At 41.7% G+C, this 72,089-nt stretch overlaps 2 protein-coding genes across 2 annotated transcripts; both read right to left on the bottom strand.

Annotated features, from left to right (window-relative positions):
* Positions 1–24,579: 24,579 nt before the first annotated feature.
* Positions 24,580–35,312, bottom strand: LOC306945182 (beta-Ala-His dipeptidase-like; the record flags this gene model as incomplete). The annotated part of the gene is made up of 11 exons (XM_079533887.1): positions 24,580–24,688; positions 25,062–25,209; positions 25,595–25,736; positions 25,906–26,070; positions 27,513–27,673; positions 28,232–28,316; positions 29,660–29,860; positions 31,052–31,140; positions 33,030–33,192; positions 34,518–34,661; positions 35,235–35,312. 11 exons carry the CDS (start codon positions 35,310–35,312, stop codon positions 24,580–24,582), a joined length of 1,485 nt encoding a protein of 494 aa, XP_079390013.1.
* Positions 35,313–54,419: 19,107 nt separating this feature from the next.
* CNDP2 (carnosine dipeptidase 2) lies at positions 54,420–65,219 on the bottom strand (the record flags this gene model as incomplete). Its single annotated transcript, XM_079533211.1, has 11 exons — positions 65,154–65,219; positions 64,451–64,594; positions 61,993–62,155; positions 60,530–60,618; positions 59,438–59,638; positions 58,831–58,915; positions 58,180–58,340; positions 56,212–56,376; positions 55,560–55,701; positions 54,915–55,062; positions 54,420–54,489 (listed from the first exon to the last, which is right to left on the bottom strand). Exons 1-11 carry the CDS (start codon positions 65,211–65,213, stop codon positions 54,420–54,422), a joined length of 1,428 nt encoding a protein of 475 aa, XP_079389337.1. The 5' UTR covers positions 65,214–65,219.
* Positions 65,220–72,089: the final 6,870 nt, after the last annotated feature.

Genomic DNA, 72,089 nt, shown 5'->3' with positions numbered 1-72,089 from the left:
CAGGAAGGTTTCAAATGCCACTGCTGATCAATAGTGTCCAGTTCTCCCACATATGTCTGTGTCAATGCAACAAATATTGTGCCTACCTAAGGCCCTGAAACTTCATTACCTTCCAGAATTAGCAAGATACTTGAGCACAGGCTCAAGTTTCAGAATGATTCCGACTAGCTCTGAAGCCAGGCACAAATGTTCAGGTGCGTTCCCAAACAAGGATTCAACTAGCAGTGAGAATTTTCATTCCTCCTTGAGGAACAGTGGATGCAGTGCAGTTGCACTGGGTACCACGTTTACTATCTACACCTTAGTATCTACAAAAATTAGGCAGCTTCATTCTGTTCTATCTAAAAGCTACATCTTGCTTATTAGTTTTCTATTACCTGGATATCTGGTACAAAATCTTTTTGTTATTTTGAGGTATATCATGCAACCACAGTGCATTTTCTTCAGTTTATCAGAAAACCATACCTTCAGTCAGGACCCCAAACCATCAAAGACCTCACTGAAAAATATCAGAAACAGGGGCCAGGATAAGTCTTCCCTCCCAGCAGCAGCGCCTAAAGCTGAAGTGCTCAGGGTTTACATCAGTAGCAGGGTGGAAAAACAGGTGCCAGAAAATCCAGTGATCCCCATCACTGCTTCCTCCTCCCCAGATCCCTTTTGGACAAGCAGCTCAAGCGAGTGCAGCAGTCCCATGGATCCTTTCCAGACAAGCTCCCTGCACCTCACACCAGCAGGGCTGCCTGATTTGTCCCCATAGATGGGTACCTTGGGGAGTGGAGCTTGTGTATGTTGCCTCTGCTCCCCTATATATCACAGTGCATTGGGAACACATTAGGAGAGTGTTATTACTAAAAATACTACTAATTCCCTGAAAAGCACTGAGTTAAAAATCAATCTTACAAACTTTCTCGAGATCAATAGGTTTTAATGAACAAAGAAAACATATTCTGCGGTGACAATGGGCAAGCTCACAGAGACCAAGCTAGAGTAAGAAATTACTGCTGTCCCAATATTTCCTTAGAGAAAAAAATTGACATACCACTAAGTAGGCTATCACTCAGTTCAGGCTCCACAAGGGTCTGGAGGACCACAAGCTTACCAGCTTACCTGCATGATGATTTATAAGAGAGGGCAGCCAGGATACAAAGCCACTTCTCACCACCACAGACAGGGCAGCACTTTGGCTCCTGAGCCTCAGCTCACTGAGCAATTGAGCCACACCAGCCCAAACTACAGGCTGAATTTCTCTGATGGAGGAATACAGACACAAAGTGCGCTGCACACCAGACAGGCTGCCTGCTTCCTCTACCAAAGGGTACAGGCACAGTCTGTTTTACTCTCAGGTGGTAAAAAGAATATTTAATCCCATGTTTCACTCACCAGTAGCCATTTTCCTGGTATTCATTCTATGAAATTAAAAAGTTCCACTGGATTTCTTGTTCTAGCTGTAATCATAAGTGGAAAAAAAGAATCTAAAACAAAGCTTACAAAAAACAAGGGCGAAAATGTCTTTATCTTTTCTGAAGTAGAAGATAACGTTAAGCGCGCTGTTTCATTGCATCTTCCAAAACACTCAACTACTACATCCTACTTTTCCAAAGCTGTTTTTTCTGTTTTCCAGTCAATTCCATAAATATTTGATAATCAAATCCAAGTTCTGTTTTGTCAGCTCTGCAGCCTTCCCCTGTAGATCCTTTCACTTTTTACATGAAACAGGAAAGGAATTCGTTTCTAACAGTTCCCTGTAATTCTATTTTGTGATTAAAAAACATCATTTCCGAGCACACACCATTTTTCAAGACTGTAATATATGATACATTTTCTATAAAGTAAACAATACAGGAGATTTTCTTTGTTAAACCTCTGTAACAGCACAAGTCACGGCAATATAAATACGCAAAGGTTCCTATTAAAACAACCATTATACCTTTCTCATCAAACTCATTCTGCATTATCATGCTTAGGTGATCTAAGTATTCTTAGAGGCACATACAGGAAAATAAATAAATATCCCTTTAGCAGCAAATTCCTCACCAAATCCCCTCCCAGAGAAGTCTACACTTGGGCTCTCAGCTACTTTAGAAGACAGCCTACTACCATTAGTGTTATAAATAAAAAGAATGCACACAAAACTTCTACATTCAACTCAAGTCACTGCAAAGAGGGCATTTGAAAGTCAAGATATTTCTTTAAATGCTTAAAAAGAACTCAGAAAGTAATGTCAGATAGCCAGCTTTTATTATTTTATTTCCTAGAACTGTTATTCACAATTGAAAACAGTGACACAAAAATAAGTTTTTGTTACCAAAATTAGTTCTTATTTAGAAAACTCAATTAAGAATGAAAAATTAAGTGACATTAGCCTATTTTTAATAACTTGCAGATTTTTAAAGTGCCCAATTATAGAAGAAAAAGGGACTACAGAATAAAGATAGCAAATACACAAATTCAAGGCTATTAAAAGGCAGACACATGAGCTCCCATGTATCTTGTGCCATTGGTAAAAAGGTTGTTTTATTATCAGTGTAACTAATCACAATGAAGCCATCTCTTACAACTAAAGTCATTATAATGAATTTTCTTTACAGCTACAGAGAAATGGGATTTGCTGTTCCATATCAAACTAGAACAGGCTGTATAAATTTTTCTTCATATTTACTGTTAAATGTAATTTTTATCTATAAAATCAGCCATGAAATATTAAAAACTGAAACAACAGAATTTATATCCTTTACTTAATTTAGTTTAAACGGTCTATTCACTAAAGAGAGGGAAAGAAGGTTACATATGTATTATAGCACGCCCTCCCCTCTCCTCTCTAAGCATTTCCATTATAAACCCCTTAGTTTTTGGGATTTACAACCGGGCTGTAAAAACTCACTGCACACTTAGAGTTGGTACACTTTTCCTCTTACAAATTCAAAAACTAAATAAATAAAGACATTCCAGGAGCAAGATGAGAAAGCAACGGAGAGAAGAAGAAAAGCAATCGGAGTCGGAACTTTCAGGCTCAGGCGCCGATATCGGGCGAGGAAAGGCCGTGCAGCCCCCAGTTGCTCTGCCTACCACCTTTACACAAAAGTGTCCTGGAGGGAAGGACAGAAGAGGGGCCTTAGCAGGTTGAGGAGCCAGCGCTCACCCCAGGGAGATGAAGCACAGCCCCTAGGTGCACCCTGCCCACTGTGCTCAGCCAGGGCTCCAGACTTCAGGCAGCCCCTAACTAACCGTATTCATCAGCAAAGGCTCACTCCTAGCCATTCCTTGACTAACCTGTTAGGGCAGTACAAGTGGCGTGCTGCCTGAACGGTGAACAGTATGTTTAGAAAGTCATTGGTCCTCTGCAGTTTGGGGGTGGTCATGGTCCAAAACATAGCCTTTGGTAAGGGAAGGTTCAGACAGCTGCCTTAAGGACAATGCTTTCTTGCTATTTTTTTTGTTTGAACTCATTCTAACTCTATAGCGAATTGCTGTTTCGAACTGTAGGATTTGATTCTTCTCGCCTCATGCAAAACTACTAATAACATTAAGGCCAAAAAGTTAGCAAAATACGGACAAGGTCTGTACATGTTTAGCAACATCTGCTTTATCCACAGGTAAGAGGAGAGTCAGTAAAAGATGAGGGAGAAGCAGAGACCTTTCCCTCTCTTTGCATTCACCAAGAAGGTGTCTTCTGCCTCCTGCGTCACCTGTTTCCCCAAAGGACTGGAAATAAAAATTGCTGACCCAGATTAACTTCTGCATCTTACAACCGTGTCCATCTGAACAAAGGAAGAGACGAGAACTCATGGCGTAAGAAAAACGGGGTCAGAGTATTCTTTCACACAAAAGGAAACAATATTCCTAAGAAAAAACAGTAGGGGTGATTTGGTACATTTCAAAAACGTTTGGAAAGAGCAGATGCTCTGCTAATTTCAGATTACGGGCACGCAGACAGTGGAAGATATTTCTGAAATATTTATACATAAAAACGTGGTAGGAAGGTTTTATCTCCACACTCTTCTGCCATACACTCAAAAGTTATACGCGAGCAAAAAGAACTGCAAGGTAAGAATGTTAAGGATCTAATACTGATATCACATGGCAGAGCTCCTTCAGGTGGAGGAGAAAGACGGTCAGCACAGTACTGAACTCAAGAAAGCAGAGCTCTTGTATGAGGTAACCTGGGCAAAAGGAAGAGCTAACGCTGACTGCTACCAGCACGCTCTTTACCACTCTCAAATGCGGACAGCCCTGGTCCTGCACCCTGACATGCCAGCTGATGAAAGCGTTCTGCTATCCAGAAGCAGGCACTTAGCAAAGCCAAAGGGAGCTGCTCGATAAAGTTATGTCCAAGCGTGCACATCTCATGTACAGATTAGTAAGTTTCCATGATGATGCACTAAAAATCCACATTTCCTCTAAGAGTATTATTATTTTTCATGTCAAAAAGCACAGGCACTAAGGGTATTTATGTTAGAATTTATTGTATATATTTATTCTCCAAATGAATAGGAAATAAGTATTCATTTCAAAAAGGTATTGACGAAATATGAGCAAACACAAAGTACTTGCTCTACCCTTCAGCATTTCTTAGTAGCAAGACGCTGAAAGTGCATTAGGAGCACTCTGTAGAGCTATTCAAACAAATACTTACATAAAAGAAAAACCTCAACAATATGTCATTTAATTCTAAAGCACACTCTACAAAGTACTGGAATTTGGGGGAGTATTAGTCTTGAAAATGTCTTTAAATTTTCCTTATTTGGAATTAGTGGCATAGCTGCATTCCATACACACTGTTGCATTGTTTTAGTCAGCCAACCTGCTAAATAATTAAAAACAAGCAGGGTCGAGCTTCAGGCTGACCTGCAGTGACTCCTGCATGTATTCTCAACACTACCACAAGCACTGAATGCCATTGATCTTCAGCTTCTAATAACTGATTAAAGAATACTGCCCTGTAACAGACTATGAGCTAAAATCATAGTGCTGAAGTGTGCATTTTCAAAAAAGTGGCTTATAGTTCGAGATTTAAAATGCAAAGTTTCCATTTTACTTAATAATTAAAATGCATGCTGTGTTATGGTTACATTTGGTGACTGGATTAGTAGTACCCCAACTGAGTTAAACAATGCTTTTTTCCTATTAGAGCTCATATTACCATATCATCTATTTGTTTAAGAAAAGGAAGAAAAAAAGCACAGCGAGAAAGAAGGAATAAAAAGGAAATATGAATATCAAACATACTGAAAGACAGCGAGGACCAAGGTAGCAAGAAGACCTGGCATCAGCAAAATATACACCAGCTGAAAGTGGAGAAGCTGAAATATCTAGGTACTTAAAGTATGAAAACTTCCTTATGAAAAACAATATTCTCCATTTGTCAATGAGGTTCAAAGCAAATGCTTTAAATCTTACTCTGTTTTCCTGGATTCAGTCATTACAAATTTAAGGAACACAGACATCACTGCCAAAGAGCGGACTCTCTCAGGCTGTCAACTTCTTAATCAGGGTCTCTGACTTCACTGGGAAGTGTGAAATTATGTAATTATTTATGCTTGGCAATTCTGATGGTTTAGACAATTCCAGCACTCTGAACATCTTCTTTTATCAAGCAAAATTCCTACTGCAATGTTATTTCAGGGAATATAGCACTTTTTCTTTCTGTGCTCCCTAGGTGTTTTCTTCAAACAAAATCTAAGTATCTATGTGAAGTATTTCACCTGTTCCAATACAGAGACCATTGAGTTTTGAAACATAATTTACAATGAAAAATAACTAATTAAAAAAAAAAATCCTAACGAAACCATGGCTACAGTGACATCAACTGCAGTTTTCTTAGCACTCTCAGTTAGATCAGATGCTATCCCAAGCTCTGCCATTACAAACCTATAGACTGCTGTGTACTTACAACAAACAAATCCTACTTGACCTTGTAAATAGTCATATTCCCTACATATCTGTACTTCCGTACAACATCTATATAAAATTTCAGAGATATCGATTTTAATTATCTTTGTATCAGTAGCGGACTAGAAGAAAGGTCTGAATGCTTGCCCACCTCCTTGTAGTACCTTGTAGTAGTGCCTAATGTATTTCTTCTACTCACATGCCTTCTCCTCCTCCTCCTCCTCAGAAATCTGCCCTGAGCAGGATACCCCTTGTGAAAGGTATTTACCCTTAGCATGCAAAATACAAACATAGCCATTTTCTTTGGCCAAAAAAAGTCAATGCAGTTTAGTCAACGCTCTACCTCAGAATATACTGCATTGATAACAGTAACACCAAAAACCATAATGATGATAACAAGGAAGAAAAGTAGGTATTCCTTCAAGTCAGCCTCCACCTGCAAAGCTGAGGATGTTTTTCACATGGAAATGAAACCAGGCAGCCTGAACACAGATGCCAGATAGCATTCTGAGGTGTTTTCTTTTCCTCTCCCAACAACTGTCTATCATGCCTAACAATCTTGTGCCCCATGGGGGCTCCTGGGCTCCAAGAGAAGTTGCTCCTTTTGTCCTACCAGACACAGGCTCTGGAGCAGCAGAAAGGAAACCTCCGAACTCCTTTTCCTCCCTTTCTCTTCAGCCCCTTCCTCTCCTTGCTTCCTCATTTCACCATCCCTACTGCACTTCCTCTGGGTGACACAAAATCAAACAGGAAGCAAATCAATTAGGCCTCCTGCACCTGTCAGCAGAGGCACACACAAAGAAGGCCATGAAAATACTTCTCAAGAGGTTTCAAGCTACCCAGATTTAGAATAGCTGCCAAATTCACAAATCTGTAGCTCTGAGAATGGAAGTCTAATCACAAGCAATAATAATAGATGCTTTTTCTCATAGCTACAAAGTTCCCAGTACCAGCACAAAAGAACGCATTACAACACCTCTGCTCTAAAACCGAGCTCAGAGGTTTCTTGGGTCAAAAAAGTCCAATTTTATTTCTTTGTTTTTCTATACGCAAACTGTGAGATGGAGAGCTTGTGTCAGGTCCTGATTTTCATCATTTTGACGCAAATTGAAAAAATTCTGTTAAACTGAATGGAGATACTCCGATTTATATTCAAGTAAATGACATAAAATTCTAGTCCCAGGTTTTCTTTCCTTCCTGATTAAATTACATTAATGTACACTCAAAACAACTACTGCTAGTCATACTATATTTTTGAGCAGAAAAGCTTAACTGCTAACAAAACATCACACGCACACATACATGAAGTCTCCGGGTGTCTTTCATACTTCTGAAGCCTTGCAACAGTAACCAACACTGCTGTATGTGAGCAAGAACATATCGTCCTAAATGTGGGGCACAAATGAATCTGCTACCCATCAGGAAAAGTCCTATATGCTGCTGTCTTTCCCTAAGATACCTTTTATTAACCTCACATGTAAATCATATCTCAAAAAAAAACATAACATTCTTTTCCTATACAGAAAGCACCAGGAAAAGGCCCAAATACTGACTACTGCATCTTCTCATTGTTAAAAGGTTTGACACAGTATTTATTGCTATATTACCCCTAATTAGCAGTTTAAGCTTGTTAACAAGAAGAGTTCTTTTCATTTAAGATAAATAGGAATTATCTTTCCATTGTATAGGTAAAACTTGTAAATAGGACAGCTCATAAATTCTACGATGAGAGTAACTAGGAAACTATTCATTAAGGCTTGTGTTATAAATTCAAAACATGAAGCATAACATGCTTAAAGAAGGTTTTATTTTTAAAAGCATTCATTAGGCTCTCATCTTCAAGTCTCAGACTTGTAAATAATTTAAAATGAAAATTTGAACAACAGGGAGGAAAAAAAAAACAAATGCAATTCAAATCATTCCATTGTTATACCAATAGAACTGCAAACAATAGAAAATAAGTTGGCAGATCTTGATGAAAACATCCGTAAAACATTTTTATGCAGCGTATCTTTGAACTTAGATATTATGCTACCACTGGATCCAGTCCAAAAATAAATTAGCTTTGACTTACAACAATCAGGCAGTGCCCAGTACAGGATACATGTGCTGAACTAGTAATTCTGACTATTCAATGCACTTTACTCTGCCGCTGCCAAAATAAATAAGCTGCAGCTTACAGAATCACAGAATTACCAAGGTTGGAAAAGACTTCCAGGATCATTTAGTCCAACTCTCTGCATTCCACCAATATTTCCCCACTGACCACGTCCCTCAGTGCCACATCCACACGGTTCTGAATACCCCCAGGGACAGTGACTCCTCCACTTCCCTGGGCAGCCTGCGTCACTGCCTCACCGCTCTTTATGAGAAGGAATTTCTCCTTATGTGCAACCTGAACCTCCCTTATAGATTAAAACAATCCTTCATGGATTCTTTTAAGAATTTTTATTGTTCCATTTTGGCTTTTTAGAAATGTATATCCTACTAACAATTTATATGAAGTAAGGTGAGAAAACCCCTTCCTTTGAGAGACTAAGATATATCCACATTTGTCTCACCTGGGCAGCATGTGAGGAACAGCTGCCCGGAACAGCATTTACTGCATCGGTATTGAAAACTGGAGCTGAAGACAAATGTAACAAATCTAACAAAACACTGGGATCACTGCTGTCCTTCCTGCACATCCAGTGTCTCAAATTCAATGTCACGACTCACCTGCAGAAGGCGTGTTACATAGTGAGGAACTAGAAGGAAGCAATTATTTTTCTTTGTTGTACGTATGGAATTTGGAATATATTTTTCCCAAGAACAATCCATCTGAAATATCATATGCTATATCTCACTTAAACACACAATGGAAGACAAGCCTGCAACAGGCACTCCTTTCTTCTCATTAGCAGACGAAGGAACTGCAGAAGACAAGAGCGTTGCATTTCTATGCCATGTTTCTCAAGGAGAAAGATGCGCACGCTGCTGCGCATCAAGTGGAAGTCAATACTGCTCCTCAGAAGCTCCAAGCTCAGTGCACACACCACGCAGCACACACCTGCACCACAACTCTGCTGTGCAACTGTGGAACACAAGCAGTAATTCAAAGAATCATAGATTTGTCTAAGTTGGAAGGGACCCTTAGAAGTCATCTAATTCAACTCCCCTGCAATGACCAGGGACACCTAGAGCACAATCAGGTGAACTCTGACACTTCAGGCAAGCTCTGAGCGTGCAGAGTGTGTGTCACTCTTGGAACACACACACATTACGGCCAAGGTGGTGACTGTTAGGAACACCCAAACTGCCCACAGACCCAAAATGCCCATAGGGAACAGATGCCAGGCAGCATGTTGGAGCAGTATGATGCTTTCTGCAGAAAGCTGGCATAGCAAGGTCATCCCTGTTCTGCTTTTCTTCAAGCACAAAAGCAGGAGGTGCCAACTTTTCTGCACTTCCCTCACCAGATGGCAAGCAGGCTTCATTCTGCCAAGGTGTGTCTTAAAACCAGCTCTGGGTGGCTTAGCTCATGCCTTTACAGCAAACATTCTGACGACTTACCAGAAGCAAATAAACCAGCCGCTAACCCACACAGGGTAGAAATGAGCAGGCTACAGAGCAAGTCCAAACATAAGAATCTGTCCTGTGTAACAAAAGATATAGAGCCGTGCTGGAGCTTTAAAGCAATCTAAATGGCACACACACTGTTTGTTTCTTTGTTTTAATCAGAATTCTTTTGAAGATCCCATGCTTTCAACATTCTTGCTTAAATGTTTCCTAATAATGTATTTTACAACACATTACTGTATAGATTCCAAACAAAAACAATGCACAAAACAGTGATTTATAAGTAAGTCAATAACTTTGTATTACTGTTTAAACAGTCACAGAATGGATAAGATTGGATAATTGCAATGAATTTTAACATTTAAATACCTTTGTATCCATACTTTGACACAGACTTCTGAAATGTCAAAAATGGGGCTGAGTACAGCACAAAAATTTATTTTTAACTACAGTGAAACAAAGAAATATCAGACAGGGAAGTATCTGTGCACATGTCTGTAGCAAAAAAGTCATCTATAGAGGTGCATATGCCTAGATCTAGACATTGGAACAGCGTATACCTAAACTGCTTCACATAACCCCTTAATGCCTCTTAGAAATGCCATACACCCCCCTAACAACTTAAATCTCTTCTCCTTTGAGGACAGGCTGAAAGAGCTGGGGCTGTTCAGCCTGGAGAAGAGAAGGTTTTGGGGAGATTTCATGGCAGCCTTCTGTTGCCTGCAGGGAAGCTGGGGAGGGACTCTGTCCTGGAGTGTAGTGATACAACAAGGAGGCTTTAAACTAAGAGGGGTGTGCTTCGGTTAGAACTAAAGGAGAAATTCTTTACTGAGAGTGCAGTGAGACTCTGGCACAGCTGCCCGGAGAAGCTGTGGTGCCCCATCACTCAAGGCCAGGTTGGATGGGGCCCTGGGCAGCTGAGCTGGTGGGGGGCAGCCCTGCCCATGGCACGGGGTGGGGCTGGGTGGGCTTTGAGGTCCTTTCCAACCCAAGCAAAGTGAGTTTTAGACTTAGGAAATGCAGAGGCAATTGAAATTTACTCTTGTACTGTAAAGGACCAAAAAAAACAAGAACATCTGCAACTTCCCAACCCAGTTAAATATAACCCAGGAAGTTACAGACAGCAGTTCAGTAGTAGCCAGAATACCTAGAGAAAAGGTCATCCTGTGGTAGAACAAGGACAAAAAAAAAAAAAAAAAAAAAAAAAACAGTGATCAATAACTCTTAAAGCAGCACTGGAAAGCAGACTTGAGTCTTGCAAGCAAGCATTTTTCTTTTAGGACATCACAACTATTTCTAAACGAACCTAGGGTTATTTCTTCATAAAGAAGCACGAGTTGCTAGTGCGTACTATAATTTTATTTTTTGCATAGAGGAAAGAAGCTTATTAGACTTCACTGTGCTCCAGAGCTACAGATGGCTGCTCTTTTTTGTGAGTTTGGGATATCTTCCTCTAGTCTGGTTTCATTCAAAACAGTTTTTTTTACAACCATGATCAGTTCGAGAGCTTCTGGGTTAAAACTAGGGACCAGACCAATAAAAGACATCCAGTGGTCTACCAAAGTCTACCCAAACAAGGGTAGCCTGTTGATGAGGCCTTGCTTCTTCTACAAGAAGAGAAGCTCTCACCCTGATTGGGGATTTCAACCATGCAGATATTTGTTAGGAAAACATCACAAGCTGCAAGCAATCCAAGAGCACCTCTCCTATGAAGACAAGGTGAAGAATCTAGTTTCTGAGAAGACATCTTTATGGCCTTCCAGTACATAATGAGATCTTATAATCAGAAGGGAGAACAGCTCTAAGCTAAAAAAAGAGGAGATTCAGGTTAGATGTTTGGAAGAAATTCTTCACTCACATGACAGTGAGGCACTGGCACAGGCTTACCGAGAAGTTGTGGCTGCCCGATCTCTAGACATATTCAAGGCCAAGTAGGATGGTGCCCTGGGAATCCTGATCTGTGGTTGGCAAACTTTCCCTATGGCAGGGGGTTGGAACAAGGTGATTTTTAAGGTCCCTTCCAACCTAAGCCTTTGTGTAACCCAGCAGGCAGCTCAGTGTCACACAGCCGCTCACTAAACCTCACCAAGTAGGAAGAGAAAGAGAATTAGAAGTAAAACAGTGAGCTGAGATAAAGACTGTTTACTAAGACAAAAGAGGAAAACAGAAACAAAAATGCAATTATAACAAAATGTATAGCTACCAATGCAATTAATCATCACTTGCTGGCTGATGCACAACACCAACGCAACACAAGATTCCACCCTACTGACCAAAGCCCAGCACACACAGTCACACCTCCAGCTAGTACTACACAGCTTTATGGCCTCCCACATGTGGTGTCACATGGTATGGAATGATTCTTGGCCTAATTATGGCCACCTTTCCTGACTCCATCCCACCTCACCACCCGTTTCCCCCAAAATCCCCCCTCAGCCTGTGCTATGAAAGGCAGTGACTCTTCCCTGTTGAGCGGCTCTGCTCATTCAGCAGCAACCACAAGTGGTGAGACATTAACACTGCTTTGGTGAAACCAGGACAACCATATCATGAGCTCCAAGACATCTCTATGGCACAAATTAAAGCACTGTAAGTGGAAACAATCCAGAAATATGTTTAAAAAGTGCAATCTTCCTCTGCATAAAAATATATCCTTCAGAATGTTACCCCCTGAGAAGTGATAATACTACCCATTTCCCTATCTTTTTAACCAGTTTACAATAAACAATTCTATTCTTTATCCCATGGAAAGCCAGCTTATGATCATTTAGAAGAACGAGATCAAAATCTTCTTGAAAATTCAAGTGCACATCAGTAAGATCTTACTTCTTCAGATCTGACACTCAGTCATTCAAATGGGTGGTGCTGTCTCATTGACTCCTTTCATTCCTTCAGTACCAAAGCCAAAATAAGCAACAGATCCAATGATAATGAATAGTTTTGTGACGTTACATATGAGTTGTCCTAGAATTCAGCAAGAATCCATGCTTTTTCCTCTCACAAGGCCAGAACCCATTCATACCACAATATTTCTTTTTGTAACATAACACAGCTTCAAACAGGATTAGGTAGAGGCATAGAGGTATGTGTGCTGCCATTAATCTCAGTGTTTGGACATCACACCACAGATGACAGAATCCTGACTGTGAAAAGTATTCTTTCTCTAGCTAAATTGCTGAACAGAATGGAAAACCTCCAGACATATTTAAAGTAAATGCACAGAATGTGCCATATCTGTTCAGAAAGTATATATCCTTTGCTGGCAATAGAGAAACAGCACTGGCCAGAAACAATATCACCAGAATTCATAGTTCCTAAGCAGCAAGGTAGGCACAACTTCTGCCTGCAAAGTAAAAGTTTGGAAGTTCTGTATATGAGAAACTAGAAATCAAGACACTTTTCTATTTTTTGCTTCTTTACTGGTTTTATGCATACATGCTAATACATTCCTTGAGCTTTTGTTTTAGCATAGTCCAATAAGACAAACAAACAAACAGCCTAGCAAGAAAAATAGGTGCATTTTTTATTTAAATTTTTATGAACGCGCTTAATGCTGTACCGACATTTGGTGGGAAGGCCACAGACTAAAGATTAAACCATTCTGGCATTACCAAGTTCTGACAATCTGGGCCAGGCAACACTTAGGAGCTGTGAACACCAACCCGAGCGCTTTGGCAGGATATCCTGGGAGCAACCAACAGGTGACATAAAAAGAACATCTAGAGTACCGTTTTGAGAAAACTTCAGCTTCAGAGCAGGGCAAGGTCTTAGAGAGACACAGCAGAGGACTAGAACCAGCCCAGGGCTGCCCTGGCCTGCATGTGGAGCTTCTATGCGCACAGAGAGCAGGGGAGATGACCTGCAAGCTCAGGGCTGGTGTCACTGTAAAACTGAGTATGTGCACAGTGTTTTGTGGCAAAATATATACGTGCAACAGCTAATTGTAAGAGCAGTGCTTTCTCCCTCTCACATCCCTCATGGAAAATGTAACTGTCCATCAAAACTGTTAGTAAAACTTTGCAAGCCTGCCCTTGGGTCCCATTTCCTCCTCAGGCATGGAACATCCCAAGTTGCTTCCGCGACAGAGCTCTCTAGCCCTGCCTCTTGTGCCAGCCTACTACTATTTCACTCTAAGATCTGAATGGTTCACCCCACATCTCTTCCTAGCACTAAGCACCACCAGCGAGGCGTGCTGCACGTTTCCTATGCGGGTCCATGCCCACCAAGAACCGCTGCCATCAGTTCTGCTCGCCTCAGTGCGCTCTGAAGGGAGCTGCAAGTCCCGGAGCCATCGCCCCCCGCACACACAGAGCGGGGCTCCCCAGGGCCGGCGGCGGGAGGCGCCCCAAGCCCACCGCATCGCGCCTGCGCAGAGCCGAGCCCAGCCGCGCCCTGCCGCCACTCACGCAGGCGCCCAACCGTCGCCGCGCGGCCCATCGGCCGGCAGCGTCCCCGCGTGACGGCGGAACCAACGGCCGGCAGAAGCCCACCACCCTCCCTCCTCGCTGCCCTCCTCTCCCCCCTCCTCCGCAAAGGAAGAGCCGAAGCTCGGCTCCAGCGGGCAGCCAATCGGAGCTCAGGACGTTCATCCCGCCCCCGACGCGCCGGCCACTCAGCGCGCTTCGGGCCACGAACGCGCGAGCGGATTGGCTCCGCCGAACGCTGCTGGCCGTCCGCCCACCAAGAGCAAAAAAAACGACGGTAGCACAGAGGCCCAAAAAGCCCGAGGGAAGACGGCGAGCAGGCCGCAGGCCAACCGCGGCCCGATACCCCTACGGGCAGCGCTCGCGAGAGTCCGAGGTGGCCGCCCGCCCCGGGCCTCCGAACGGGGAGGCGAAACAGCCGCGTGCCAGCCGGCCGAGCTTACCGCACGGGGGGAGCCGTCCGCCTCCGCTTGTGGTGATCTTGGTCACAAGTGGCGCGCCGTAGATTCGCCGCGTTACGTCACGACGCAAGGGTAGGGGGGCGGGCGAAGCCCCGCTCACGTGACTCGGCACCGGGGCGGGAGCTTGAGGCGCGGCCGGCGCGACGGCTGTCGCGTGGCGGTGAGGGCGCGAGGGGGTGCGAGCAACGGTCGCGCGCAGGGACGGCCCCGCCGTGTTACGCTGCGCGGGGGGTTGGTGCCGGGTTCTGCTGAGCCGCGGGGAGCGGTTTGTGGAGCACGTCCACGTTTTGTTGTCTGGTGAAGAAAGCACTCAAACACTTAGTAATTCTTCCCCGTTTAAAGTCAGGTGGTTAGTTAAACACCGAAAGGAAAGCGGCATAACCTAAAGAGCCAGACATCGCAGAATCATAAAATTTGAGTTGAAAGGGATCTTTGAAGGTCATTTTGTCCAATTCTCCTCCAGCGAACAGGAGCACCTACGGCTGCATCAGGTTGCTCACCACACCGTCCAGCCTGACCTTGAGTATCTCCAGGTGTGGGGCATCCACCACCTCTCTAGGCGACCTGTGGCAGTGCCTCATCACTCTTACCTTAAAAAAAAAAAAACTTTCTCCTTATGTCCAATATAAATCTCCCCTTGTTTAGTTTGAAACCGATTCTCCTGTCACCACAGGTCCTGCTGAGGAATCTGTCCCCTTATAGCCCCCTGTAGATACTGACCCAGAACCTTCTCCAGGCTGAACAGCCCCAGCTCTCAGCCTGCCTTGACCGTGGAGGTGTTGTGTCACTTGGATCATCTGTGGTGGAAAACAGTCGCTCTTTCCCAGCTGCTTAAGGTTTTTAAAATAAAGGTCTACCACTTACATTCTGATTACACAGCCTTTTTTTAGTAAATCCTATTTAAGTTAAACGTCATTTAGCATTCTTGAAAGCCAGTGGGTGGTAGCAGTAGAAGAGAGGAGACTTACCTATGTTTGGAGTTTTGCCTATTTCATACCCTCTACAAAAAAAACATTGCCAGGCTTCCTAATTAGGCATAACAACTTTGTTTCATTTAGCCAACATGCCATTGGCTAATTTATTACCCATACAACTCAGAGATGCTGGCTCTGTGGTATGTTGTAAGGGCCATGAATGGTTTAAGGACAAGCAGTCTCTACAGCCTGAGGGCTGAAACGATTACAATTGCAGAATCATAGCCTGGCTTGCATTGGAAGAGCCTTCGCAGCCCACCTAGCCCCATCCCCATCTGCCCCATCCAACCTGGCCTTGAGCACCTCCAGGGATGGGGCATCACGCTTCTCTGGGAAGCTGTGCCAGTGCCTTACTGCCCTCTGAGGAAAGAATTTCTGCTTAACATCTTACCTAATTCTCCCCTTAGTTTAAAATTGTTTCCCCTTGTCTTATCACTATGAGACTGTGTAAAAAGACAGTCTCTCTCCTGTTTACAAATTCCTTTTAAGTATTAGAAGGCTATAATGAGGTCTCCCCAGAACCTTCACTTCTCTAAGCCAAACAGGACCAGCTCCTTTAGCTTCTCTTCATAGGAGAGATGTTCAAGCCCTCTGAGCATCTTCATGACCCTCAAAAGGAAAGAACGCAGACACGATCTCCCACTACCACAGGTTTTATGCAGTGAAGTTTCGACTGTGATTTCACCAAATGTGGATCAGCACACCTGGGGTACAGGGGGTAAGCCTTACTCTGGGAAAACTATCTGCCTGATCATAGTGTCGCCCCAGCCAAATGAAATGCATGTGAAAGTCTGCTGAGTTTCATTAGATTAAGTGTAACGCAGAACACTGATGAGAGAAGGATATTATTTTTTTGTCCAGTACCTAAGGGTTGTAGTGCATATTTTAATTATCCTTTATCTAATAACAAATCTAAAAAGAGGAAGACTCCCTGAGTTTGGTACAGATATATTAGGATATAGATGTATATGTACCTTTACAACAACATTTAAGCGCTTTTGTAGACTCTGAAGCCTACAGAGAGACTGTAGGAAGTCACTGGTGATTTAAAAATTATCTAATTAAGAACAGTTTAACTGATAACAGCATAATTGTTCCTGATTTTTTTAAGAATGGAAAAACAACAAAGCAACGTTTTTATGTCCTCCAGGTTTAGTTTCTCTGCATTTTACACGTTTCTTTTATATTTCTAGAAATTTCTGAAGATCTGCGTCTCAAGTAACATCTGTACTTAATGTAGTACCCAGGACAGTATCCGGTATAGCCTGAAGAGGGAGCCGTTAGTATTGTAAAAGCAGCAATAAATGCAGAGCAGCTACTAATTAAAGGAAAACTAAATCTGTAACAATAAATAAATAAATAAGTTTATATTAAATGTTTACAGACATGCCTACATTTAACACTTTGATTTAGATACATACATAATTAAAGTCCTGCTGCAAATTAAAACGCCTGTTCTTTATTCTGAAATGTTTATACGGGTTAAAATATATCAAAATACAAACTAAATAAATATGCTAATGGTTAAGTAGTTAATATTTCATTTTTAAATGAAATGTGAGCATAGAATGTATTTAATTTCTAAGAAAAAGTGACATTAGGAATGATTCTGTAGTTGCTGTATTCCTTCAACATCAAAATAGCTATTTCACTAGAAATGCTGCTTATTTAGAGTAGTACTGGAGTTTACCTAGCTGTGTAACCTAAGTAGGAAAGGTAGACAGAATTATAATTTTCTGTGCTCATTCACATACAAGAAACAGAAAGCTTTATCTCATTTAGGATGAGAAATGCAGTCACAATAATCATACTTAACAAGTTTGAGTTAGGGGTTTTCTTGCATATCACACCCATTTAAGGAAACACCTGTGACTATGGAATTTGACCATAGCCATGTGAGTAACATCTTGGACAGGCCCTCCTAAAAGTGCTGAATGGTGTTCACAGGATGGCCAAATAGTCTGCAGCAGTGATCATAAGGGATTGACAACCATCAGTAGAATGCCCAGAGTAGCAAGTTATTGAAGAAAGTCTGCACACAGTGTTATTCTGCCTATGCAATCACAGTCATAAGGAAAAAAAAAAAAAAAAAAAACAGAAAAAACAAACCAGAATAATTACAATGTAAACAACAGGAACTCTTTGTCACTTACGTATGCATTTATATGTATATATATATACAGACACATACACACACACGCACATGTACCTTTCCCTCTTTTTAATTCAAAATGCTTTTCCCACAGGAAAAAACAACCCTTGAGAAGCCTTATCAAGTGGTGACTTTCCTCTCATTTGCAAAGCAAGACTAAAAGAACTGCTGTGGGGCTGCCCCTGCAGACCTCACGCTGAACCAGCCTTGCACTTCATTCCTTGCCACCGCCTGTGGGAAGAAGCCTGAGCCTGCAGCCCTGTGCTCAGCCTGGTGCCGAGATGCACCATCCACCTTGTCAACGGCCATGCCAGCACTGGATGCAGAGGAGACCAGGCTGCGCTTTGCTGTGGCATTCCAGCCAGGTCATGGTGCCTGTTGGACCCATGCTTTCACTACAGGCTGTGCCTTCTTATCCACATCACTAATCCGTAGGTTTTACAGTACAAATGTGCCAGTTAACTCATTTCAAGTACCCATAGTTACTCATTTTCATGTGAACAAAATGCTCACCTGCTGCTTTATACTCTCAGTCAGACTTCTGTTTTAACGTAGAGAAACTGATGTAAACAAAATGTAACACAAACCATCTTCTTTCTCCACCTTTTTCCTGTTATTAGAACTGCAATATAGATAGGTACAGTGAAAAGCAAGACAGCATGTACACAGGCTTTAATTATTGATCAGAAGTTACCTATCTGAATTTCCTATAATTTCATACAATCTAGCACAAGGAAAATTTTGAGCAGCTTCAAGAAGGATTTTTCATTGTAAAAGCATATTTATGGCAGTTTGACAAGTTCTCATGCTGCAATTATTGCAATTTGAAATGAAAAAATCCCAAGTGGATAATTTCTCTTAAGTGTTGTCCTCCCCTCACCATCTTAAAGCAAATACTTAGGTTCTCAAATTCTAATGGAAGAGTGTAACTGTACCTACAAATCCTTTCCTGTAGCCCATGAGTAGCACCGTCAGGCCTCATGCTGCAAGGAATGTCACAGGCTTCCTATTCAGCTCCTGAAGAAATGAAAAGAAAAAAAAAATTACAAATATGAAGCATAAAAATAAATACAAATAAATAGTCATAGAAAATAATTCTGTATAAGCACAGACAAAACATTTTGTACACACACTACAAGGCTCCCAAATGTTTATCTGTTAAGGAACATGACCATTTTGTCATTGCTGACAAAGATGCACCTTGTGCAGTGTGCACTTTGAAGCCTGAGCAAAGTTTTGTTGTTCTTTCCTTCTTCCAAGGGTAATGTTTTGTAGCAAATAGAATCCAAATTCAAGGCCTAGTTAAATTTTAGCAAGCACTTTTACACATCTACTTAGGTCCGCAAAGTACAGTTGCTGCTCCTGCATTGAGGAAGAAGTGAAAATGACAAGTTCCTCACAAGGAACCTCAGAGGAATTAGGTTATAAAATGCAAGCATATTTTCAGAAAGTATTTGCATGTTTTAAAAGTCAGCAAGGGTAGATGAAATTACCAGGAACTACCTAATCACCCATCACAAACAACTCGTTCTACAGCTGAATCTGCTGGGAGGTTCTCCTGGACTGCTGTCTCAGGCAGGCTGGGAAGGCACTGCTACCTTCAGTAGATTATCGTCATGCCTTGCTAGAAACCAGTGAAAATATGCAGGTGACTTCTCAGCACTTTGAAAAAGAACATTCAGGCCCATACGTCAACAGAAAAAAAATCTGTGGAAAAAAAATAAACAAACTGGTAGATGACAGTGCCTTCATTGTTAGCAAACCAGTTTGAATTTCCTGTCCTATTTTTTCTGTTACTTAATAATTTAATGTAGCAATATCCCACGTGGTAAAATTATTAATATTTAAGCTTTGAGAAGTGTGGCTGAGAAGCTTATCATAGCTAAATATTAACTATATATAAATTCTTTCCAGCCAAAAGACAGCAGCCTGTGACTGCTCCCACCCTAGGAGCTCCTGCAGGCCCCACCAAGCCACCTCCCACACTGCCAATGGTTGCTGCTTCACACAGATGTGGCACTTAGCAGGCCCCTTCAGGGGTACTCCCCTCCTGGGGATTGATAACTGGCCTTCTTAATGCTGGGATGTTGCATTTCCTCACCTCTTTCTTTTTTCTGAAACAAAATATAGGTCCCTGTTATTGCTGGGCAGAGGACAAGGGAGCAGAGGGCAGATGCCATCTGAATGTGCTCTCACTTGATCAGAGTTGATGAAGCTTCTTTATAACCTGTCCTTGGTTGTACTTGTGTTATTGCACAAAGTCCCTGTATTTTCCAACAATGGAAAAGCATTTGCTGTACATTTAACAAAATTACTCCCAATTCCTTAAGTTCCATGTACGAGTTTTGTCAATGTAGACACCCTAGCAATGAGCGAAGTGAAGATGAGACAAGGAGACCATGATGAGAACATTGTGCTCACAACTTTTTCATGAATCAGTGTTTTGCCCACATGTAGAAGCTTACAGCAGGAACCAGGGGACTCTGGATCCTCACTAGCGCTGGCCACTTTGGCATGGGTTCCTATGTCACCAGTATAGGGACAGTTGCACAACTTTCTCTGTCCAAACATGGACTATGACCATCCTTAACTAGCAAGGCATTTTCCAAACAAGCTAAATGCCCTATTCTAAGAGGAATGACTAGTGGGAGTCAAAGGCAAGCTTCTTGGGAGTAAAGTTGCTGAAAAAAAAAAAAATAAACATAACAACATGAGCCACCTTAATCTTCCCCTTTCAAGGCAGATGGCGACCTGATTAGTTCTGCATCTCAGGAGTCTGCTCATCTTCCTGTGCCTTCAGCTCCTGCTGTCAGCAGCCTATTATTTCACTCATTCTCTGTGATTTTAGCTGACTGTGACATTTTTTACTCTTGCCTTTTGAGACAAAATGTGTTTGCCCGAGATAAAAAAAAAAAAAAAAAAAAAAAAAAAACCTTCCACACCTAACTTGAAATTAAACCCACTAATTTAAAATGAATATTAGATGGTCCAATTTATTCTTTTAAAGTAACAAGCAGTAGGGAACAGAATCACACTCCTGACTACTTGATTCCCTCAAACACATCTTACCTGCACCTTCCTTCTAGGAGGGAAGCCTTGGCACAACACACCAGGGAGACAAGCAGACCTCGACCATCCACGTTAAGTACCCAGTGTCTCCAAAGGTGCTCCAGGGTGCCACTCTCTTGGCCATGTTCACACTGGGTTTTGATTTGTGCAACTCTCAGGTACCACAGGATGTCCCCAATTACATTAGGCAACCAATCAAGTTGGCCTGCCCTCTGCTCAGTGCTATAATAATGGTGGCTCTTCCCTAAGGAGTGGCCCGGGGCATGCACCTATTGCCCAGCAACAGCCAAACTATCAGAGTGCTATTAATGCTGTGTTGACTGAAATCAGGTCATGGGAAGGGTGGTTCTGTGCAGTGCCGACTCAAGCAATGGCAAATAATCGTATGCATTTTTATGTATTGGCTAAACAGCAAAGAATATACAGCTGTACTTTCACTTTTGATAAAGGAATTTGAAAATAGGTTTCAGCCTGTCCCTGTCAGGGAGGTTCTCCAGCCTTCTCATCATTTTCATGGGAAATGCCTCTGCCTCTGGACCTGCTCCAATCAGCTCGGTATCCTTCTTGAGTTGGGGACCCCAGAACTGGATGCAGTAGTTAAGGTGGAGTCTCAGGAGGGCAGTGTAGAGGGGCAGAATCACCCCCCTCAGACTGCTGGTCATGCTTCTCTTGATGCAACCCAAAATACGGTTGGCCTTCTGAGCTGCAAGCGCTCATTGCTAAATCATGTTGAGTCTTTCACCAGCTGACATCCACAAATCCTCTCCTCAATGCTGCTCTCAAGCCATTCCCCACCCAACTTGTATTTATGCTTGGGATTGCCCCAGCCCAGATGCAGGACCTTGCACTTGGTTTTGTTGAACTTCATGAGGTTGGCACAAGCCTACCTCTCAAGCCTGAAGGGATGGCATCCCTTCCCTCTAGGTAGTTAACTGCACCACTCAGCTTGGTGTCATCTGCAAACATGCTGAGGGTGCACTTGATCCCAGTGTCCATGTCACCTACAAAGACGTTAAACAGCACTGGTTCCAACACCAATCCCCGAGGAACGCCACTTGTCACTGATCTCCACTTGGTCACTGAGCCACTGACTGCAACTCTGAGTGCGACCATCCAGCCACTTCCTTATCCAGCGAGTGGTCCATCCATCAAATCCATCTTTCTCCAATTTGGCAACCACGATGTTATGCAGGACGGTATCTAATGCTTTGTACAAGTCCAGGTAGATGATGTCAGTTGGTCTTCCTTAATCCAATGATGCTGTAACTCCATCATAAATTGTCACCAAATTTGTCAGGCGTGACTTGCCCTTGATGAAGCCATGTTGGTTACCAGTCATCACTTCATGTTTTTTTCTATGTGCCTTAACAGGGCCTTCAGGAGGATCTGCTCCATGACCTTGCCAGGCACAGAGGTGAGACTGACCGACCTGTAATTCCCTGGGTCTTCTTTTTTCCACTTCTTGAAAACCTTCTCCAGTCAGTGGGAACTTCTCCAGACTTCCATGGCCTTTCAGATATATTGGGTAACTGCTAGGCAGCTTCATCCGCCACTTCCCTCAGAGTCCATGGATGGATCTCATCAGGTCCCATGGACTTGTGCACCTTCAGGTTCTTTAGATGGTCTTGAGCCTAATCTTCACTTACAACAGGCCGATCTCCCTTCTCCCAGTTCTTACCTTTGCTTTCTGCAGCTTGGGCAGTGCAGCTAGAGCTCCTGCCAGCAAAGACTTTCATAATCCCTATCTTCTCCGAGAGAAATATCTCTCACCTCACAGTTAACCCTCACTCATGTCATCGCTTTTTAGCAGTATATGCGTTTGTGAACAACTATTTTCAAGGATGAAGTACAGGAAGAATGAAATTTCATCAACAAGTCTCTAATGAGCACCTTGAGACCTCTCTAAGAACTGCAACCACTGCCATCAAACCAGCCTGATGCATTAATTTCACAAAAAGGTCAGATATCCCACTAGTTTTATGTTTTTGTTCCTCTCTTTTTTAGTGTTTTAAGAAAAATATTAAAAATTTAAATGTTTTGTTACTTACATATTAGCAATATTGTATATTTTATGAGAGCTGCTCTAAAACTAATGTATCTTGTTTTATCGTGTTGGCCCACGATGCCCAAGGCACTTTTTGGTGGTATGGCAGTAGAAGTTGAAGCAGCCTACCAATATTCCATTACATTTTTTTTGCAGTATAACAAATGGCAGCAAGGGGCAGTCTGACACAAGGGCATCTGAAACAAAGATCTATCATTGAATTCCTCCATGTAGAAAAAAATGCACCCACCGACATTTGCCAATGCTTGCTGAATGTTTATGAAGATCAAACAGTGGATGTGAGCACACTGAGGTGGTGGGTGGTATGTTTCAGCAGTGGCAACAGTGAGTCACCTCCAATGCTATAGATTTTTATGGCATGGATGCAGGCCCTTGTTCATTGCTGGCAAAAATGCAGAGCTAACAATGGTGACTACGTTGAAAAATAGTATTTTGTAGCTGAGAATTTTCTCTATCAGATAGTGTTATTGGACACTTTGTATCTGTAGTAATTTCCATGGAAATAAATAGGAGGCATTACTCTTGGAACAACCTATGTATATATGGCCCAAGACAATTCTTATTCATTCGGTGTGGCCCAGGCAAACCAAAAGGTTGGGCACCCATGACTTAGATGCTGCTATACACGTCCACAAGGTTGTTTTCTTCTAGTTTGGGCAGCTTTAATCAGCAAAGCATCCTCTTATAAGATTATTCAAAATACGATATATGAAACAAACAGTACTTAGGTTTCACTATGAAGAAGTAACCCAAAGTAAACAGATTAATACCACAGCTTTACAGTTGTGTAATTTGTACTAGATGCTTTGCCTAAACAACAAACGGAACTCTCAACTATTAATTTCAATATACATCATGCACACTCAATTATCAACATGAATCGATGCTTTTTAAGCCACTAATAATTGCTGATTTGGTGGAAAAAGACATCCTTCTGATGGCTGACTTTGGCCAAAGCACATTTACTAAAAAACTTTGTTGCTACTGTACAAAAAGGAACACAGTGTTAAAGAAACGCATTACATAGTGATTCTTAATAGTGTGCTCACAGCGCAAGAAGAAAAAAATTTGAACTAAATGGGGGAAAAACAGAATTCAGACCTAGAAATACTTATTCACTGTAACAATTATTCTCAGAAATAAATGTTCATAGGCAAGTCTTTGAATCAAATTCAGCTGACTGTGTTGCTCTTCCTATTTAAGAGTCTTCTGCAAAGGACAAGGTTAACATAACTGTAATCTTTATTCAGAAAGGCTCATAGTGAGATTCTGTATATAGGCAGAAGGAAACAAGTGGTATGAATCGCATGAATTCAGAAACTGAAATATGAGGTAAATAGCATAAACATTGCATACTATAAAAGAGAAATAAAGCAGTTTTAACAAAATAAATATCAAAATTCCCTTTGCTCTGAAATTTGAAATGTAGCACACTCCACTTCGTAGAAATGAATTATGTTCATAGCATCAGGGATAAGTTCATTATATTGACTGAATAACAAACACATATCATTTAGTGATTGTATAATCAATGAACATAAAGATGTTATAACTACGAAATAAACCAGACAGTTGGGCTAAGCAGGTTATAATAACAAAAAGAGAATAGATAAAGTGCTTACCCGTGTCCTGGGCTCACTGCAAATCTCCAGAGGAGGGATCTCCAGAAGAGATCCTTTCCCACTGGCAGTCAGCTCTTAAATGGGTCTAGGAGAGGTGAGCCAGGTTCCACCCCTTCCGGCAGCCCAGGTGAATTGCCTTCACCTGTGCTCCCATGGCTGACTCATTGCTCACCTCAGGTGATCAATCAGGTTCAGGCCGTGATTCAGCAGTTCCCATACAGCAATATACCAAAAAATAGCACAGTATTTATTTTTCCTCACATTCAGGTCCGTTGAACATGTGATTTATGTGTTTTTCCAGATCAGTGGAAGTGATTACAAAGCGTAAGAACTAAAATGTGCTTAAATAATTTGGTTGTGAGGGTCTACCAGTTGTTGGTCCTTGGGTTGGAAGTTTCGTGCGACTGCCCACGTAGCTTTGATATCTCCAGGAAAAAGGCTGCAAACACTTTTGCTCCTTCAATATAGTTGCGTCTGTGAAAAAGGAAAGAGAATAAAGTCCACAGGTCAATCAGCTTTTCAGCTAGTGGCCTACTCCAAGTTTTGAGTATCTCAGAGAAATCAGTGAGGATGCCCACCAAAAAGAACCAACAAAAGTTTCTTAGTAGTATTAAAAAATCACCCATGTATTAGCACAAGTTTAACAAGCAAAACTACTCTGTCACCCCCTTAACTCTGTCTTTCATCATTGATTATTCTGGTTCAGGAGAAGGCTATGAGGAAAACCACCTCTGCAAGGATGAGAAAAATATTGTGTCCTAAGTCCTCCTTCGTGCCTGTGGTGACTGCAAATTTCTCTGTTTGTCCTTGCTTTTTCTTAAAGCAGAAATGAACAAATGAAAGAAACCTGCTTATTTTCTCATTCTGGGAGTGTTCTCCATCATCAGCTGCTCCAATCGGAAACATTATCACCCTTTTCTGTGTTATAGTCTGAAAGATTCTGGCAATAGGAATTGTTGAACCATCCCGAATGAAATCTGGATCTTCTCCAAAAACTGAAACACATGCAAAGAATGAATTAATTGTTAACTGAAATAAAAGATGCTTTCTTCTACTACCAAATACCTACATTCTGCTCAAACATGAATAGCTTGAGTGGAAATTGTTATGAGAGCACAGTCAATTGACTTAACAAATCAGTTGCACTTTACTATTCCATCTCTGTATGAGTACATGAAAGAACTAAACAAGCTTTTTTGGCTGATCCTAGCAAATGCAGACCAACTCAGCAAGATATGAAAGGCTTTGTGACCGAGTTGTTCTGTCAAAATCAGTGAAGTTCATTATGGTGAGTATAGCACGGTCCTTTTTCTTTGTGGATGAGCACATTTCCCCTGCAGACTTGCAGATATATCAAAAACTGAAAAAGAAGAGACATACCTGTTCTTATTGCCCTTTTTGCTGCCTTATATAGTGGATCATTAACATCAGCGACCCAAGGTTTGGCACCCAGGGGCATGGACACCTTCAGTTTGTTTGGACTGTTCCTCTTGGCAAATACATTCTCCAAATGGTCCACCACCTGCAGGGCAAACACTTTCCATCTAGAATCTTTCATCTTCTTGAAACTACCCTTGTAAACAGCTAAATGCAAGAAACATTCATTCAGTTTACTATGGAGGTTGTAAAGATGTGAGGTGCTATGAGGACTTAGCTTACACAATAGAAAGTACCTGGCTTTAGCTTCTTACCTGTTGTTTCACATCTGAAAGATCCATGTTGGGGACTTGGCGGATTGAGAATTTCCCTATGACTTTTGCTGGAATTACTGTTTTAATTCCTGGTTCATGAAAAGCTCCTTCAATCCCATGAATAGAGAGAGAAGGATAATGCCACAGGTGTAGAAGTATTTCTTCCTTCAAAAAATAAGATAAAAAATAGAAGGGATGACACTGGAGCCGTGCACAATTGGTAGAATCAAACTGAAGAAGCACACTTTTTCCACCCATGTTGTACATTTAGAACACAGAGCTCTCAAGATGTTTGGTTTGTAACTTAAACTGATTCTATCTTTTCATTTCAAAAAATACTTCTACTTCCTTCCAGTCTACATTTGTTTCCCTTTAGAAACATTTATATGAGAAAAGCCTTTCATACAAAATAAGAAAGTTGAAGCACAATTAAAAATATTTTGGCAGTGAATTTTTTAGTGCCAAGTTACAGCAGAACAACTGATCTGACCGTCTGTGGATCTCAGTACTTCTACAGAAGAAACCTGTGACCAGTTCAGCCAGACCGAATTCAGATAATACAGGAGAGAAATTATACTAATGACCCAAGTGGTAAGTGGAAAAGGGATAATGTTCAGTAACTGGTATGACGTCTTTTCCTGGAGGAGATAAGGGGAAAAAAATAAATAAATAAAAAATAAAGTGCTCATTCTAAAGAGGAGAGGAGTGATAGGACATCTTTTTTTTTTTTTTCCTCCTTTTTTCTTTTTTTTTTCTTTTTATTTTCCAAGTAACTGTGTAAACTGGATTGAGTGCAGAACTCCAGAGTGCCTCTCTTTCTTTGTACTCCAGCTTTCTGAGACTGGAGATTTATGCATACATGCAATTTCCACTATTTCATCCACATCTAGGAAAAGCATCAAAACTTATTTACTGTTAATTATACTTATAGAAGACCAGTTATTACAGTCTAGCTTAGGCCATTTCAGAAGCTTTTTCACAGAAATAAAAGCTAATATTGATATAATTACATTAGTGATAAAAATATTAAATACCCTTTTTCCCAGCTGCAAGTCATAAAATCACAGAATCATAGAATGGCCTGGGTTGGAAAGGGCCACAATGATCATCTAGTTTCTACCTCCCTGCTATGTGCAGGGTCGCCAACCACCAGACCAGGCTGCCCAGAGCCACATCCAGCCTGGCCTTGAATGCCTCCAGGGATGGGGCATCCACAGCCTCCTTGGGCAACCTGTTCCAGTGTGTCACCACCCTCTGTGCAGAGAGATCTTTCTAAGCCAGCCCTTATCTGTAATTTTTATTTAGAATGTATTTTTTAATTCTGGCAAAGTGGCTTATAACCAAACTGTTTAGTTTGCATTATTCTTTTTCATTGATTTTTCATATTTTTGATTGCTTTACCCCGAAGCTTTCATTTTCCAAGTTTCATTAATTTCACAGATTATTATTATCATTAAATTCACAGATTAATTTTGTTTATTTTTTTGGTGCTCTATGTTCCCTTATTTTGAGTTTCCCTTTGGCAGAAAATATCTTTCAGTTTGGCTTTATCCATAAACACTATGAATGTGTAATTTAAATTATTTCTGCTATGCATTTATGTTTACCTTGGTGCTGTAGAGGAGTTTTTTCACTCCACTATTATTTTTGTGTTCCTCTATATCATATTCAGTAGATTCACACAATTTCTTATCCTCATCTGTCAGGGCAGCGACAGCATCATAGATTCCAGGGATCTGAATATGACCTGTGGGATCTACAAGGCTGTCTACAAAAGAAAATGAAGATATCAGTAAAAGTAGGACTTCTTTCTTCTACTTGGCAATTGCAACTTCTTTTCCCTTTTAATTAACTCTTTTGAGTTAATGAAATGAATAACTCTAACAAACAACTACTCTAACTGTTTGCATCCATCAAGTTGCCTCACTTGATGCATTTTCATGTTTAGTAAGAAAAGCACTGAGCTGGTATTTGTTTGCAGTGTGTAGGTGGGTCAGCCCAACTGCATGCATGAGAGCATCATCCCACTCAGAAACAAATCAGCATTAGATTGGGCGCTGCTACTTGCATACATATTCAGATTGCCCACAGTCCTAACCCATCCTAAATTAACAGATCAATATTAGACTGAAAGCATAGCAGACACAAGGGACATTCCCTTCCTCAGCTGCTCTGAGGTATGAGCTATGCTGAGCTTTGGAAACCTAGGAATCATGCTTCTGTTGGACTTGCCCTACACAGGTCAATTAAACATAGCACTGATCTTCATTGGGTTGATTGCTAGTTACTGTTCCCCAGCTACTCTTGCAACGGTGCATGTTATTACCCAGCAGAGCTATCAGGTCAGTCAGCGGCTCGTGAATGATGCCTCCAAAAGTTCCAGAGTGAAGATCCTTGTAACCACCTTCTACCTGTGCCAAAAACAAAGTTTACATATCAGTAGTCCCCACCTCATTCTTTTGTGAGTATTCATTTTCCTCAGAAACTGGTAGCCTCACCTTTTCAAATGAGGCCACAAATAGAAAACTATTATGTTTCTATTCATAAAATGGGAAACACATCAGGAACAATCTGCTACCAGTAAAGAGAAGATAGGCCTCTGTTGTTAACCAATGGAGAGAGAAATTCAGCTGTCTATACTACTTACAGGTATTTGAAAGAAAGAATCCTTCTCCATTCCCTCCTTTACTTCAGTAAAACTAAATACATCATAAGTATGTTGCATACTGCAGTTTTTAGCATTGTAGAATAAGTGCAAAAATCTTCATAACAAAGGCACAACCTTATTCTACATTTATAAAACATACGTCCAAGTTTGAATTGAATTGTTGATTGTAACAAATAAGAATTCAGAGCTCTCTTGAATCACACAACTTTAGAACAGAAAAAGGCATTTGGTTTATTAAATGGGTTATTTTTCCAGACACAATTTCACGCTCAGGTTTATTGTAAAATATATTCCTGCAACAAACTTGTTTATTCTTCTCTAAACCTCATTACAGCCAACTGTCTGGAAGCAGGCAGAGGTCATTTTTGATGTTTTAATGTTCTCATTTTTCTTAACCAAGACTTGCACGAATTGAATAAAAACTACTGAGGTTCTTTTGGTTAAAAACAAATTTTCATTCTTTTTCAAACATGAAGGTTAATATAGATCTTTTTTTAGTTCTCTAGTTCTTTAATCCTCTCTCTGAATTCTTTTATGCTTAAAGTTTCCAGCTATGAAATTTCACTTCACAGTAGCTCACATTGGCTGCTCAATATAATGCAGTGCACCATTATTTGCTTCTGCCAATGGTTAAAAAAATTTTGCACTGCTTTTAAACTCGGAGATCCAACTGAGCTGAATATCTTTAGGCAGTGATGTTGCATTTAGCAATACCTGCTGACAAAGGGCAAAAAAAAGCAGCAGGAGGAATAGGTTTGGAGGGCCAGTCGTCTACTACAGAAGAGGGCTGATGTGAGGATGGGGCAATCAGAAACAGCAGGAACAGGAGAAAGAGAGCAATGGTATAGGGGAGAGATCAAAAGCGGAGAAATGGCAACTGAAGAGAAACTGATGAAAGCAAATAAGGCTAACAACTGAAATAAGGAGGGAAATCTGCACAAGCAATGAAAAGCATGGAAGGAAGAGCTGCATTTGTAAATACTCAACTTGCTCTCAGCCTTTCTCTGCATTCAGAGACAGATGCGATCTCAGATACATCACTGCTCACTATCAGGGACCCACTTCACACAAACCCACGTCCCTCACCTCCACAGAGAAGCAGGCATTGCCTCGAGTCCCACATATAAGGGCAGGCTTCTTCTTGCTGAGCCAGAGGTTGTCTGAAATCACAATGTAATCAACGTCTGATAAAAAGCCCTGTTTTTCTTCTTCAAGAAGCTTCTCCAGCCCCAGAGACCCTGCTTCCTCCATGCCTTCAATAACAAACTTGAAGTTTACTGGCATAGCCTGAATGAACATCAGAGAAGTCTGGATAAGGAACAAGCACTTTCAAAAATAAAGAGGAATCTGTAAAAAGCAAAAGCAGGCTGGCTTACAATACATATTCAGAAGAGAACAACATGGAATATATGGATTGTTTTAATAGAATTGCATTGGTAGATACATACATACATACAGTTTTCCTGCTAAACCTGTTTTTTTTTGTTTGTTTGTTTTGTTTTTTTTTGTTTTTTTTTTTAATAACAATGCATTAAGAAATATCTTTTCACTTCTATTTCCATAAAACATTTTGGGTTGCCATGGGATTTCTCTCAGTAATATTAAATATTGATGACTTTGGAAAGTGTGTGTAATAACAATCGCATTTTCACAGAAAATATCTGGTCTCTTAAACTTGCACTACTAGTGATTCCCATCTTGGAATCACTTGCAAAATTCCACTGCTGCTGTTTTCCCAGCATGTTACCCATGATGAAGGTTAGTCACCTGGTGGTGAAAGCGCTCTTGGCGAATCCCTGATAGTTGTCCTCATGAACCTGTAGCCCTGTTAGCTCATAAGAATGCATTTCTAAGAGTAACTAGGAGAACTTCTGTAGAATATTGAGTTACAAGTGCTGACCTATCCTATAGGAGAAACAAACATGATCTCAGATTCCCATTTCAATTCATTTTCTGATTATAGGCTGTAAGGATGTTCTCTGGTTTGATTTAATTCTCAAATTAAGTTCAGGAAGAAATGTTTAGATTTAAATTAACTTGTGCAATGAATATGTTCACCAACGGCTCATCAAACAACCACAAAAATTTAGAAACATTGCCGGATGGTCTGTGCTGCTTTCTAGGGGAAGGTGTAATGACAAAGATTTATTTTTGTCTGCTTATTAAATATGACCTCATAGCTATTAGCAATATGGTAAAAGCTTTTGACACTGTCTCCTGCACAGTATTCTCCTTTGCGGGACAATGACAGCAGGACCATTTTTACGTTGCTTACAGACTACTGACAATAAAAATAGTCAAGTACACATTCATACTGGAGGGTGATAAGTGCACTATAAATGGCATTAGAAATAAGCTAATATTTCAAGATACACATACACTGTTGGGACTGAAAACATATTATCTAAGTCACGAGAAGGCAAATACATTCCTCCAGAGAGATACTATAATAATTACCAAGTCCTCACTGATACCTACTATTTTCAAGGCTCTAAACGTTTCCACTGCATTTATCCAAGCCAACACAGGCCCTTTATTATCTGTTGCTCCACGCCCATAGAGATTTCCTTAAATGAAAAAAAAAAAAAAAAAAAAAAAAAGAAAAAAGCTTTCAAGCAATTTTAAACTTGTTTAGTCTCATCAATGCAATCTGCAAATTTCTATTGCCACAGAAGCTGTACCAGCATGTCAAGTGAGCTATCAACAGAATCAGGATTTCGTTGATGGGTTTAAATTAAGGTGGTGGCTGTTTACCAGTGAAATGCTATGTTGGTTTTTGTTGTGATTGTTTTAAATTTTGTTTACTTCATACAGCAGTTTCTGCTACATGCTGGGGTTTTTTTTTGTTTGTTTGTTTATTTCATTATTATTTCCACGCCTGTTTAAAGGAGCTCTTTGATCCCTCCAGATATGCCTGAAGAGTTTGCACAAGATGCAGTTTCAGCATAGGTGACAAGCAGCAAAAGAGCACAGATGAGCACCCACCACAGAAGTGTGAACTGCAAGTACAGTTGCAGAATAATTTTTTAACAATCAGCTGTATACTACATAGGACAGATTTTAATTTCACGTACAGCAGTTAATATGTGTGGAAGTCCCCACTGTAGGTGAAAGGGTTACCTTACTAAACTTGTTTGAAACCAGTCCCAGCAGATGGGAAACAGTGACTTACTGGCTACAAGACTAGGAACCAGAATCCCTGTATTCTTGAATTCTCTCTAACTCACCATCCACCATTTGTCTTCCTTCAGTGAACTTATCATGCTCAGCTGATTGCAAGACAAGGATTGCTACCTCAAGTGAGGACTCATATTCTTCCACCCAGTGGCACCAGGTGAACCTCATGAGATTCAACAAAGACAAGTGCAAGGTTTTGCAGCTGGGTCATGGCAACTCCCACTATCAACATAAAGTGGGGGGTGTAAGGATAGAGTGGAGCCCTGCCAAAAGTTCTTGGGGGCACTGGTGGATGGCAAACTGGACATGAGCAAGCAGTGTGCCCGCGCAGTTCAGAAAGCCAACCATAACCTGGGCTGTATCAAAAGAAGTGTGGCAGTGGGTCAAGGGAGGTGATCCTGCCCCTCTACTCTGCACTGGTGAGACCTCACCTGGAGTAGCGTCCAGATGTGGAGTCCTCAGTACAGGAGAGACATGGACCTGTTGGAGTGTGTCCAGAGGAGTGCCACAGACATGATCTAAGGGATGGAACACCTCCTCAATGAAGACAGGCTAAAAGAGCTTGGGGCTGTTCAGCCTGGAGAAGAGAAGGCTCCAGGGAGACCTGAGAGTGGCCTTTCAGTATGTAAAGGGGACTATAAGAAGGGGACAGACTCTTTAGCAGGGTCTGTTATGACAGGACAAGGGGAAATAGTTTCAAACTAAAAGAGGAGAGATTTAGAGTGGATATAAGGAGAAAGTTTTTTTAAGATAAGGGTGGTGAGGCATTGGAACAGTTTGCCCATAGATGTGTTGGAAGCCTTATCCTTGGTGACGTTCAAGGTCGTGATGAACTTACACTCTGAGTAACCTGATGTAGCTGTAGGTGTCCCTGGTCATTGCAGGGGATTTGGGCTAGATGATCTTTAAGGGTCTCTTCCAACTGCTCAGAAGATTCTATAGTTCTATGAAATGCTCCTAAGTTCCAGTGTGGTAGGAGGAGGTGCTAAAGGATTACAGTGACTGATCCAACAACCCAATCTTAAAGCAGAAGTGCACTTTCTAATGATCACTAAAAAGTGACATTAACCTCATGTAGCTCTTCCACACCAATTATTAAGCAGTCAGTGATGAGTCTCACAAATCACAGCGTGGTATCAAGAAGTTGCTGGATTCGTCCCATCAGATTCCATGGGAGAAGTTCTTGTGCTGTAGTTAACAATATAGGGAACATCCTCCTACTGGAAATCTCAGAGTCATATTTGAAATGATGACAGAAGAATTATAATTGGGTACACACCATTGATTTCAGTCAATGTGAAAGGGTCAGTTTTCCAGCCATCTTCTTTTTTGGCAGGCTGTACATCCACGTGGCCATAGAAACAGACGGTGAGGTTTTGGGGATCCTTGCCAAGTTCCCCAAGTATGACAGGTGGCAGTGGAAGGTGCTGGCCATTCAGCAACTGTAGATCAACATTATAAAAGCAACCTTTGAAAACTTGCAAATGTTATAAGAACTGGAGAACTCATTGCAAATAATTCTGCATATTCAGTTGATTTGATCAAGTCCTTAAATCGGATTTTGAATTGAAATCTAACCCACTTAGAGAGATTAAGATTTTTTTCCTTCATGTTCTGCTGGGACATTATGGAGCTTCTCTAACATTTTATTGCAATAAATGGACTCTTTACTAAACTAGTACTTCTCAGTACTGAAGGATAAAAAGTTGACTGTATGCTGTGTTGACAAAAGCATATCTTGTGACATTAAAATAGTCAAAAGCTACACAGAAGCTAATTTGGGGACTTATTTTTCAACAGACAGATGGCAGGAGGATTGCAACTTCAGATAAAGAAACAGAATAAAACTTTGCTGGCAGCAGAAATTTGGTAATGTTTTGAAAACAGGTTGTGGCTCTAAACTACTCTTATAATTCACAGTTATGCAGAACAGATCACCACATCTTGGCCAGGAGAGGCTGGACATCTCACAGGGGTGAAAAATAAGAGCTAAAAGAATGCACGTACCTCCTCAAATTCACCAGTAATATTGATTTGTATAAATCTGTTGAATACTAAAATGTAGCTACTTCTTGCCCAGCAATAGAAGGCCCTAAGCAGAAAGATGTGCCTCTGATCTCTGCTTCAACAACAGGTAATGTATTCCCTACTGTTATTGACACAGGCTGTTGATACATATCTTGGCAATCATAATTGCATGCCATGTGCTCAGGTTTTATTTTTAAGTGCATTCATTTTGACTAGTAAATGACATGGCCTGATAGTAATAAAATATTGCTGTGCCGCAAGATTCTTGAGCTGAGAGGTTTACTGACCTTCCCAGGAGCCTCATAGGAAGGAAAAGTGAATCCCTGGTCATGAGTTTTGAATTCCTCTGAGCACAGAAAGCCAGCAGCTTGGGGCAGGAAAGAGCCACAGCCTCAATGAGATGAGTAAACTGGAGATAAACATTTCTCAGAGGCTAACTCTTACCTGTTGTTTTCCAAGAATCATTGAGCCCCTCAAAAAAAAAAGATGACACTTAAGGTCCTATTTCTGGTAACATTTTCCTTGAAAAAGTTGCTTCCTCGTGTGGAGACTTTGGTGAAGAGCTGATGCATTAACTGTGGTACACCATCAAGAAGAAATATACCATGGTAAATAAAAAAAAAAACAAACCATGGTAAAAATTCAGACCTTTTTCCTTTTCTTTCTGTCCTACAATTAATGGGTAAAACATGACACATGCACAAATATGACATTTTAAATACAAGGAATGGACATGCACCTGCTGTGACCCCAGGCTTACTGAATTAACAGTGGCTCCCAAAGCTGCAAGCCTGGCTGCTGCCAATGACATCATCCGTACAACTTCTTTCCTCAGGTCTGGTTGCACAGAATCACTTTCCACAGCCACCCATTCCTTGAGATTCTGCACAGGAAGAAAAGAACAGCTCAATAAGCTGGTTGGTCTAAAACCTAGGAATGTGTGGTGATTTAATCTTCGTATGTGAAAGCATCACACTGGAATATGTTTCCTTTCCATCCTGTCAGCAATGTGACGGAAGCTGTATGTTTTCCAACTGGTAAAGATTTGCCATGAGCCAGGATTACCTTTCTTATGCTTAAAATGCACTCACCAGCCTTGGCCCCCAGCAAATCATTAGAGCCCCATGCCAACCCGTCTCTGCAACGCTCCCTGGCATTAGCAGTAGGAGCTGTGAGGTCTGGTCACTTCTCCTATTCTGGTACATTTTGACTCAGTGGAGCCTCTCTGCCCAAGCCCAGTCTGCAAATGTCCATGCAAATACCTCTTCCACCTGGAGAGTCCCCGGCATCGATTGTCTTTTTGCAACTTTGCTTTGTGGCACAAAGGTGGCATACCCAACTCCAGACCTGAAACCTACTGCTCTCTAAATAGCAAACACTTATCTGTCATGTGGAACGTGAGCCTCCAGTACATTAGTGCTGCCCCTCAACTGTTTCCTAGCAGTACAATTCCTACCTCAATGAAGTCACTTTGATGTGCATCAATGTAGTTGAAGATCTCAGTCTCCAGCTCTGAAATGGATGACAAGGACATTCTTGCCTTAAAGAGCAGCACAAGGCTGAGGTGGGCACTATCTGAAAGTGAAAGATAAAATTAAGGAGGAGAGAAAGCCTGTAACGTGCACTTCTTTTCTGCACTATGAACCACAGACAACTGTGCAGAATACTGAACCTTCTTTAGGTCCTCCAAACCAGGAGAAAGGATATCTGAGTTATTTTATCACATAAAATCTGCAATCATTCATAATCAATCTTCCAGAAGAAAAAAAAAATAGTGAAAAAAAATGACCAAAGAGTAAACAGCTTTGTGCTTTGCAATTTCTGCTTTGGAAGGAAATCAGGGGAAGTATTTTCCAAATAAATTCTCGCTGCATCAGTTTTCAATGCACAGCTGCACGCTGCACATTCTGCAAAGACAGCCGCAGGGGAAGGCTTACAAACACCAGCACACGGCAGCTGCCCAGGGGAGTCATCTTTCCTTTTCTTCATTTCCAGAAAAGGAGGAAGATAGGTTCCCTGACACACACTCTGTTTTTCACATGAATAAGGAATAACAGCCCCAGCACAGATAACTAATAGCTGCCGTAGGTGAACAACAACAGCAGATATACTGAGACACTTGGTAAGTGCAGAATTCATTTAGTGCTTGCAAACCTCTCTGCATCTTGTTTTTCCTGAGATGAGTGATGATTTTAAAAATGTAATTTTTAAAAGTGTTTTTCTTTCTTTCTTTCTGAAGTTTTATTTTCTTGTTTCTTTGAAGTTCTTACTGTAGATTCTTGAATAGGTGTTAACCAAGTAATATACGCAGTGAGGCTAAATTCAGAATAGCTGCTGTGTTGGGCTGTACATTGACTCTATGCAGGTCCAGCCATAATTCCTTAACTCAGATGCATCATAAAATGATGATCTATAGCAATAATAATAATTTAAAGTATGTTTTTTTTCCAACAGAGGAGTATAGGAAACCTGTGTGGAGAACAGAAGAGGGAAAGAAGGAAAGGGGAGTAGGAGAGTGCAAAGAAGATCTGGGGTTATCCCACATGGAGAACAACAGTCAGCTGAGGCATAGTAGTACTAAGTAGCCTGATGTGTTTCCAGCAACAGGCATAGCCATTGTTACTGCAGTGACACTTCAAACCAGCAAAGGAAACAGCAACAACAAAACACAAAAACTTCACTTTTTTTTTTTTTCCTAAAATAACCAGACTAACTCCAGTCAAGATTTTCAGTTAGTTTATCTCCTGGACCTTAATTACTTCAAAGTGTTTGCAATCTTGATCTTTAAAGTCAAACTAGAGAAAGCAAACCTCCAAGATAATGATAACTAAAAACTGCTTCTGTGATTTCAGTATTGACCTAAAAGCCTGCAAGACCTGTTTTTAAACAGGGAGCTCTTTGTCCCTTTGTCAAAGCACATTTACCTGTAAAAACTACAGATTTGTTTTCCTGTAGAGACAAACTAGACAAAACAGCTTTGAAAATAATCTCCGAAACACTGCTTCAGCCATGCCTTCTAAGAATTTGGTAAAGAACAGATCCTGAAGTTGAAAACTGAACATAGAGATCCCTAACATATGAAGTCCAGGCACCATTTTTCAAATCCTCCTTTCAAGCACAGTTTCTTCCACATTACCGGTGACACAAGCCATTCTTTGAAGTAAAAACTTGAGAAGCTTTGTGACACTACATGTAATCACCACTGTCCGGTTCCTCATTCCTGCTGACGCTGGCAGCACTGGTATTGCCAGAGACCAAATGCCAGTTCTGCAATACATTAGAGCTGCAAAGCAAAGCTACAGAGGTCGCCTGTTGATTGAGACAAGAAAAATCCAAACCCAGGGCAATTTTAGGATGGAGATGTTAAGTTTGAAATATAATTTAAGTGATAAGATTTGAAGGAAAATATCATAAAATCATTAAGGCCTGAAAAGACCACTAAGAACATCTAGTCCAGCCATCAACCCATCATAAGAAAAAACAAAAATCAAACGATGGTCAAAGAGGCACATTCTTCCCACACTGTTTTCTTTATGAGAAGGCAAACCTTGCCTCCAGCAGGTGGACCTAACCAACCATCATCTTCAAATACTACTATCGTCCATCACAGAAGCAACAATTTGGCATAAAACAAAAGGGATTTTTCAAGCAAGCATGAAAACATTCAAGACATTTAAGAGGAGACAAGCTTTTAGGATTTAGCAACAAAAATGTAGTGGAGAATGAGGATTTGGACTTTAGTAGGTAAAATTATTATAGACAGCTTTGGATGGATCTTCAGTAGGGATGACTTAATAACAGAAGTTTCTCAACCGGCATCCCAAACTTCAAAAGCCCAGTCTGGCTATTTCTTCCAGCCTTTGGCTGTGCAAAAAGCTGCAAAAATTTGGCAACTGAAGTCCATTTTATAGAGAGCAAGCATAATCACACATACCACCAGCAGGATTTCCCAGATGCAAAGAAAAGACAAGGCTGGGAATCCCATGTGGGGGCAGTGGTGGCTCTTCCCTGATGAACAGGGTTTACTGACAAAAGTGAAATTTTGACACTTTCCAGGGTGCTGCCTGGATGGATACAGAGGTTATTTGGGCTGTGATGCTGCAGGCTGTATCTGAAAGAAGCCCAAAGTACTGGGGGATGATAAATGTTAGGCAAGAGACAGGCATAGAAGCAATCTTTATGCAGTTTGTAACAGCTCTGTCTGCATGATTTTGCACCACCTCACTTGAACCAGGAGCAGATTACCTTCATGTTGTCACAAATCCTCCTAGATGCCTCAGTTTCACATACATTTCACTTGTTCTTTCTAGTTTGTTGTTTCTAGACCTTGACAGGGTAAATACTTGCAATGAATGTGTCCTGATTTAACCTTATTCTGTAAAACAAAACAGGCTTTTCTAGTTTCAGCTACCTAAAAAAGTACCTTTTGGGTATGTTGCACTTGAACAAGGAAGATCAGAACACAGGTTACAATATGGTTGTTAAAGTAACCACATTCATACAATGAATAAGTACTGATTTCTCCATCATCCATAGTTTTCCCTCTTTCTGTTCATGTATTCCGTCTTTCTGAATTGCATGCATTTTCACTGTAAAAAAAATAAATGAGTATATATATATGGCAGCTTTAGGTGACTTGAAGAAACGCAGTTCTTTTAATATTACACAAAGGTCAGTATCACAGGAGGGCTTTTACATGGGAGACTTATAGTACGGTGAGGTTATCTCCGTCTTTATATGCTACATATGAATGACCTGGAAGAGATGCAGACAAGAGACATACATTTTCAAGTCATGTCTTATTAGCTTCTAACCACTTAAGAAAATGAAAGAAGGATTCTAAAACCCTGTGGAAGGAAAAAGAAAAAACTCCTTCAAGCAAGCAAAACATTCTAGAAACAAGCGAGATAATTGTGAGGTTTTTCAGAGACAATCTTCACTAAAAGTTTATAGAATGTCATAAGATTTTCTTTAAAGAGATAAGCATTAAACACTGGCAAAGTTCAGAAATTGAATGCAAGGAGATACTTACACAGTCCTCCAAAGCAGCAGAGCACACCAAACACTCAAACAAGAAATTAGGTAGCAGAAATGTTGTGCTGCACTTCAGGGAAACAGGGAGCAGCAGATGGGGCTTCTCGTCCACGCATTGCTCATGCACAAACAAGGCTGATAGAAAGTGTTTGGACAGTGTCTGGGAAAGCTTGTGCAAAAAGAAGGTCAGTTTGATAACGGAGTAGAAAGATTTCAGGCAAGGCTGAAATAGCTCAGTGTTGCAAGGAGGGAAAAACAACCTGAAAGGATGATAAAGCCTGCAAAAGAAGGAACATCAAACAAAGACTTCAGTGTTCAATTTCAAGTGTGTTTGACTTGTTCTCATTTTAAAGAGCAGTTGCTGCCTTATAGGAAAGTGCAATATGACTATTTTTAGAAATAATTTCTGACAGTCGCGCAGTTTCTCTTCCTGTGTTTCTTTGCAGTGAGAACACCGCGTGTCTCATTTCCTTCCATCTCCTTAAGTACGTTAAAAGAAAACTTGATTGCCCTTAGAGGATGATTTAACAAGAAATCCAAGCTGATTCTTTAACTTGGATGGATCTGTGATAAAATACCAGCTAAGTTTACAAAGATTTGAGAACTCCTGAATGTGTTTTTCCACCATTCTCCCCATTCTTGGCATGTTTTTCTTAGGTGATTCCTCCCAGAGATGCTGAGATGCAGCATTTGACTGGGGAGCTGCAGAGATTACCGATGAGAACTGAACATTTTACAACCAAGCCACAGAAAAAATAAAGGCAGAAACCACCTAGTTTTCAAATAATAAAAACAAAATTTGATGTGAAAAGAAGTGAAAAAATGTGTATGGTGGTAGGAGTTTATTGATGGTGGCAGGCTCCCTTGAGAGGAATATTCCCTCTATCAAATCACCGCCATTTCACTTCCTTTCATGATATTCAGAAAGAAGTGCTCCCTCTTTAATGCAAGCAGGCAGCCAAGGACCAGAGGCCTCTCCAGCTGGGTGAGGCTCTGTGAGGCGGTGAAGCACAGCTCTGCAGGCCAAGGACAGACCTCGTGCAGCCGCTAGAGGTGTAACAACATGGAGCCACGCAGATCTGGACATGAGTACCCTCACAAAGCCTGACTGTGTGGAGATGGTTAAAGAAATGGCATTAAGTCCAGAGAGCTGCATAACAGCAAGGATGCTGTTTGGTGGGGAGCAGAGGTGACCCTGGCACTTGCTGCCAGATGAGGCTGCAGCCTCCAGCAGAAGCCCTGAAGAAGCATTGAATGTGAGCTGCCTTGAGGGCTTTCCAGAGAACAGCAATAGTCATCCTTGCACTTTTTTGCTCACACTGACTCCTAGAGAAAAAAACAAGCCTCTGTTTATCAGTTCTGGTTTGCTATATTGCAATAATAGTGAAGAAGAAAGCCCTTACCTCTTTGTTTTCTTGTTTTGCAGCTTTATGGCTGGTGATGAGACTCTGAGCCAAAAAAGATCTCCTCTGCCACTTGCAGAGCAAGGGCATTAATCTCAGTTCATGGTAGTGTCCTGTCGTTATGAAGGGTACTTGAGAGTTAAAGATTAACTGTTGGTTTAGATGTTTAAATCTGTTCCTCTACCATATAATAATCCAAGCAGGAAATCCAATTCACTCACACAATGATTCAGGAAAAAATTTCCCTTTCCCTTCCTCCTTTTCTCTCTGTAAGCGTTGGATCCTAGCAGCAATCTCAGCATCAGAAAGCACTTGAGCAATGCTGATAAGTGCTCCTGCTTCACAGAGCTGCTTTGGAGGACAGAGAGAAAAGAGATGGCTTTTGTGCTTCAGTTTGAAAACTGGCAAATAAAAGTGTGAGTTTCTCCTAAAGGGAATATCTTCTTCCAGGGAGTAATATTTCACTCATTGCCCACTGAGGAAAACTTAATATTTATCTAAGATTTTTTTCTGATATCAACTGAGTTTGCAATCAGATAAACACTGGTTTAAGGAGATCCTTCTCGGGAAGATAACTGAGCTGCCTTCTCCTCTTTTCATAACAAAAAGGTTAATATGAAAGAACTACAGGAGATACTGAACTACACGCAATAGCATGTAACGCTGAGCTATTACTCTGGTTCATAATGCCCTTTAGAACATAGTGAGCACCAAAAGGAAAAATGCAATATACACAAACACTGTTTACCAACTCTCTGGGATGACACTTGGCATGCAAATAATATCCTCTCAGATGTGGGTAGTCCCATCATCATTTTGCAGCCAGTTCTTCCTTACAAAAGAGCCTCTGAACTTGTAGCAGACTCCTCATTTTAGGTGCCTGTGTCTGTGGACAAGCTCTGTCCTTACGTTTGCTGTCCATTTTGAAGTATTCAATTATTAATACCTTGTATTAACAAGTCTTACAAGAGAGGTCATGCCTCATAGCTTAGGCAGACATTTTCATTTATGTATTTCTTCTTCATCTGATATATAAAACCCATTTGCAAATGAAATGCAAAATTTGGGGGAATATTAAATACTTATTCATATCTATTTAAAATATTTTTATTTTTGCATAAATCTTGCCTTCCTTTACCCTAACTTTATATCTGTTGCTTGTTAGAGTTTTACTTGCATTACAATAGTAAGCATAAGATTAGAAATAGGTCAACTAAATTTGTAGTCATTTAAGTCTACTTATCATTATACTACAGGAAAATAATATGATTGTGGGAACAAAAAGGAGTGATGATTACTTTGTAACTTATTTCATTGCTAATTGCTCCTTATTTTATACCTTATAACTTGGGACAAGGTTTAGAGTCCACAGGGTAAGAGATTTACTGTTTGACAGTCATTATATCGTTTATGGAGTATCATAAACATTGACAACATTGTTTAGAAGCTTTTTATATGCAGGCAGCTTTATCTCCTTCATAAAAGCACTGTGACAGTAGCTTATTAACTGCAAGAAAGGCTGGAAAGATAACTCAATTTGAATAGTTTAGCTAAGTGCTGACATGGACACCTTCTCCCTGGTAAGTCTTCAAGCAAGAGGAAGTAGCTTACAGAAAATTAAGAGAATTAAAAAGGCAGGTTAAAGTGAAGGAGAACAAATGTGTTTATTCATCTTGTCCTTTAAAAAGGTAAGCTATCCAGGTCAGAGATAGTCTCCCACTTTGAGTTTTTACTACACCTCAGGGAAGCAGCCTTGGTTACAAAGTGTTGATGCAAATATGAGTAACTTAATTTCAGAAGCAATTCAGCAGAAGTAGCATGCCTTAATTGTCATCTTGATTTAAAAGTATTGTAAGTAATTACTAAGTTTATAATAATACTAAGTTTGAGAGGGCAAATATGTAAGTATACTGTTAGGAGAAATACTTCATTGGCAGAGAAATGATATAATGGGTTTCATCACTACCTGTCCCTCCACAAGCAATTACCTCTAGTTCCAGCCGGCTCTTTTTCATTTCTTGAAGGTATATTTCAGGAGAAGGAGAATGATATTGTAATATCGCAATCTGTGGTACCTGGTAATTATTGCAGCCAGTATTATTTCAGTCATTTCTCAGTATACCACCTTCATGAAATTTAAATTATCCCCTTCTCCTAGTAGCGTAAATCCAGAAAGGAGAAGCTCCTTCACACAACTCCCCAAAATACCAGTCACCGCCAAGCATTTCTGCTTCTGCTCCCAGTGCAGCAGCAGCAAGCCCTTCTACCTCCTCACTCTCGCCCGCATCACGCTGCAGTTTGAGTAGAATTTTCAGATGTTGTCTCCTGAGTCTCTGGACTGTCACAAGTCCATGGGACCGGATGGGCTGCACCCTCGGGTGCTGAGGGAGCTGGCGGGGGTGATTGCCGAGCCCCTCTCGGCCATCTATCAACTCTCCTGATTAACTGGTGAGGTCCCAGAGGATTGGAGGCTTGCTGATGTGACTCCCATCTTCAAGAAGGGCCGCAGGGAGGATCCGGGGAACTATAGGCCTGTCAGCCTTACCTCAGTACCAGGGAAGGTTATGGAGCAAATCATCTTGGATGAGATTGCACAGCATGTACGCAGCGTCCAGGGGATCAGACCCAGCCAGCACAGGTTTGTGAAAGGCAGGTCGTGCTTGACCAACCTCATCTCTTTCTACAACTGGGTGACTAGTCTGATAGATGAGGGAAGGGCTGTTGATGTAGTCTTCCTAGACTTCAGCACAGCCTTTGACACGGTCCCTCACAGGCTTCTTCTGGGGAAACTGGCTGCCCGTGGTCTGAACAGATATACACTTCTTTGGGTAAGGAACTGGCTAGAGAGCTGTGCCCAGCGGGTCGTGGTGAATGGAGTGAAGTCCAGCTGGCGACCCGTTTCAAGTGGTGTCCCCCAGGGGTCGGTACTGGGGCCGACCTTGTTTAATATCTTTACTGATGACCTGGATGAGGGGATTGAGTGTACCCTCAGCAAGTTTGCAGATGATACCTAGCTGGGAGGTGGTGTTGATCTGCCTGAGGGTAGGGAGGCCCTTCAGAGGGATTTAGACAGGCTGAACCGCTGGGCTGAGGTGAATGGGATGAGGTTCAACAAGGCCAAGTGTCGGGTCCTCCATTTTGGCCATAACAACCCCATGCAGCGTTACAGGCTTGGGGATGAGTGGCTGGATGAGTGGCTGGATGAGTGTGAAGAAGAGAAGGACCTGGGGGTGTTGGTTGATGCTCAGCTGAACATGAGCCGACAGTGTGCTCAGGTGGCCAAGAGGGCCAACGGCATACTGGCCTGCATCAGAAATAGTGTGGCCAGCAGGAGCAGGGAGGTGATCATCCCCCTGTACTCAGCACTGGTGAGGCCGCATCTCGAGTATTGTGTTCAGTTTTGGGCCCCTCACTACAGGAAAGATGTTGAGATCCTGGAGCGTGTCCAGAGAAGGGCAACAAAACTGGTGAGGGGTCTGGAGCACAAGTCTTACGAGGAGCGGCTGAGGGAGCTGGGATTGTTTAGTCTGGAGGAGGCTCAGGGGAGACCTCATTGCACTGTACAACCTCCTGAAGGGAGGTTGTGGTGAAGAGGGATTTGGCCTCTTCTCCCAGGCAACGAGCAGGACACGGGGCAATGGCCGCAAGTTATATCAGAGGAGGTTCAGGTTGGACATAAGGAAGAACTTCTTCTCTCAGAGAGTAGTCAGGCACTGGAATGGCCTGCCCAGGGAGGTGGTGGAGTCACCGTCCCTGGCAGTGTTCAAGACGCGTCTGGATGACGTGCTGCGTGATATGGTTTAGTACTAGTGGTGGCAATGGTGATGAGGAGACGGTTGGACTGGATGATCTTATAGGTTGTTTCCAACCTAGTGATTCTTGTGAGATACTCATAACTGACGCCAAAATCTGGGACTACAAGTTAGGCAGCACTCTCTGCTACGGAACTTATCAGACAGAGCTGTGAAATTGCATTAGTAGAGAGGCAAAGACCACTAAGATCCAGAATTAACAGCTCCTACCTAACCATTGATAATCCCATTTGGGTATGGCTATGTAAAGAGACCAATTCATGGAAGACCTCAGTTCCCAGGTATATAGGAACTGCCGAATCACAACTTGAACCTCTGAGGTGAGCACTGAGTCGCCATGGGAGCACAGGTGAAGGCAATTCACTTGTGCTGCTGGAAGGGGTGGAGCCTGGCTGCACCTCTCCTAGACCCATTTAAGAGCTGACTGCCAGCAGAGAATGATCTCTTCTGAAGATCCCTCCTCTGGAGATTTGCAGCAAGCCCAGGACACAGGTAAGCACTCAATCTATTCTCTTTTTGTTATTATAACCTGCTTAGCCAAACTTTCTGGTTTATTTCATAATTATAACATCTTTATATTCATTGATTATATACTAGGCAACAGGTAACACAATGCTTCAACAAAGGTTGGTGGCTGTAGGCTGTGCTGCATGTGAAGCAGTGATGCTCAGCACCTTTCAGGAGCAGGGCCACCAAGGCTTACAACACTGTAAAACAGCCGTTAGTAACATGGAGCCTTCTCACCGCTTATTTCTGGTTCAGCAACAGATCTCTGACCACACAGAGTTTATATGACAGGCTGGGGAAGAACAAAAAAAGTTCATCGAGCACCTTCTCCAGTACAGTGTATTAAATGGTAGAATAGAAGACTTCCTATTTTTTTTCAAGACTAAGATTGTAAATTCATTTAACAGTTAAGCAGAAGTATTTTCAAATGTTAATCATGCTGAAGTGACAGCAGGAGGTTCTGCCAGTCTTAATATCCTTCAGGCAGCTTTGCTCAGACAAACTACAACAGCATTCTTTCAGAGGTGATTAAAGCTCTCCATGCAGGTGAGGTTCTTACCCATAGATCACTCACACAGCAGTTATGCAGCAACTACAGTCAGACACTGGCTTTGAGTTTGCAGCATTAAATTGATGCTAACCATGCAGTACATCTTCTATGCATTCTTCATACTGCCTTCTCCCAGGAGAAAACATTCTGCAGGGCCCAGGAGCCAGAAGAGACAGGAGGTGAAGGCCTGAAGGGGTGGTGTGCAATGTGCCCCTGGGAGCTCCAAGGAGTTAACACTGGGACAGTTCACTGACCTTCATCCTGGCTGGCATCAAAGGCCACAAGCAGCAGCCTTTGAATAAAGCCTGTGTATTTCCATTGCTGCCATGCTGTTGTTGGAGTGAACCAAAGCAAGTGGAGAGGTACTTATCTTAAACAATTTGCTCTTAAAGAGCTCAAAACTAACTGTTCATATATGTATATATACATAAATGCACGTGTATAAACACGTAAACAAAACTTGCATCCTAGGGTAGCTGATGTTTCTGTTGGGAGGTCTGTGTGGTTGTAACTTACTTAAGGTAGGTAATCTTACCTTACTTAACGAGGTATTTCATAGCACATCTCTTCTATCAAAGTACTGCTGTTTATATCAAGGGTAAAATAAATACTGCCAGAGCAGGTGTGTGTGTGTTAAACTGAGCCTCTGCACCAGCAATGTGTTGTGCACATCATACTATCAACAGCCTGTTTTGTGAGAGATGTGATAACATCCCAGCAAAAGCACAGGCAGATAATTACAAGGCTGGTGTCTTTGGTTAGAAAACCAGTTCATATTTGGGTACCTTGTTAAATGCCTGCATGTTGGCTCTGAGCCTGCTAATGAGTGAAGTAGATCAAGGCAAGAAGATCAGGCACTTTGGATGAGATGCAATAAACTTAATGCAGGAAAAGCAGCCTTACTTGTTCCAGCAGGGTTTACAGTCTAAACATTAAATATTTTGCCTACAAATAAGCATTCTGTCCCCCTTTATGACAGCCTTTCTGAGCAGAGGAAAGATTTCCCATATGTTCAAAGGCCTTCCAAGAGAAGTGCAGCACATGCCTTGACATGGCTTGAAAAACAGCAATGGCTTTACATTTTTTTGTACTATAGGCATCCGAACATTTAGAAGCGATGTTTTCATAGCTCTTTAGCCTCTAAGTGAATGACATTTTTGGATATAAGTAATTAATCCTACATTCCAAATGCTTAAATCCTCATACAAGTTCCAGAATTTTTGTTGAAATATTTGATGTAATTCATGAAGATGCATAAAGTTAGTATCCATTCAGTGCACTTCAGAGGGAAGAAAATCACATCTTAATTATAGATCCCACAGCTGACAAGACTCTTGCACTCAAAATGAGTAACATCACTGGCTTTGCTTTTCTGCTTTTTCTGAAGCATTTTTTCTGTATGTGATCCCACCCAACTGATCAGCAGCCAGACCCCTTCAGGACTCTGCTATTTCCTTCCCCTGCCTTCAGCAGATTGTTCTTAATCCTAAAAATTAGGAAACTGAAAGGAATTGTGTGGCCAACTGCAAGGATGCCTTTGAGAGACAGAAACAAAAATATCAAAACACGTCCAGTGAAAAGAGGAAAATTACTTTCTGCCACAAGGATGATGTTACGCAGCCAAAAGGGCCAACCATACATTGGGGTGCATCAGACCCAGCACTGCCACCAAGCAAGGGAAGGGGCTGCATTGCTCTGCTCTGTGCAGCAACATGTTGAGTACCACATGCAAGTTCGGGTGCCACAATATAAGAAGGACATGAAACTATGAGAGAGCATCCAAAGGAGGCATACAAAGAGTCCAGAAGACAAGGTGTGAGGAGCAGCTAAGGTCCCTGGGTTGGTTCAGCCCAGAGCAGAGGCAACTGAGGGAGGCCTTGCGGTGACTGCAGCTCCTCCTTTTTTTCCATCCATTTGCACAACATCATGATTCTTTGATTATTTGCTGCACACTGGAACTGACACAGTGAATGGCACAGGCGAAGATCCTTTACCTTAATCCATTACATGAAACTACATAGAAACTTCCATAACAAAGCACTGAAAATACAGAGGTGCCATTATTTTTCTTTCTACATGGCAAAAACACAACACCCATGTCCTTTGTCATGCCCCTTTATCAGAATACAAGGAAACCTTTTGATGAGCAAATGTATGAATCTTTCATGCCACAGGTCAGTGTCCTGAATTTAAAAAAAAAAAAAACAAAAAACCACCACATACAGAAACCAGAACACTGTTTCCTCACATGCCCCTCACATTCCCAGGGCATCTCCCTCCCTTAGTTCTGTACAGGTTAGGATTACATTTTTTCCTGCTTACACCTATGGGAAACCAGCTGAACAGGTGGATTTCTGCAACAGAACCTGAGAAGCACAGTTTTGCAATACAAATTTTGCAGATAATTTATGGCAAGCAATCAAAAACAGAAGATAATGGCATAATAAGATGCACTCAGTTTTCCCATCACATTTAGAGAAGAAAAAATATATTCATAATATCAGTATTTAGTTTCCCAACTTGCCGTAGGCCTGCTTTCATCTATCTGATCATATACTGTTGGGGCAAAAGAAAACTTACTGTTAGAAGTGTTGCTAGAATATGTCTCTATTCCCAACGCAGTAAATACAAAAAGAATTCATCTAGAAGAGTTTAGCTTGGAAGATAACAGGCATAAGGATACAAAGTCAAAACTCACCCTTTAGTATCTTACATGAATGATTTCAGCTGAATGCAATGGCACCATGGATGTCTCAGATTCTTCAGAAGCATGCAGTGTCTCCAGCAATAGGTAAACACACCTGTTATCTACCTAAACTTGCTCCTTCTTAGCTAGGAAGGAAATACTCTACAGAGATGTTAGATATCACACTTTGCTGAGGCTTCATATGAAGCCTGCAAGAGAGAAGAAAGAGCACATCTTCCCCATAAACAGCTGATTTTCAAGGAGTCACATTTATAGCATAAAAAAAAAATAATGTGAGCTTGAAGTAGTGTGGCTGATTCCTTTTGAATTATCTCAGCACAGTGTCGTTTTATCTGGATATTTCATTCATCCCTGTGACTGGTAATTGGACCCTAAACTGGATAACAGATTTAGTGGGATCAAGCTCTCCAATTCAGAGTACCGTGAAAACAGAGAATTTTTCATCTTTAAACTGAAAGATAAATGGATGTTTTCCAGCTAATATGTGCCACTTCAAAACCTGAAGTAAGGGGTTTACAGGGTGTGTTGCTTTGCATTTGGTGCATTTCCTGTTAATACTAAGATACAAGTTTTTCCCATGCCAATCTTGACAACTCTCAGAAGATTGGTGAATCTGAGAAAATGACTGACAGACTAAGCTTGTGAATTGATGCATTGTTTGTCAGAATAGCTGTCTTACCCAAAGTACCCAATCCTCTCTCAGAATCCTGCACATTTCTGGATATATTAGCCTCCCTACTGCATTGGTGTCTATTAATTTACATGGAAGAAAAGACTGCCCCATTGCAGACCCCTTACTACTGAACAAATATCAAGTTCTTATTTCAGATTCATTCTGTTTTAACGTTAACGTTAAGTGTATTTATTTTCAGAATCTTTCTTCTATGCCCTTTAAGACCTGTGGTCTCTTAGTGGCAGAGATCATAGAATCATAGGCTCACCGAGGTTGGAAAGACCTCCAAGATCATCCAATCCAACCACCTGCCTAACACCAATATTTTCCCACTAAACCATGTTCCTTTATTCCATTAAAGCTCTTCCACGTTAATCAAATTACAGGAAGGAGTTGGAGGAGTACTTATTGCTGCAGCTCTCTCCACTCTTCCTAATGAGGGCAGAGTAGCTGAACCTGTTTTACCTTTGGAGCAGATAATGCTAATCAGCTGTTAGTAAGCACTTGCTTCAAGGTGACAGCAGCATCCTGCTAACTCTGCTGTATTTGTACATAGATGGTTGTGGAACTACAAGGCATTAAGAAAATGAGATGAATCATCTTAAATATTAATATTTTCACTTGATGACTGAATCACCTGTCGTGTCATACAGGAACACTTCTGCAGAGTAGGCAATGTAACACAGCATCATTTCCTATCAATTTAAAACTAAGTAAATCTAGCACTCCCTAATTATTATTTATGTGGGTTTTTTTTTTAATTATTCTGTCTTTTAATTAGTTCTTAACATGAAATTTAATTCCCTTGCATATCTTGAATCTCAGGAACTGGCTATAATTTTGTACAGTAAAGAGATCAGATTTCTTCTTCTATTTACTCACTATCCAAGAGAACAATAAAACGGTCATCTAAAGATGCTGCTTTATATTGACATTTAGTGGTTTTATTTATTTGTAGACAGAGTCAGCAGCCTTCAAAGGCTTCTTCCTCAAATACTATTCATACACATTGCTTATGGACTCAGACATTACTAAAGCTGGTCATCCTGTGCACATCAGTGAATTCCAATTGACCACTGCAGAATACACATTCACAAGCAGAACACAAAGGAGGTGTCTCTGCACAAATACTTCCTTAAGTATCTTCCTAATAACTGAATGTTATTTGAAACTGATAATATATTTGGCACTTTCTTTTTTGCCATTGGTCAAATTTGCTGCAATAGGCTATAACTATATAGATTATATAGTTACTCTTAAAGTTTATATAGATTATAAAGTTTATATAGATTATGTAGTTACTCATAAAGGAATTTACTTCCACTTTCTGTGATGATACCCTGGGGGATCAACAGGTCTCACAATTCAAACGCACCACACAGTAAGGATGACAAAAGCAGGTGCTTAGTTGTGTTTGTTGCCTCATTGTTCAGAAGGGATGAAACATAAGAACTCTGTGGGTTGTCCCCATGATTGAGAAGAACACAAGCCTGCCCAGATAGAATGAGGCCACCATGTACCAACATGTCAGCATCAGCTGGCACATTCCATTGGCATGCATTTTAAGCAGTTCAAGAAATCTCTGAATCTCTAAGGATATGCAAAATTAATAGAATAATGAATATTTCAAATATTAAAAAAACATGCCTTACCATACAGGGTTTGTCAGAACCTAGCATCACAAAATGGAGTGGTATGAGTAAGATAGCAAGGGACTGCAGTCAGACCCACCCACCACTAAGATTTTCTGAGCAGTCTAAGCAGATCCTTCAGAGTGATCTAAATCCTCTGCATAATTTGTGAATTATGAGGACATTGAATCAGACTGACTCCTGATGCATAAAAGCATCCTGAACACCTTGATCAACTCTATCTTAATCAAAGAAATTGAGATAAAAATTTTTGAAAAGTAATATTTTTAAGCTAATACTTTAACAAAGTGAACAAACTCACATTCTTTATCTAGATCAGCTGTGTTACTTCTACTTCACATTGCTTCCAGGTCAAGATCACAATGTTTTTGAAAGTGGTCTATAGAATAAACTTATGGAAAAATGTTTTAATTTATTTGCTCCATGTAAACTCATTGTTAAACCAAAGCCTGTGCTTTCCAAGTGTATGGGAAGTGTTAAATCACAGCCTGAACCAACTTACTGAGCACCTGGGGAAAGGACCTGGTCAGCCATGAGAACACAGGTGAAGGCAATTCAGCTATGTGTCCAGGAGTGGAGCCTGGCTGCACCTCTCTTAGACCCCATTTAAAGGCTGACTGCTGCTGGGGAAGGATCTCTTTCTGGTGATCCCCCCAGACCATGGTGAAACTAGTTTGGCTAAGCAGAAGTTCATAGAAAATCCCAATAATTTAAGGACATGTACCATTGGGTCAGCAGGCAATGAGTTGAGCTCCTGCCTTGTTCAGCCATAACAGCTAAATATCAAATGAACAAAACATGGGTGCCAAACAAGAGCAAGCAGTAAACAAGCCAAGCATGCATACATTGGTAGCCCTTGTAGGCCCAGCCAAGAGTCAGACAGATAAGAGAAGAGCATAACACCCTTCCTTTTTACAGCCTTACCTTTGTTTTCCTGTAAATAGAGAGCTGGTATTAATATTCTCTGCTCAGATAAATTGGAGACTGCAGCCCTGCACCTCTGTAAAGTTGTTCCTGTGTAAATCTGCCCCACAGAAATGGTGACTGTAGGCAAAGAGATGAGTAAAACTGCACAATCAGCAAGAATATTTTTCCAGTACTTAACATCACATTGGAATTATTCAGCACAGTAAAATGCCCAGTGGCTACAAAGCTATCCAACACTTGCAGTCCTGTTCTTCTGTAGTACCTTCACTAAACAAAGACTGGTCTGGACAGCCAAGTCAGCTCACCTAGAAGCCTTTTAATGAGCATATATTTATACCTGCGTTCATGTTATATATTAACTGGAATCGATCAACCTTTCAGTAAACAGGGAAAAAAAGCAACAATACAAAGTTTTGCAGGGAAAACATCACTCATGCATCCAGCAGATGGTGCTATGATCTCCCATACTTCACTGAAGTTTTTTTCCCCATGTTTAACTGTTTCACAACACATGTAATGTCCAGCTTCCACATTCTGAGTGCTGCTTTTCAACCAACATCAGCTACTGAGAATTTAAGTAAACCCCTGTACAATGCAAAAGAGTCAAAGATGTCACAGACCAGTTCTCTGCAAAGGGTATTAGTTTCCTGGAAGCCTTCAAGAAGGCAGTTCTGAAGAAGGCAAACAGCAGAAGCTGGTATCATAGTCCTTTCTGCCTGCAGTGTTCATTCCTTCATTCCAGTCAAGTATTACCATTTTTGTTATTGCCTTTGGCAGTGACACCTAAAGAAAGCTTTGCTACTATGCAAATATACGCTACTATGCAGTAATACTGATTTCTAATTCTAAAGTTATACAACTTAACAGCTGCAACATTGCATAATCAATGAATATACAATCAATGAAATGTTATAATTAAGAAATATACAAGAAAGTTAGGCTACACAGATTATCACACTAAAGAAGAATGGATGGAAAGCTTACCCTTGCCCTAGGCTTGCTGAGTAGGCTCCAAGAGGCGTGATCTCCAAAAGATATCCTTTCCCAGTGGTAGTCAGCTCTTAAATGGGGTCTAGGAAAGGTAGAGCCAGGCTCCACCACTTCCAGTAGCACAGGTGAATTGCTTTCACCTGCATTCCCAGTGCTGACTCATTGTTTGCCTTAGGTGGTCAATCAGAGGTTCAGGCCATGATTCAGCAATTCCCATACAAAAGTCCATTTAGTTTTATAAAGCCCTATTACTTTAGCAACTTACACTTCAGTGCTCATTTTGCACAGGGACAAAATCTTATTCTAAGTTTTTTTTCCCACAGGGTTTGACACTCACCCAGTGCTGGAATATTCCTGCAGTCTGTCCAATAGAATCTGTTTCCAAGCCTCTTCCAGAAATTCCTTAATATACCTAATGCTGTTTTGGACAATTTTCACTGCTCTGCCATACCATGATTATTCAGGAAGTGTAGGACCTTAAGCAGAATCTTTAGTGCAGAACTTGAGTCAATTGACTGATTCTCAATACAACAGTTAGAAATGACAACTATAAACATGCTTTCTGAACATAGTTCATGATATTATCAGTTTTCTGACCATTTAAGTAAGTTCCTTTACACACCGTGAGAAACTCATTACCCTCAGTCCATGAAGTGGATTTTAGAAGTTCTTATACTTCTCAAATTAATAGGTAGAAAAGCAATATAAACTCACCCTAACCCTTTTCAGACAGTCACTCCATTTAAAGAGGTATGAGCCATCAATTCAGTAACTAGGGAAGCTGCTTTAAACATACTGATTGCTTGGACATGTTGTCCTATATAACCAGTTGGTCTCCACATACAGATGACCCCTGAATACTTACACATGCCATCTTGCACATGCCAGATTTCAGCATCACTGGGAGGTGAGAACCTCATGTTACTAGAGAAGCTTGGTACTTGCAAGTACCAAAATGGCCATATGATGCAGGTCTCAGCCTGTACCCCAGCTGCAAGTACAAGTGCAATGTTTAAACTTCCATTTAAAAAAAAAAAAAAAAGGCAGACAGAGAAGCTCTAGAAGATGTATAGTGAGAACAGAAGCCTCCTTCCAGCCTCAATAGTCATTCACAGTAAAGACTCCAGATCAAGCAACAATAAAAAAAAAATCAGACAGATAGGGCATTACTACTTACTGTAGTTCCCTACAGATGCAGCAGATGCTACTTTACTCATCACTATACAGGACTTGTAGGAATGCACCATGCTCTCAGGCATTTCTCAGAGCAAAGCATCATTACTTAAAATATTTGCCTATCTTAACCTGCTAATGCTTGTCTAGGAGGTCAGAAACAGTGAGTCAAATCCAATTCAGATTAGCAAACCCTTAAGAGATTTTTTTTTTTTTTTAAAACTTAACTTCAGAAAGTGCTGGAACTGAGTGTTTCCAAAAGATACTTTGAAGCTCAGTGTTAGTAGTTGTAATGAGTGATGCTTCTCTCCCAAATCTGCTTATAGATTTCACCCACTCACTTTTACTATCACTTGTGTGAGTGCAATGTCCTGGCTCATAGAGCCAAAAAGAAACATCCTGTTTTCTCTCAGATGGGTAAGATTCTGCAACATGAGCTTCACATCAGCTAGCTGCTATAGAACTAGAACTTAAAAGTACTCAGCAATAAAATTGTCTCCCAACAAGTACAGTCTGTATCCATCTGCCTCAATTGTCACAGAAACGTGCCTCCCAAGTCATAACTTTATCCTCAGAAACAGAGCCAAACACCAGAGCATGATTATTTATTGTCCTTTTTAGGGAGTACAAAGGCAGCTTTACAAAGATGACCAGTAGTCATTATCACAGTGAATTTTGTTACAACCTACTGCAGTGAGAACTGAAACCTGCAGGCAGGTATAAACCATAAGACAAACTACTCTTCCAAATCCTTTAGGAAGACAGATGCCATGCTACAGCTTGAGCACACTCCAGTATAGCCCCAATCTGTCACTGTGACTACTTCCAGAACATATATCTTTGAAGTCTTGGAAAAAGTACCTTAAACCTGGCCAACAGTTCTGCAGCTAATGTGGCTGCTGAAACAGTTGAGAGCACCCAGTTCTTCCTGCATTACAGGAAAAGTAGATGAGTATAGCAAGCCAGAACTTTGAAGTGATACAGAGAAGAAAGATGCCTTTCAGTACTACTGGACAAATAGGAAATAGTCTGTCATTTGAAGCATTTGGAGATTTTTTGTTTACAATGTTTGTTTCTTAAGTAGAACGGCATGCTTCCCTCTTCTCCAAAGCAGTGGAGTGTTGGTGGAAAAGGGGAGCCACGTAAGAATTAATAGATGCTGTTTCCTAAGAAAAGTCAGACTTCTGAATCACAAGCCAGAAGGTAAGGTGTCTTAGTTCTTCAGTTGTGAAACTTCATAGAGGTATGCACCAAGCATCTTCACTCCCTGAATGTAGTTGTACCTGTAAAGACAGCTTCCATCAGCACTACTGTAGTTTGAGCTGCTTTCCTAGCAGTTGTGCATGCTGCAGCATTAGCCCTCTGTCAACAACAGATGCTACAAGCAAAACTGTGGCAGGAAACAGACTATTCCCAACCTGCTTGCATTTCCCTTGGCAAGACAGAAATGTCACCCATGAGGTAAGACAGAGCAGCCCAGCTCTGGGCTGAACTATGAGAAGTTACTTGTTGCAAGCATGCACAGCCAGAAGCAGTAAGGACTTAACAATTCAGCTACAGACCAGTTAGCACAACCACCCACTCAGCCATCCTCCACTAAGGATGTCTTCCCAACACTTGAAGCACTTGATTTGCCTTAGTTCTTTTCATAATACACAAAAAGACCCACAAGCACAGCTCAGTCTGGCACGGGGATAAATATTCTTACCTATTCAGTTTCTCATTTTGAGAGTGGGCACCATCATCTGCAGCTCCAACAGGAAGCAGCATCACATTCTTGCCTGTTGCTTCTTGGAAAGTGAGGGTAACAGGAATGCTTCCTCCCTCCCTTGTCAGGTCTGGTTCAACTCCAAAAACTAAAACAAAGTGATACTCTATAGTCAGTTTGAAACTGTACCTTTTCTAAAGCTTCTCTGATAGACTGCACAAGTAACAGAACTGTGGAGTTTCACCCCAGATATAGTGCTGGAGTACTGTCAATTTCATATGGTTTATGAACTTCAACAGAAATCAGATTTGTCCTTGTTATCCTATCTACAGCTAAGGATGCCAGAATGCATAAACTTTGAGGGCTTTGATAATGTAAATTATCTGAACTACTGACATTTGCATCCTTATCTAAGAGCAACACCATGCCAGACTTGTTCCATGTATTGGAATGAGCTTGATAGTAACTTTTCCTCCATCCTGTACTTCAAAATTAAGGATGGCACATGAGATGCTTTCTTACTCAGCAAGTCAAATGTATCACCCAAGTAAGACACCACAAATATTCCACAAACATGACCTCCACAGTATTTCTTGAGGTGCGGGAACAAGAATACTTCCCAATACAAGTGGAAAACCCACTGACCTGTCTTCATGGCCCTTCTGCCAGCCATGTAGTGCGGATGATCAAAGTCTGACACCCAGGGTTTTCCACCATGGCCTAAGTATACCTTGAATTTGTTAGGGCTCTGCAGCTTTGCAAACTGTTTGCTCAGGTAATCTTTAACCTATAGGAAAAAAAAAAATCAAGTAGCCTTATTTTACTGTTACATATATGAACACTGGTGAAGACAGTATACTAAAAGCATCCTGGAGACTCGCAGGTCACAACTGCATGCAGCAATAGCTTTCATATTACTATTATCTCATATTACTATGTAACTCTGCAGTCAGAATATCTCCATCAGGCAAGTAAAAGCACTACTGTAAAACAGTCACTATGCTAAACTCTTACACTTTTGAATAGACTCTTGTGGTAGCTCAAGTGCCCCACAGTTCAATCAACATTCAGTTCTCAGCTGCATTTTCAAGTTAGCTGAGAGAAAGCAGAGACCAAGGCCACAACAGTTCAGTGTGGTACTACACTCATTCCCTCAAATACCTGAGCTGAGGTGCAGACAGGAAAGACTGTAGCAAAGAAAACAGAACTGTTTCAGAAACCAAAAACATTTTTCCTCCCAGATACGGAGAAAAGAAGCTGAGAGGCTTTTAGAGATCATTAATCCATCTCAACATACATGGTTGGTGACCTCTTCAGGAGTCATGTTTGGCACAAGTCTGATTGAGAACTTGCCAATCACTTTCCTAGGAATCACAGTCTTGGCTCCAGAGGCTGAGAAGGCTCCTTCAATTCCATGGAGAGACAAGGAAGGATATCTCCATCTATGCATAAGGATATCTCTCTGTAGAAGCAAAGGAATAAATGTAAGGTCACATCAAATTTTGACAGATGATGAGATTGACTTGGGGAAGCTCTATTAAAGACTTGCAAAGAACAGTGCTTTGCTCTCCGACATGGAGAAGTGCACCTCAACCAAGACCACTCAATTGCAAACAGAAACCAACAATTCTATTAAGCACATTTAAATAGAAGAGCTGGCTTTCAGCAACTACAGAGATTTTTCAGTAACTCTAGTTTGGCTTTCACCTAGTTCTGCAGAACTTACTGGACATGCCCATTCTGCTTCTGAAAAGAATACATTTATAAAGATGCTCAAGCACGATAAGAAGCACACTGGAAGTTCTGGTCCCCACAGCATTAAGTCAGGCACATGTCTTCAATACTGAGTCACACACTAACAAAGACCAGAAACTTCATAAAAGCCTCACTGCTGCCAACTGAGGCACACAGCATGCTCCTCCTTTAGCTGTTGACAGTACCAGCTGTATTAAACTGACTGAACTCCAAGGTCACTGACACGAGCACTACTACCTACCATCACAAGGCCATTTCAGATACACATTTCCTCCTTGTTGCCTTGGACACAGTTCAGTACACTGGACGCTGTGAATTCAACACATTTGTGTCCTGGGCAGACAACTACAGTAACTCAAAGCTGAATTACACTGCAGAGGTTAGGGAGACTTAATTTTGTGGGCTTTAATGCCAAATTTGTTTTGTGCCAGGTACAGCCTGCCTCTATTCTTGAGCAGAACTATCACTTCTCAAAACTTTCGAGCACGCAGTTCCTCACCTGGAGATTTACAAGCCTTCTCATCTCCCTTTAGCCTCAAAACATTCCTTGCACACATTAACTTTGAATTCTCTCCATGAATTACACCAGAATTTCAGTCTAGCTAAGACAGAACAGTTTTAGTACCTTAAGTGAAGGGCACCATGCCAACTCCTTATATACAAGTTATATTTCATCCATTACTTTATAGAGAAAGACTAAACAATAAAGTCTGTGTGCTCTCAGTTGGTATAAACTCCTGCATGTAGAAACAACACTGAGCATATAAAATTGTTACTTACAGCTACTTCAGTCTGAAGTCCTCTCCTGATACTACCAGGAGAAAAGACAGACCTGCATGTGTAAACTTGTCTTTTACAACACTTCCTTCAGCATGTTATGATAGATTTACATCTATAGCTCAGATTTTTAAACATTAGTATATACTACTTGTACCTTGTATTTTCTGGCATTCATTTAGAGAACTCATGGGATGAAGATTTGAGAAACAAAAGACATGCATATACTGAACTTGAGCCTGGCCAAAGATTTCAGCAGCCTACAGAAAGGTCCTTGCTTGCTAAGACTAGAAAGATGCTCTGCATGTCAACCTTAAGATCACAGTTAAACTGTTTTCTTACCTAATGAGAAGATTCAACTACATAAGAAACTAAGTTTCAGATAACCCATTGAACTTTCTACAAAGATTCATTACGTCAGATGCTTAGTGCAGACACAGTATTTGACTTCAGGAAACATTTCTCTTGTGCTAACTGTTCTTACCTAGCTTTAAGAGGACAGCATTAGATAGGAAAGTTCCATACAAGTTTGAAATGCTATTTACATGTGAGTAAGGAACAACTTAGGAGCAGCTTTAATATTGCCTAGACTGCTTGCTTTAAATACAGGATAACCCAGACAAAGTTTTCAAGTGCATGCTTTGTAGAGGAACTGCTAGTATTAAGTATACAATTAACTGTACAGTATGTCTGAACTTACAAGCTAACCAGGGCATGCAGGAGTACAGTATACCTTTGTATCATGCAATAGTTTTGTTGCTCCTACATCTTTCGCATATTCTTCTAGGTCAAAATCAATTTTCTCATAAATGGCCAGCTCCTCATCAGTAACGGATGCCACTGCTTCATTAATGCCTGGAATGAGGATTTTCCCTTTCTTGTCTATGAGAGAACCTGTAAACAGAAAGCACTTCAGATCAGGATTTAACCAGAAGAAATAAATGCCATTACGGGGGAACAGGTTCTGTGGGAAGTAGCAGGCAGTCTTCTGAAAATATCTGTAAATGCAATGAAACTGCTCTCCACCTCCCAGGATCTTTTCCACAAAACGTAAGGGGCACCGATGGATTTTGCAGCTATCCAAAAACCTGTACTGGCTGTTTGAAGATAGGACTGCTCAAGGAGCTCAATATGGCATCCGTAGAAGAGTTTGCAGGGAAGAGCTGATTAAACTAGCACAGAAATGTACAAGGTTTTAAGAGAAGCTAGGATAGACCTTCTTCATTGTTTCTGTATCTAAGGTATCACTCTATTTTACACTTATCCTGGTAAGCACAGCTTCATGGGCTCTCCATAACAAATGGAGTGTAACCAGTGCTTAGGAATGCTTTAATGGGGCTTCCTCCCACTTTAGATGCATTCACTGAAATTTGCTTTTTCTTACCCATTAAAGCAATGAGATCCGTCATGGCCTCATGTATTGAACCACCATAAACTCCAGAGTGAAGATCTTTGTCACTGCATTCTACCTGGTTAGAGATGAATTATGAGATTCAGGTTAATTTTAACATCAAAACAATGAAAATTGCATAGATTTCTATCCTAGATTTTTGTTGCATGTATTTTGAGAATGCATCTGTTTTTGAAAGCTGACCATTCAGTTGTAGTGTATTTGAGCAGATATGCTTCCTATTGCTTTGTCAGTGCAATAGGAAGCTCCTATGCAAGCTCCTACTACTGACTGTCCCAATCCTGGAGACTTCAGAGGTGACTTCTTTACTCACAGAAGTATCTGGATGAAGATACATGCCATGAGATAACCTTCCAGTGAAGCTCTTGGATAGCCGAAAGTTAACCCTTCTTGTCCAAATATCATATAGGATACTAAAAGGAATTATTCAGATTATTCAGATGATTATGGTAGAACCTGTTCTATCTACCCAGTCAGTCCTATCATTTCTGAAGAAAACCTATTGGCTTGAAAAACCTGGATTTTCTAATAGAAAATTTAGCTCAATAGTACTAGCCTGGCCATGTATTTCAGAACTTACCTCTATGAAGTAGTAGCAAATACCCCTCAAGCCATAGGTGATACAAGGTTTATTCTTGCCTAGCCAGTAGTTGTCAGAAATGCAAATATAATCCACATCTTTGAAGAAAGCATCACGCTGAGCAAAAATTAGTTCATCAAGGCCTTCTGACCCTGATTCCTCCATACCCTCTAGGCAGAACTTAATATTTACTGGAAATTCCTTTGAAAATGAACAAGAACAGATTAAGTATAGGAAAACATTCAATTCCTTCAGTGACCAGTAATTTTACATCTATCACATAACTAAAAAGTACAAGGGTAGCTTAGTTCTACAGAGGCTGAATACATTAATTATATTCAAAGTCTGTTTTACAAAGTACAGATGCACTTAAATCAAAGGCACTTGTGCTACCTTTCATTTGATGGAATCCAAACTCTTCAAAAAAGTTTTAACTAAGCACTAGACCAACTGGTTCCTAATCCTCTTAACTGTGGAAAAGCAACAGAACAGCTGCCAGAGGTAAATCACAGGACTAGAAAAATTAGTTAAGCATAAAAATTGCCTGCTACAGAACAAGTCAGAGCTACCTTGTCTGACCAGCCTACCATATTCTAGAAGCACTAGAGAATTGCTAGCTCTTTTCCCAGGAATAATCAGTCTTACAAGATAGCTCAAGATAACTACTTTATTTCTGATTGCACTTTTTCTTTCACAGAAACAGGAAAGCTCCCAAGTTCGTGATACCATGTTAATCTTTTCTTAGAATTCAGTGGCAGTGAGACATTAAGCTTTGCTGAAGGCCAGGCTAATTTGACATGCCTTCATGCAAGTCAATTATTACTCCTACTCCAGATGACTGCATATATATTTTCCTTCCTATGTATTTCTTTAAAGCAAAAATGTTTTTAAGTGCAATCCAAGCCATCTACAAAACCAACTGGTCAGCAAGTCAATTCAGTTCTACCAGGAAGTTAGGAAATTTACAGGACTGTTGCATCATTCCTTCAATCAGCTGAACAAACAGGTCTCAGAAAGGCTTGTGGCTTGGCTAACATTTATTGCTAGACTCAGCTGTATGCAAAAACGACAGAATACATACTGGGCACACACCTGATTAGTTTTCTGATAAGCCTCCAAGGCATTCAGCCAGGCAAGCACTGGACCTTTGTCATCTGTTGATCCTCTCCCATACAGCTTTCCTGCAGAAATCAGGCAAATTAACCAGAACAGAGAAAATTAGAATGAAGTTTGTCATCTCTTAATTGTAGAAGAAAATATCCTTCTGGATAAGCTTTTTAGCGTCACTTACACCAACTTTCCTATGAGATCCTTCTGAAATAGCAGTTTTATTATCCTACTTCATACACTCATGCAGTGGGGTAGGTACTGCAGTAGTTAATTCACCTTCAGAGCTACCCCACCTCTTCCATGAGCTGCTCCCTGGGTAGAACAAAAAAACCTAGAAGAGATGCAACTGCCTTGGACTAATTCATTTCCATACCCTTTCCATTAATACCATTTTCTACAATTACATCAGTAAACATATAGAAACAATCCATCTCCTTTTAATAGAAACTTAACCAGCATTGATTCAATAATTCTTTATTTGAAGAATAAGACTTCAATAGCGACCAGTTTCCTGAATACCAGAAAACTAGTCAGAGAAGTTCTACAGGCAATAGAAAGTCCCAGGAAGCGGCAGTGGGATCAGAGGCAGATATTGTTGCAACTCCTAAGTACTGGCTACAACCCCTAAGCTGCCACAGCACCAGACCATACCAGAGGCTGCAAGCTAAGGAGCCATGGGGAATACAACACCTACACTGCCAGGCTGCACAGAGATAAGCCACTGCCTGAGGCAAGTCTAGCTTTTACTATGGGATAACAATCTAATCTTTTAATTTTGATTCTGCTACCTATGACCTAGTGCCCTGCTACAAATACCAGTTACCACAAACACTTCTTGGCAATGATTAATGCTTATGCAATACAAGAAATTTTTTTTTCAGGTTTTACTTTCCACTTGGCTACAGGAAACATGTTGTTTAAACATAACTTACTGCATGATTTTTTTCACCCCCATTACTGGAGATGAACACTTCTCTGGGTACTGGCTCTCTCAAAAAGCTTGTGTACTCACTGGAGCACAGTACACAAAGCAAACCATGCAGGTTGCTGTAACGCTCCTCCCTCTCCAGAAGTAAGGAAGTAGTGTTGAGATACTGCCCCCTGCAGTGGTTCAAAATCTCAGTCTGGCATGACCTCTCAGGCTGCAAGTTCTGAAAGGTACAAAACTAGCACACAGAAGGTTCCTGACAAGTTGTTTTGTTTTTAACCATTGAGGGCAACAGTTATAACTTCATTGTAGTTACAGAGAGGAGAGCATGTAGGTACAACTTAAAAACCAAAAAAACTAAGAGCAGCTGAAATTTTATATCTCTATTGTCGACTACTTTCCCCTGCATCTTTTCAGTTACATTAAGTGTTCTCCCTTCCTATTAAGGGTATAACTCTAGAATAATTAAGGAATACCAGCTAAATAAAAGCTCCATTTCTGAAGTCAGTGCTCTTACCATCTCTTTCTACCAGTGTAAAGGGTTCACTGTCCCAGCCGTCCTCCAGTGCTGCTGGCTGAACATCTAGGTGGCCATACACACATACAGTCTTTTTGTGTGGATCTGAGCCAAGCTTTCCCAGAATAATTGGAGGTAGAGGGATCTCTGATCCATCTGGCAGCTAAAAAAGGTGGCAGGAGTTGTTTTTTTTTTTTAAACACAATATAGAATGTCAGTGACACAATTACATCACATAAATGAATGACTTTAACACTACACCTCTAATCTCATAACCTCTACAGACAGAGAAACAAAACTAAGCTACTTAACCTGACTGCAAGAAGCAGAATGTGTCTGTGAAAGCATCACAGAATCATGTCAGAAAAGAATTCCTTGCAAGTCTGAGAAAGAGTCAGTGTTTCCAAGCTCAGAAACGTTAAACACTCCTACATTAGATTTTAGCAGAGCAAGCTATCTGCATGCCAAATTGCCATATCTAATGCTTACCTCAGCATCAGTACTGAACTCCATTCAGAGTATTCTGCACTGCTTGTCATTGCACTTTCATCCTGTCCACAGTACATATCTCATGACAGTGATTTCCTGACACTGAAATCACCAAGTAAAACATGCCTATGCTCACATAAGGTCTTTCTTTAACAGCTCTATTTCTCCATACTAGCCTACACTTTTAAGTGAATGGCAGGGCAGTGCTGATAAAGCTAAATTTAGCCTAGTTCCTTGGAGTAACCCATAAGCAATTACCACATGCTATTCTCAGTCAGCACTTAAGTCCATATTGGTGAACATATGCCTAGAAACTGTTCAGCAGATCAAAAGCAGCATCAGATATCACTTCTGGGCTCTAAGTTCAGATTTTTATCAGCTGGCTGCAAGGTCCCTGGCCAATAGCAGCTTTAAGAGATTAAAACAATATTGCAAGAAGTTACAGTAACTAGTACAAATTGCTGTACAGCAGTAAACTTCAGTTGGGTCAGGCAACTTGGCCAATTGCTTTACACTGTTCTTCATTGCTGTAGAAGCAATAGTTCTTACCTCCCAAAAAAGTAACACTAACGAACAGAGCAAGTTTGTCTCACTGAGTTAATTGAAGTTAATTGAGTTAATTCTTCCCCTCAAGATGAGGCAAGAAGTCGCAAGCTGTCTTGCTGGAATCTGCAGTGCTACAAATAAGTGTATTCAAGTTGCCAGATGCAAGAACTGCTCAGAGAATCCTCTGGTAGGCATAGATTTCACCCTGCAGACATTAGTACCAATTACAATAACCATCTTCTGAAATTCAGATGCTGTAGTACAACTCCTTTTTGAATGCCACTATCACAGTGCTCATCTAACAACTTCAGCATGGGACTCATTCTGCGTAACAGAGTGACTGGGAACTTCAAAGGAGCAGATCAACTGGATTGTTCTCTAGGATGAAATTATTCTCAGCATCACACACATTCCTCATGTGAAAAAGCAATCCAGACAGCTGAAAGTTAGGAATATGTTCATTCTCAAGCATCTATCTCTATGTGGCAAGTGACGAGTGCAATATTTTAATAAGTGTAATACCCTTCTGAAATAATTATTTAGAAGACTTTCAGAAGACCTGAAACTTTAATCAGTATCATCTTTACAGTCTAGGGCCCAAGGGACAAAACCTGCCTGTTGTTAAGAATCACATTTTTCTTTGCAGATGCTCTGTTCACATTCAATCAGTATTTAAAAAGATTTAACACACAGCCCAACATGTAACGATATGTTTAACTGATACGGCCTCAAGACTTTTCACGATAAAGGTTCTTAACATGAAGCTTAAGACTGCAGAAGGACTTTACCCCATGTCTCATGAGACTGCTGCTTTTCTAGGTCACAACTCACAAGGCTCCTGAAGTGATCTAGTCCAGAAGATACTCATACACCAAGGAATTAGTAACCCATCTAAAAGCCCAAGTATCCCCAGCCCTGTGCAGCTCAGCCTTCAGGCAGACACTGCACTGTGCATATCACTTGGCTGCAAGATAAATCTGGCCAGCAGACTGCAACTTGTAGGCAGATCCCACTTGCTATAGGCGATTACAGCACCTCCATGTCCTTGTCTTTATCAAAAATCACAGCAAGTTCTCATGTGAACATCCCTTTTGTCTGACAATGAAATCAAGTAGTTTTTCAGAAATTTTCACATAGTTTAAATAAGCAAAATGGAACACCTTCACAAATAGGGTCTAAACAGCATGCTACATGCCAATGGGATACCTGCTATACGCTGCACAGTTTGTATTCCCAGCATCTAAAAGGACATAAGATTATCTACACTACTCTCTTTCACTGTAACTGTAGCCCTAGTAAATAACATTGATTCTTTGAAGTGTATGAGCACCTTTCTTACCAGAATTTCAGAAACTAGCACACTTCTGCATGCAAACATCTTACCAGCTTAAGAACCCTATTGAGAAGACAGATGCTCACATACCTTTTGTGTCCCAATATCCATAAGTTGAGCTGTGCCTCCAAGTCGCTCAATATCCTTTGCAGCAACTTGCATCATATGTTTGATTTCAGCCCTCTTCTCTGGCCATGCTGACACACTCTGGATTGCCACCCACTCAGCCAGCCGCTGCAGAAAGACAGAAAAACTACAGTTTTCACCATGCATTGGATGGAAGGCACTGTTAACACTAAAATTGACTGAAATATCAGTAAAGCTTAAACTTGAAGCAAATAAGCTCCATTATCTGCATAACAGCTCCATTATCTACATAACAGAATACTGATGTCACACTCAAAACCTCTCTAAAATCTCACTTTCCTACAGTTGCACCCCACTGCCAGCCTAGCACAGTCTGCAAATAAGGAAGGCAGACTTAAGGCTATGGTATTTTGTGCACATTATGCCTCTGGTTGCTTTTCCTCAAGCAAGCAGAACCAACTAGTGTCTATCAGACCATCTTTGCTCTTTCTTCAAGTGAGATCAGTGAGAGCTGAACACCACATATTTCTTGTCTGGGAGTTGCTCAAACCAGTTATACCCTTTGCCTGACCCCCTCCTTCCAGTTACCTGACTTCATTATTGGCCACACTATACTGGTGTAACTCAAGCTTGAAGCTGGCCACCTTTTAACTTTCAGTATCCCATAGCTGCCTGTACTACAGCACAAATGTCAAAGAAAACTTACCTTAACATAAAGGTCTTGGTGTTCATCAATGTATTTAAAGAGGGTGTCAAGAGCAGCCATCTTCTGACCAGAATGTTGTTGCTGAAAAATTATGTGACAAAAATAATTTAGCCTCCTGAGGTTTCACTAAAGAAGGCTTTCAACTTTCAACTGCTAATGCCAGACATCAAGCCATACAGATGTAAAACTTGAGGCCATTCCCTCTTAAGAAATCACAAAGTGACCAAAGCATGTTCAACTTGAACACCACTGTCTTTGCCTCTCTGCAAACTGTGGGAATTACAACTGAGCAAGCTGGTCTGTAGAGATGCTTCATGTACTTAACTAAAGAAACACAGGATAAGCACTACTCAAATGAAACACACTCTCTGAAGTTGTGTTTTGTTATAAGAGTTCAACATGAGCCTTGAACATAGCTAAGTTCACTAAGTTTTTTTTTTTTTGTTTTTTTTTTTTAATCTGACCTCCTCTGAGCACTGAAAGCAGGCAGTTTAAGAAAGTCCTAGCCTGCCACTCAAACTTCCAAAGGAGGTCAGAGTGAAGTCACAAGAACAGAAACCAGCCCCAGCAGAGCCAGGAACTAGTCCAGCACTACCACTTCCTTCTTTTTGTAGGGTTTTTTTTGTGCCACCTGAAGCTCATATGATAAAAATCCAAGACCTTCTCCCTTCTCAGCTCCAAGTCAGAAAAAAGTGAGCTTTACAATCCAGCCTCTGAAACCAACGCACCTGGACCACAAGCAGAACTCCACATTTGCATGCTACTCTAAGCAAGTATGTTCAGCAGCACTAGCTGCTACAATTCAAGAGCTTGTTTAGTCAGCTTAACACAGAGCCCTTAGGCCTTTCTACTTCTATGTGGAAGTCACAAGACAAGTATGATAGTCATTAAAATATCTGACTGTTCATCTCTGGAACAACTGACTGCTCTGCATAGCAAAATGAACACTACACCAAGCTGTCCCAGACAGTATACTGTGATATCAGCACATCCTACTATCCCAGATCTGTAAGAGACTTATAGAATGCATTTTCTGTCAGTCAGGATTGTATTCACGCCAATCTCTGATGTCCTTTTACTCACTGGAGAAATCATGAACTGGTCCAAGCCTGAGATAACTTATAATCCTTTCAAAAGATTACACAGACACAGCCAAGTTGAAGTACTGCCTTCTACCACAGCCTGGTTTCCCTAAAGAAGCCATCATGCAGCTAAAGCACACATATGATTCACAGAATGGCCTGCATTGAAAAGGACTTCAAAGATCATCTAGTTTCAGCCCCTGCTATGTGCAGGGTCACCAATCAGCAGACCAGGCTGCCCAGAGCCACATCCAGCCTGGCCTTGAATGCCTCCAGGGATGGGGCATCCACAACCTCTTTGGGAACCTGTGCCAGTACATCACCCTCTGACTGAAAAACTTCCTCCTAATATCTAAACTAAACCTCCCCTGTCTCAGTTTAAAACCATTCCCCTTGTCCTACCACTATCCACACTTGTCAAGTCACACCCCATCCTGTTTCTATGCTTCCTTCAAGTACTGGAAGGCCACAATGAGGTCTCCCTAGAGCCTTTCTTCTCCAAGTTAAACAAGCCCAGTTCCCTCAACCTTTTCTCATAGGAGAGGTGCTCCAACCCTCTGATCATCTTAGTGGCCCTCCTCTGGACCTGCTCCAAGAGCTCTGCATCCGCTCTGCATCCTTCCTGTACTGGGGAATCCAGGCCTGGATGCAGTACTCCAGCTGGGGCCTCACAAGAGCCAAGTAGAAGGGGACAATCACCTCCCTCTCCCTGCTGGCCACCCCCTTTTTAATGCAGCCCAGGATGTAATTATAGATGGCCTCCTCATCCAGCTTCTCATCTACCAGGACCCCCAAGTCCTTCTCTGCAGGACTACATTCAACAGGATCTTCCCCCAGTCTGTATAAACACCTAGAACTGCCCCAACCCAAGTGCAACATCCTGCACTCTGGCCTTGTTGAAACTCATTAGGTTCACATGGGCCCACTTCTTCAGGTCCCTCTGGATGTTTTCCCTCCCTCCGGTGTATCAATTGCACCATGCAGCCTGATGTCATCTGCAAACTTGCTGACAGTACACTCGACGCCACTACCATACCATTCAGATTTAGAGAAGTCATCAAGAGCACCACCACTGCGCTCACCCTACAACACAGTGACCAGTTGCTATGGCAGAACAGCACTTCAGCTTCACAGCAGGCATCGAACCAACCCTCTTCTTCTGTACACAATGAAAACGGACTGAAATGCCTCTTCAAAGCATTCTACCGTTTGCACCACGGACAGCTTTGCCCTCCTCACCCCTACGGAAGAGCAGCACCCAGGTGAGAGCATCGCGCCACGCCGGGAGAGGCCCGCAGCCCCTCGGAGCACTGCCTGCTCTCACGCCGCGGTCCCGCCTCCGGGCTGAGGCCGCCCGCAGGGCTCCGTCCGCGCTCCAGGTTCTCGGAGCGATACAGAAACTCGGTCGCGGCCGCTTAGGGGAAGGAGCGGGCAGAGCAGGCAGGAGCGGCACGCGGAGAGCCGCCCGGAGAAGGGCCGCAGGAGCGGCTGGGCCGAGATAGCAGGCGGGACACCGCGCAAGACCCACCGCCACGCCGGCAGTCCGTCCGGCCGAACCGAGCCGCGCCGCCCCGACACTCGTGACCCCCGGCCCAACACATCCGCTCACCGTCCTCACGCCGTACCAGCTCCCCTCAGAAAGGGGCAGCTCCGCCTCCGTGCCTTAAATACCCTACGGCCGCCCCGCCCTGCACCGCGTGCCGGCCGTGGCTCAGCAGCGGGGGCGGAGCGGGGCGGGGACGGGACGCGGGAGTCCGTTGTTGGGAAGGCCTCGCGTTAGGCCTTGCCCGAGCAGCTGGTATTGGCCTTGCGCGGGCCTGCCTGGACCTGGCCATGGGAAACTTTCTCCTGGCCTATCCTCAGCCCCAGCAGTGTGCTCTATAGCATCGTGTCACCCCACGCTGGCCTGTGTCGGTGGGAGAGCAGAGACACAAAGCTACTTAACGCAGGCATATTTGGCTTAGAAGCTGGAATAAACTTTCTATCCACAATTTTTTTTATTTTATATATATACATATATATATATTAAGGAAAAACCTTGCACGGGAGCAATGGGAAAGAAAGGGTAATACACGCAAAAACAGCCACAAAGACAAACAAAAAACCCTGCTTCTAAAATGTAGTCTGTTGCATTTCTGAAGAGAATTGTGTGATGTGACAAAAGATGCTGTTCATAACAGTGTGTCAGTGGACAGAGGAACAGCCTCTGATACCGTCTATCTGGATGTCAGTAAGGCTTTTCTTCCAAATTGGAATGATGTGGATTTGGTGGGTGGACTGTTGGATGGACGAGAAGTTGTGAGATCATATCCATAGGGTGGTGGTAGATAGGTCAATGTCCAGATGGAGATCAGGGATAAGTGGTCCCCAAGGGTCAACACTGGGGCTGGGGTTCTTTAACATCTTCATTAATTACACTGACAGTGGAATCAAGTACACCCTCAGCAAATTTGCTGATGATACCAAGCTGTGGGGTGTGGTCAACACACCTGGGGGTGGGATGCCATCCAGAGGGACCTAGACAGGCTTGAGCCGTGGGCCTCGGTGAACCTCATGAGGTTCAGCAAAGCCAACTGTAAGATCTTGCACCTGGGTTGCAGCAAGCCCCACTACTGATATAAACTGGAAGATTAAAGAATTGAGCTCAGCCCTGCTGAAAAAGACCTGGAGGTGATGGTGGATGGGAAGCTGGACATGAGCCAGCAGTGTGCCCTCACAGCTCAGAAAGCCAACCATATTCTGGGCTGCATCAAAAGAAGCATCACCAGCAGGTTGAAGGAGGTGATGTTACCCTTCAGTTTGTGCTGGTAAGACCTCACCTGGAATACTGCATCCAGATGTGGATTCCTCAGTACAGGAGAGACAGCTGTTGGAGTGCGCACAGAGAAGGGCCACAAAAATTATTCAGGAGAGAGAACACCTCTCCTACAAGGACAGGCAGAGAGAGCTGGGGCTGTTCAGCCTGGAGAAGAGAAGGAAATTACCATGTATTGTATTAGAGAGTTTTAAATATGCCTGTATTGATCTAAAATCCACAAAGGATTATACTGAAGATCAAACAAGGAAACAACACAGTGGCTTTCCTGAGTTTAAACAACATTTTTGAAAGATTGTGGGGCCAATTATCAGCTTTGAGAGCCTTATAAATTGCTTGTAAGGAAATGCAGTTTTATTTTACAAGGCTGGTATTTTGGAGGCAATGTACACAGAGACATGTATAGAAAAATCTTTTGGCAACAGAAGAGGAAGGAAGGATAGGAAAGTAGGAATGGTTTAGGAACAGAGGTTGACAAAGCAAAATATTTTATAATATATATATATATAAGGATACTCAGCCTTCTCTGCTCACAGAAACCATCTAAACATCTAAGCAGCTAAATAGTTTTGTTCTAAGCAAATCATTAATTGATACTTGTGCTGGTGCTTTTGAATCAAGGGGGCATGTTTTGTAGAAGACAGCTGAAGTGACAGTAGTTGTGTAGGTGAGGGGCCAAAAGCAGAGCCGTGCTTTTGGAGTAGCCGTGTGCATTAGCTCTGTGGTATAGCTGCAGTTGTGTACGTGCAGATGTATGGCACCTAAGAATCTCACATTTCTTAATTTCTTTTTCCTTTCTCTGAATTAAGATAATTACACAACAGTTATTTTAGGGTGCTTTAGAGGGAAAACAAGAACAACAGCAACAACACCACAATAACAACAACTTGGAAGGCTATAAATTAGCTGTCTTCTGCCTCCTTATTTGTCCTGGTATTTCTCTGTCTATTCCTTTTCATCTTTATCTTGGTACAGTTCTGCTTAGGTGGGTTACAGTCTCAGCTTTTTAAGCATCAGGCACTTACAGTGCATTAGGTGGACTCTTTGCTTGAAAGGAAAGATTATGTACGCAGATTCACAGAACAGTGCAGCTCTGTTTGTTTTACATGCTTTCCTCACACACAATAGCTTTCAGACTAGTGACAGTAAATCTAAAGCATTAGGCAAGTTGCAACTGATATTTAAGGAATTACTCGCTGATGACTTTAATTCCTTGAAAACTTTAGTGTTCTACTTAAATCGCTCCCATGTATGTGACTTTACGTATGCATTTTGACTCCATTAATACTGTCTACCTTAAATAATCAGAGGAATGACTTGAAAGCTTCAAGAAAATATTTTTTGCAGTCTTTCCTTTCGTATTTTCAGGCACATAAGATGGCATAGTGCATTAAGTTCTGCAGATTCTTGGATTCACTGAGATTTTGTTTCTCTGTTTTCTCAGGTGCTTCCTACAACCAGCATTATAGACCTCATGAAATCAACTTAAGTGCCCAGAGCACACTTATAAGATAAAAGGAGCTCTTAGTCCTTAATCTTTTAGGATCATGATCCCTGGGTATATCTCACTCTCACTGTCTTAAAAAACATTTCATTCCATTCTTCTGGAGTCTGAAAAACATTAAGATGCCACCAGGCTGTGTTACTGAAAGTACATAACTAACTTCATCTCTGTTGGACAGTTGCAGGCAGCTTGTTGTGGTCAGTGGATTTATGTCCAGATGGAGTGACATTCCCCAGGTTCAACAAGGCCAAGTACATGGTTGGGGCAATCCCAAAGTTGTGTACAGATTGGGATAAGAGCTCCTTGAAAGAAATCCTGTGGGAAATATTGTGAACTTGGGGATTGTGATGGACAGAAAGCTGGACGTGTGTGTGTCAGCAGTGTGTGCTTGCAGCCTGGACAACCAACTGCATTCTGGGATCCATCAAAAGGGGGCTGGCCAGCTGGGAGAGGGAGGAGATTGTCCCCTCTACTCTGTCCTCATGAGGCCCCATCCGGAATACTGAGTCCAGGCCTGGGACTCCCAGCACAAGAAGGGTGCAGAGCTGTTGGAGGAGGTCCAGAGGAAGGACACAGAGATGATCAGAGGGCTGGAGCATCTCCTGTGAAGGGAGTTGGTCTTGTTTAACTTGGAGAAGGCTCCAGGGATCACAGAATCACAGAATCACAGAATCACAGAATCACAGAATCACCCGGGTTGGAAGGGACCTCAAGGATCATGTAGTTCCAACCCCCCTGCCTAGCAGGGCCACCAAACATACACATTTAGATCAGGTTGCCCAGGACCCCGTCCAACCTGGCCTTGAACACGTCCAAGGACGGGGCATCCACAACCTCCCTGGGCAGCCCGTTCCAGGGCCTAACCACTCTCCTCGTAAAGAACTTCCCCCTAACATCCAACCTAAATCTTCCCTCCTTCAACTTGGATCCATTTCCCCTAGTCCTGCTATTGTCAGCCCTTATGAAGAGTTTACTCCCCTCCTGGGTGTAGGTTCCCTTCAGGTATTGATAGGCTGCAATGAGGTCGCCCCGCAGCCTTCTCTTCTCCAGGCTGAACAAGCCCAACTCCCTCAGCCTGTCCTCATAGGGGAGGTGCTCTAGCCCCCTGATCATCTTAGTCGCCCTCCTCTGGACCCTTTCCAAAATCTCCATGTCTTTCTTGTACTGAGGGCTCCACACCTGGACACAGTACTCCAGATGGGGCCTCACAAGAGCCGAGTAGAGAGGGACAATCACTTCCCTGTCCCTGCTGACCACCCCTCTCCTGATGGAGCCCAGGATCCCATTTGCCTTTCGAGCTGCCAGAGCGCACTGCTGGCTCATGTTGAGTCTCTCGTCCATCAGGACCCCCAGGTCCTTCTCTGCCGAGCTGCTCTCAAGGACCACTCCTCCCAGCTTGTACGGGTGCCTGGGGTTCTTCCGGCCCAAATGCAAAACCTTGCACTTTGCCGTGTTGAACCTCATTAGGTTCACCCGAGCCCAGCTTTCCAGCCTGTCGAGGTCCCTCTGAATGGCATCCCTTCCTTCCACCGTAT

This window comes from Tetrao urogallus, assembly GCF_951394365.1.
Source record: "Tetrao urogallus genome assembly, chromosome: 3".
In the NCBI taxonomy this organism is placed as follows: Eukaryota; Metazoa; Chordata; class Aves; order Galliformes; family Phasianidae; genus Tetrao; species Tetrao urogallus.
This window is presented reverse-complemented; position numbering and strand designations above follow the sequence as displayed.